General features: G+C 37.0%; 1 protein-coding gene across 1 annotated transcript; it reads right to left on the bottom strand.

The window, feature by feature from the left end:
* Window positions 1-16,000: 16,000 nt before the first annotated feature.
* On the bottom strand, window positions 16,001-45,708 carry LOC107651323 (SLAM family member 7-like). The gene is made up of 4 exons (XM_016430266.2): window positions 45,566-45,708; window positions 30,578-30,886; window positions 25,719-25,988; window positions 16,001-16,593 (listed from the first exon to the last, which is right to left on the bottom strand). The coding sequence occupies exons 1-4, from the start codon at window positions 45,615-45,617 to the stop codon at window positions 16,505-16,507; spliced, it is 720 nt and encodes a 239-aa protein (XP_016285752.2). The 5' UTR covers window positions 45,618-45,708; the 3' UTR covers window positions 16,001-16,504.
* Between the last annotated feature and the right edge of the window lie 26,381 nt (window positions 45,709-72,089).

The following is a 72,089-nucleotide window of genomic DNA, read 5'->3' as shown; positions in this document are numbered from 1 at the left end:
AGAGAGAGAGAGAGAGAGAGAGAGAAATGGGAGAGAAGGGAATAGTGCTTAAATACCCCTTCTGTTTAGGCTGGGCCAAAAGGCCCAAGCCCTTAGATAGCTGGGGCAAAGAAAGGAGATCAGTCCCTATTACTCACGTGACCAAAATGGAGAAACAGTCTCAGGGGCCTCCACCTCCAGCTTCCTTCAGAGCAAGCTTCTCAGAGCACCTCTCCAACCACTCAGAGCCAAAACTCTCCAACCAACCCCTCAGTCCTCAGATCCCTCTATCTTTAAGGAAACCATCCAAGTTCTCTCCCCTCAGTTCTCACATCTACCAATCACTGTCCATGTCTTCCCTGTGCCAATGGTGGCTCTAGCTTAACCCAGGACCGCCCAGAGGTCTGTGGCTTTGCATATGTCTGTTGAAGGTCATATTCTCAAATAATTAAATCTTGATCTTTTGCTACAGCCCTTCCTAAATCCTGTTACCCTGAGTAGGGTAGAGATTGGAATAATTAAATTTTGATCTATGCTGCAGCCCTTCCTAAATCCTGTTAGGACTGAGTAGGGTGGAGATTGCAATTTCCAAGACCTGGTTCTGTCATTCCAAGTATCTCCATTGTATCAATTCTAAAATCAATCATGACTCAAAGAAATTCCTGTTCTATGCTTAAGCATAGGTCAAAGCCCTTTCCATTGTTCAGCAAAAGGTTTCTGTCCTAAAGTAATCTTAAGAAGGGAGGAGGAGGAACCTCCCATGCCAATGGGGTTCACATTCCAATAGAGTTCCCACTCTCAATAGGAAATTTTTCAAGTATGAAATTTCCCAATGGTGAAATTTCCAACATTTATAAGTCTAAGAATTTTTAAGATTTACAATAGACATGGAAGGAATTTATTTGCACAGTGCAAAGCTGAGGTGAAATGGAAAATACTGATGTAGCAGTCCTAAAAATCCTTCATGTCCTTATGTGTAGGTCTCAACTTCCCCAGAAACAGTACAAAGATTTGAGAAGCACCCACTTTGTGTCAGATACTTTGCCAAATGCTGGTGATACAAATAAGAAAAAGGACAGCCCTTGCCCTCAAGGGACTTGTAGTCTAAGGGGAGAGGAAGAGAATACCCCCCCCCCAAAGGAAGCTGAGAAGAAAAGAGGAGTGCCAGAAGGTATCCAGTGTGTGAACACAAAGAAAGTGATGATGGAGTTGAAACCAAGCAAAGCAGCTTGTGAGAAATGAAGAGATGACTGACATTTTTTAGCCTTGAATAAGGGAGGCTATAAGTGGAATTTTTACTCTACCCTCCAGCCCTTTTATCAGAGAGACAGAATCCACTGAAAAATCTGATGAGGTATGAGTAGCAAAACTGAAGCAGAGGTTATTGTAGGAGGGGCATGATGAAGATGATGATGGTGATGAAACCAAGCAGAAAAGCTAATAGTAAATACATAGATAATAGCATGTGAATGTATAACTGAAATTATAAATGATTACTACTACTGATTACTACTGCTTCTTTAAATATATGTATGTGTGAGTCTTTTGTAGAGACAGACCATTTCTGTTGTATGGAAGAAATAAATGTCAATACTTATAAAAAAGGGAGAAAAATAATTGAAAAGATATTGCAATGGTCATAGTTGAGCTATACTAATATTACAAAAATACGGATGCTATCTAAATTGATTTATACATTCGATGTTATAAAATTCAAATTACCAAAGAGATACTTTATACTTAGAATAGGAACTGAACTCATGATTTAATTGGCATAGGAAACTCCCAAATAAGAAAACTTTACCTATGTAGGCCCACATCTTTACTTGAGCTTAGAATCTTATAGAATTGCTTACATTCTTGAAAGGTTAAATCCAGGGTCACACAGCCATTATTTATTAACCCCAGGTTTCCCTGGTTCTGCATCTGCTTTTCTATTCTACTATTGCATGCTGCCTCTAATATTTATATATTTAGACAAAATAATCGATATATCAACAAGTATATTATAAATTATAAGAGAACAAATTCATATATTAAAATTACAGACAAAAATTAATTCAGAAAGACAAAAGATCTAGACTCTTAAAGGAAGTAATATACACATACAAAAATATGAATAAAGGGAACTTCGCATTACCATTCTTCAAAGAATATTATAAAACCTAATCATCAAAACCATTCGAAACTGCTCAAAAAAACCTAAAAGTTAGGTCAGTAGAATAGACTAGATAAATAAGAAAATATAAGTAATTAAAAAATAGGTTTAGTGGGTTGGGGGAGGGAGGAAAAGAAAATGATCTTTTTTTCCAATGAATAATGTTTGAAAATGACCAAATAAAGAAAATGTTTAAAAAATAGGTTTAGTAAGCCTAAGAACCTGAATTATTGAGGGAAAGAGTCCCCTTTTGACAAGAACTGTTGGTAAAACTTGAAAGCAGTTTTAAAGGTCAATTTTACATCTATATCATACAACAGATATCACAACAAGCTCAAAATGGATATGTGACCTTAATATAAAGTCCCACTACATAAAAATTAGAATAGAATGAGAACTATGACTAGTTCAATAATTCCTGACACCTAGATGATATAATCAAATATAAAACAAATAATTTTGACTCTGAAAATTTTAAATTCGTTTGCATGAAAAAGCACAATTAAGAGAATTATAGGAGAAATTTGAGAATGCTAAAAACAACTTGGTAGTACAGTGTAAATATTGGACTTGGAGTCAGGAATACTTGAGTTCAAATCCCACTTCAGACATTTCCTGGCTGTATGACCCAAGGCAAGTTGCATACCCATTATCAGACTCAGTTTCCTTATTTCTAAAAATGGAATAACAAAATCATTTATATCACAGGGTTATTGTGAGGATCAAATGGGATAAATGAAGTAAACCATTTTTACTAAACTTAAAGTGCTATATAAATGTTAGAGAACTTAGAGTGATTTAATCACTCCCAACCAATCATGTGAATCTAGATTTGAATGTTTGTTGTTGTTTAGTGATAGCCTACTCTTCATGAATATGTGGACCATATTGTCCAGGTGGTATTCTCGACAAAGATACTAGAGTGGTTTGCCATTTCCTTCTCTAGTGGATTAAGGTAAACTGATTTAGTAACTTGCTCAGGGGTCACCAAGCTGGTAAGTGTCTGAGGTCAGATTTGAACTCAGGATTTCCTGTCTCCAGGCCCAGCACCGTAACCACTCAGCCATCTAGCTGTACTTTTTGAAGTGTCACTGGGAGTAGGGGAAGAGGAGGTCTTGATAATTACTCACCACCCACGGGCTGAGCAAGAGTGGAAAATATGTTATCTGCCAGAGATGTTGAACTGAGATAACATCCCCTTTAAGGAAGAAGCCCTATCAACAAATGACATTTTCAGCAAATGGTAGTAGGATATTATCAAAGAAGTAGCAAAAAGGAGGATCAGAGGTGAGATGGAGTAACTGATTTTTTGGAGACAGACCTGAAAGAAAAGTTCCAGCTAGGATTCAATCTGACCCCTCCTTTCTGTTCCAGTCTTCTTTACACTTTGCTTTCCTCCATGTTATGCTGATCTACTTGCAGTTCCTTGAACATGACATTTTATATCCCATTTCCATGTTATTGTATTAGCTATTTATCATACCTGGAAGATTCTCTCTATTTATCTTCATGCTTGTTTTTACTGACTTCCTAAAAGTCTCAGTTCAAATTCCACCTTGTCCCTGAGGATTTTCCCAGTCTCCTTGCTATTATTGGGGCCATCTGCTTAAAGCAAAAACAAAAACCCTTCTTTGCCTTCTGGTGTAGAATTGATATATTGGTTCCAAAGTAGAAGATCGGTAAGACGCAGGTAATTGGGGTGAAGTGGCTTGCCCCAGGTCACACAGCTTGGAAGTGTCAGAGGTCAGATTTGAAGCCAGGATGTCCCACTTCCAGACCTGTCTCTCTATTCACTGAATCACCTTACCCTTCCATTGCCATCTGTTTTGAGATGATGCCTCATCTACCATGTTCTTAGAGACTGATGTATGTATTTTCTTTAACATCAGAATGTGATCTCCTTGAGCGAAGGGACTATCTAACTTTTCTTTGTATCCCTTACACTAAGTACAGTGTCTTCTCAAAGTAAGCATTTGATTGACTGACTTAAGATTCAAATCCAAGCGTTTCTTCACTTCAGCCACAAAAAGTATTATTATAGAGAAGTTGTGGAAGTTGTAGTATCTGGGGAACTCCCATTTGAATTGGCACAAATCCCAGGTTTCCCCCAGGGTTTTCTTTTGAACTGTGGATGAGTCTTTTGTGTACCCAAACACTTGCCACTTCCTCAGAGAATATTCAAAACTCTTGTAGCAAAACCTTCCTAAAGGATTTGAGTAGAAGCCACAGGCAGACCAGAGTGAAAACTTTGGGAACTGAGAAAAAGAGGGCAGGCATATGTTATGGGGAATCTTCCTGTTTAAAAGGTTGCAGGGTGTCTGTCCATATTCCATTCAATTTCAAGACGTAGGACTGGGGCTGTTAAACATGATGCTTAGTGCAAAACAAGTTTTTAGTACTTTTACTTTGGATCACTACAGTTATTTCACAGAGAGTCCTTTGATAAAGGAAAGGGATTCATTGAGAAGTAATTAGGATATAAATGAGCCCAAGAGACTTGCTTGGATAATATGGGTAGTAAGTTTATATCCAATCAGTGGGACTGAGAACCTTCTTTGGTCTGGAGCAGAACCTTGCAGAGGAGATATTGCAGAAGAAACTATGTTAGACAACAGAGGCATGTCTAGGATTCAGAGGACTGGATTATGTTCACAGTTATTTTAATAGCTACCTGTGTGACTCTTGACAAATCAACCTCTCTAGGCTGGAATTTCCAAATTAAAATGAGGGAACTAAATAAGAGATCTTTAAGGCTCTTCCAAGAACTGATAGTCTAAGTTTTTAAGTAAAATCAGTGTTGAGATATATGCTTTTCCCCTCCCTCTTTCCCATTTGAATGCTTGTAATTTGCATTCCTATTTGAAAATAAAAACTGCATCATGTGCATGATGACAGGTAGGACTGGGAGAGGATAAAGGAGAAAAGAAGGTCCTGAAGAAGAATATAAATAGCAACCAAAAGAGAAATTACTCTTGAGGTTTTCTTGCCTTCATCTATTTTCTAATGGAATGACGTTAGAAAATTAATAAATTCTAAAGAGACCAGGTCCGTAACTAAGGCACAGAATCCAGTGTTTGCCCAGGTGTTGACATTTGGTTAGGTTCTTTTTCATACTAACCTAGACACTGCTTTCATATGGTCCATAGATTGATGATTTTGTGTCTTGCAATTCTCTCCTCACCCACTTACCCATAAGTATTAAAAAAGAATGTGGAACCTGGAGAAAATGAGTGATTTTAATAGCTGCGGTACTTAGAGGATGAGCGGGAAAGGGCCAGATGACACCTTTACCTGGGCTATGGTTCCATCCCAAACCATTCCTGGGGAGATGGTGGGTCATCAGAAAATAATAAGGGAAAAAAACAAACATAGGAACTGTTCCAGACCCCTACTTCTGTAAAGAAGGTAAGGAGGTATGGTGTTATTACTCAATTACATAGGGTTTAGTTTTTTATTTTAATTTAATTTAATTTTTGTTATTATCGTTCTTACTTTTCACATTTTTATGGTTGATGTACACACACACACACACACACACACACACACATATATATATATATTCTTTTTTGTTAAGAATTCACACCTGATCAAATATCTTCCAATGCTTTTCTGTATTCTTAGACAGCTTTAGTAAGTTAAAACTGCACCAAAACTTTTTGGAACACCCTGTATTCATGGTTTTTTATATTCATGGTTTCATATGTATTCATGGTTTATTATAATGTAGTAATAGTCTCCTACATTCATGTGCCACAATTTACTTAGCCAATCAATAGGCATCTTCTTTGGTTCCTATTTCTTTCTTCTACATAAAGTACTTATATATAGGAAATTTCTTTCTATTTAATTTCCTTAGGGCATGTACCTAGCAGTAGAATTCTTGGGTCAATGAGTATGAATGTTTAAGTTATTTCCTTAGAATACATTCAAATTGCTTTTTAAAAGAGCTGAAGTTACAACTCCATCAAGTTGTATTAGTGGATCTATCTTTCTAATTCCTCCACTGGTATTTCCATCTTTTGTCATATTTGCTAATTTTGGTGTATGAGGTGAACCGTCAGAAATATTTGTATTTATATTTTTCTCATGATTAATGATGTTCATATAATTGTTCATATAGTTATTAATAATTCATAATATTTGGAAAACTAACCATTTTAATAAGGGGAAGAGGTATGCTATACTTTTTACTATATCTTAATTGAATTTAATATAAGTTCATTATTTTCAATTCATAAAATATTGCTTTCAGTCACTCTCTCTAAGTCTTAATCTGAATTATATGTTCAGGGATTTTACTTTTTTTTTTTTAAACCCTTACCTTCCATCTTGGAATCAATACTGTGTATTAGTTCCAAGGCAGAAGAGTGGTAAGGGCTAGGCAATGGGGGTCAAGTGACTTGCCCAGGGTCACACAACTAGGAAGTTTCTGAGACCAGATTTTAACCTATGACCTCCTGTCTCTATGCCTGGCTCTCAATACACTGAGCCACCCAGCTACCCCCAGGCATTTTAAACCAAGGAAGATAATACAGGCTACCTCACTGAACCCACACATTTGCCAGTGATAGGACTTCATGAAGAAAATGGACATTTTGTAGTAATTTTATAGAATTGCACAATTTGAGGACTTTAAGACATTTCAGCTTCCATATAGTCTAACTATACATTAAAGGAATGTCCACAATAAGATATCTGACAAATGATCACTTAGCCTCTGCCCGCAAATATCCAAGGAATGAGAATCCACCATCTTTTGAGGCAGACCATTACAATGTCAGATAGCTCCAATTTTTGGAAGATTTTTCCAATGTCAAGCCTAAAATTGCTTCTTTGAAACATATGTAAATTGCTCCTGGTTCTTCCCACTGGGGCCAGTAGGAATTAGTTTAGTCTCTCCTCCCCATTACACCTTTTCGAAGATTGAAAGACTGTTATTGTGTTCCCCCCGAGTCTTCTATTCTCTAGGATAAAATTGCCCCGTTCCTTCAACTAATCCTTATATCTCATGGACTCAAGATCCTTCACTATCTTGGACTTTTGTCATCCTTCATTCTGCACCAAACAACCCACTGTCCCTCAAATCCAAAGTTCCTAGTCTTCACATAATGGTGTATAGAGATGTGGGTATAAAAAAATCACCCACCGACTGAAAATCTTAGAAAGATCAATATTTTTCTAGAACTTCAACTCAGAAAAATAAAACACTATACCTGCTAGAACTCCCAGATCTTGAATCTTTTTGGTGGTTAATCATGAATGAGCCAAAATTTAATTATTCCCTCATCCTTGACATTTGGATTGTTTTATAATTTTGGCAATTATATAATGCTGTTGGAATTTCTGAGGAGTAAAAATGAAAGTTTCTAAAGGTAGTGATGTGAATGAACAAAGAACTCATCAGTCAATTTAAATTAAAAAAAATATCCAGAAGACCGAAACAAGAACAGGAAATAGAGTATGAAGGCAAAAATATGGCATAGCACTAAGAATAGTGTCAGGAAGGCTGAAATTCAGAATGGAGGCTGATGAGGAAACCTAAAGACTACAAAAATGTTATTTTTTTGTTAACTGTATTGAGGAAATATATGTGCCAAAAAAGGTTAGCTTCATTGCTTGAATGGATAAGTAGATGATAAGTGATGACAAATGAAGTAGAACTACTCAATTGTCACATCTGAAATTAAGACAAACTGAGGCACAAAGTTCTGACCACATTACAATGTATTGGTAAGGCTGGAAATTATCAATAAAAGATGTCTCTCAACTCTGCAGTCAGTTAAGACACCATGAAGCAGGGCTTACTAGTCTTCATGTAGCTCTGGAAAGTATGAGAACAAAGAACAGGAAGTATAAAACAATATGATTGGTTACCAAGTCTGAAGTATCATAGCTGATGGGAAACAATATGATTGGATGGAAGTTGGGAATATAGGGCTAGCAACTATCCCTAGTCCACTTTCCAAGAGATTGAATGGCTATGCAAAAGAGAATAAACCCTGGTTTTACTGGAAATATTTTTTAGTCCTCCCCTTAGCATACTTTCTCCATAAATATCTCAATAAAGGCTAATTAATAACAGTTGGTTAATTGGTATTGAGAAGAGATCAATAGGTCACAATATTACTGGGTAATAATCACTGGCTAGATGACATTAAGAACACAATTGTGTTTTCATTTTTCCTGCCTAATCTGGTACAAAATTTCCTTGAGGGTTTCAAGGAAATCTGAAAGCCATCTTATGGCAACCACATTAACAATTTGGAAAGAAGGTAGGACAAGTATTCACTCCATTTTACAACTAAGAAACATAAGGTTTAGGGATATTAAGTGACTTGTACATGGGCTGTCCCTTCACTTTTGTCTTTGTATCCCCAGTTCTTGGCATATTGCCTAGAACATAGTAGACCCTCAAGAAATTCTTATTAATGGATTGGTTTTCTAAGATTCTTTGGTTATACTATGCAATTAAGCCACATCATGATCTTCTCATCCTAGAACATCCCTCTGCCATACCAGTTCCTTCTCTCATTGTTGAGTTCCTCCCAGGCTCTACATTTTGTGGAGGAATCCAGTCTGGCAAACCTTCAATACTTTCCAGAGTTCAATACTATGTCTCCCTGGAACAGCCTCAGTGTCTGGGAATTCTTTATCCTGAAACATCCATCCACTCCTGCAACCTGCATGTTCTGGGTTATATTTGGCCACGCTGCCCACCTTCTCCCTTTGGTGAGTTCCTTCTGGGGCTTCCATTCTGGGGAGGGGCTTAGGCTAGCCAACATTTATTCTCCTGTTCTACGGTTGACTTTTTGGAATTTTATGCCATCCCCTTGAGCAAATGTTCTCCTCTCTTTTGTTTGTTGTCTTCTCCCATTAGAATGTAATATCCTTGAGGGGGGCTGTATTTTTTTGCTTATGTTCATATCTCCAGTGCTTAACACAGTGCCTGGGTATATGATAACAGTGTAATAAATGCTTGTTGCCTTGTCTTATCCATCTGTGATATGTTACGTGTTTGAAGCAAACCAGGTGATTTCCCTCATATTGTTAATGTATTTCTGGCGTTTTTAAAGGGACCCTTTGAAGGCACAACCCTTCCCCCCCACACACACACAGTAATCAGTGGTATTCCATCAACCTGGGATGGAGTTATCAAGTGGATATGGAGATAATATATAAGCTTATTTTTTTTTTTGAGCTAGTGAAGTGGTGAAAATGTTGGGCTTGGCTTCAGAAGATACAGATTTAAATTACAGACTTGACACGTTTTATGACTGTGAGCAACTTATTTTGCTGCCGTGCATCCAATTTAGTCTAGACCTCTTTAGAGGTCTCATACCTAAAATGTTTAGAGAATTTTGTCAAATATGTAAGAATATGTGCCATTCCCTAATTGATACATGATCAAAAGACAGAAGACAGTTTTTGGAGAAATCAGAGCTATATGTATGTATGTATATATATATATATATATGTTATATGTATATAACCATATGAAAAATGCTCTAAATAATTTTTGATTAGAGAATGCAAATCGAAACGACTCTGAGATATCACCTCACATCTATCAGATTGACTAAAATAATAATAAGGCAAAATGGCAAAATGTTGGAAGGGATGTGGAAAAATGATCACACTAATACACTATTAGTGGGACAGTGAACTGATGCAAACATTCTGGAATATAGCCTCTATTTAAGCTCAAAGAGTTATAAAACTGTGCATATTTTTTGATCCAGCAATCCCACTCTTGGATTTACTTCCTAAGGTGATCAAGGAAAAAGGAAAAGAACCTATATTTTCTCAAATATTTGTAGCAGCTCTCTTGGTGTTGGCAAAGAACTGGAAATTGAAGGGATGCCCATTAATTAGGAAAAGAAATAATGGTTTTTCTACCACTTGCCACACACACAGGGCTGTTTTGAGGGAAATATTCTGTGACAGGCAGCAACAGAAAGAAGATAGGATTTGTAGTCAGAAGTTTGAGCTCTGGTTGTGACCGTTATGTCCCACCTGTACAAACTTGGGTAAATGAGTCTCTTTGGATTTTCATCTCCTCAAGTGTAAAATGAGTATGGTACTACTTATAACCCTGCTTCACAAATATCATCATCCTAGAATGGGAGGGGATTTTAAAAGGCATGCAGTCCAACTCCCTCTTTTTTTTTTAATTTAAAAAGTGAAGTGTTTTTTTTTTTAATTTAAAAAGTGAAGGTTTTGATTGACATTACACAGGAGACAAGTGAAAGAATCAGAATGAAAGGAACAATAGTCTTCTATCACTCAATCCTGTGGTCTTTCCACTACCCCAAATGAGTTGCTACATGTAAAGTCTTACTTTCATAGAAAAATAAGTTGCTTAAAAATAAAAATATATTGAGCATATTACCTACAGCAATAGAAATAGTATTTTAAGAATTATTTGTTCATGTTCACCTCTAGAGGAAAGCTTTAGGTACAAGACGGTGCTAGAACTGTCTAGATCAGTGGTTCTCAACCTTTCTAATGCCGTGACCCCAAAATACAGTTCCTCATGTTGCGGTGACCCGAAACCAAAAAAATTTTTTTGGTGGCTACTTCAAAACTGTAATTTTGCTACAGTTATGATTCAGAATGTAAAATACGTGATATGCTTTATGTATTCTCATTGCTACAAACCACAGGTTGAGAACTGCTAGATAGTAATGAGGAATTGTAGGAGGAGGAGGAAAGCGGGGGGGGGGGAGGGGGGGGTGATAGCATGGGGACAGTCAGGGCAAAGGCATGGAGACGGGAGATGAGATATGAGAACTGTAGTTTCATATATATGAAATAACCCCCAGCTAGGCTAGTAAAGGTGGACCATATAGTTCATTGACAGGAAGCAAGTGTAAAAATATTTGAAAGGGAAGGGAAGCTTTAAATGCCCAAGAGTTTATATTTGTTCCTAGAGATAATAGGGAAAGGGTTGGACTTTATTAAATATGTGTAGAAGGGTCAAGGATTGCAAATGATCGCATGGCCAGAACCATATTTTAGGAAATTTGTTTTGATGACTACAGGGAGTTTAGATTGACTTGAGAAGAAATTTGAGGCAGGAGAGCAAATGAGATACTTTCTAGTGGAGTTATATTGCCCCTTTGTGGGTAAAAAAGATAATACAGGCAGAGCTTAGGGAATATGAGTGAAAAGTGCAGGGACAGCATTAGAAAAATGCGGGTGGTATGGCTGTCTGATGACAGGAACATGGGATAAAGGGAGCAGGTGTTTGAGGAGTAAAGTGAATTTAAGGGTTATGAGATAATACTGAATTGGGAGTCTCAGAAAAGTATAAAGCATAAATGGAAAAGGGAAGAAAGAAAAGTAATTTTAAAAATTAGGATCCTTGGTGGATTGGGAATGGGAAAATGACTATACTAGCAATTCATGCACCTATACTACCCACCTTAATCTGAGCTGTTTCTAAGTGCAGGCAGTGCTTCTCTTCCATCTTCTCTCCTGTCCTCTGTGGAATTATAAAATCTTGAACCCTTGGACTCCATCTCCCAGAATTCTTTTTCTCGTCCCAAATTTCCTTTTTCCTTCATCCATGTAGTGTTTTTACATATTGTAAATAAGTTTACTGTAACCCCACCTCTCACACTCTTTTTTTCCATGTGCATGACTGGGAAAGCTGGTTTTACTTGGGCTTTTACTTTTGTCTTTTTATTCCTTTTACTTCAAGTTATTATTAATGCATGTTATTAAACATTATACTTGGAGTTATTGTATATTAATTTTTAAGCTTACACCTCTCCACCACCCTGCTCATTCAATCTACATACATACTCTGGGACTTGGGTTGAAACTAACTAGATTCCCTTTTGAATGAACAATTAAAATGTCTCTGTGGAAGGGATAGTTTCTGAGGCTCCAGTAGGAGAAATTTCCATCTAGACTCTAGAATAAATTGATCAATTTTTTTGAATTGGAGATGAGGAAGGAAGAACCCTCTCATAGGGCATACTGCAGCATTTGCAGCTATAGGGGAACAGGGGGACCCTGGTCACAATTCTTTTTTTATTATTATTTTTTTTTAAACCCTTACCTTCCGTCTTAGAGTCAATATTGTGTATTAGTTCCAAGGCAGAAGAGTGGTAAGAGCTAGGCAATGGGGGTCAAATGACTTGCCCAGGGTCACACAGCTGTGAAGTGTCTGAAGCCAGATTTGAATGTAGGACCTCCCTTCTCTAGACCTGGCTCTCAATCCACTGAGCTATCTAACCACCCCTACCTGGTCACAATTCTAAAGCAGAAAAGAGTGCTTGTGTTAGCTCACAGATTATGGAACAGACTGAGAGATTTAAAAATACCTGGGGGCATGGAAAATAGATAAAGAAGAGATAATCTAAAAATTATTGGATTGTGGCAGCTGGGTAGTTCAATGGATTGAAAACCAGGTCTAGAGATAGGAGGTTCTAGGTTCAAATCTGACCTCAGATACTTCCTAGCTGTGTGACCCTGGACAAGTCACTTAACCCCCATTGCCTAGTCCTTACCACTCTTTGACCAAATTAAAAATAAAAATTACTGGATTATCTGAAAGTCGAGTTAAAAAAAAAGAACTAAGACTGATTTCTTAAAGAAATTATCAAGGAAAACTGTCCTGATATTCTAGAACCAGAAGCTAAAATGGAAATTGAAAGAATCCACAGATCACTTTCAAAAACTCCAAGGTCAAGGAGAAAATAGTCAAAGGAGAAAGGAGAAAAGTCAAAGTCAAAGGAGAAAGTAGTCAAAATAAACAATTCAAATATCATGGAGCCATAATCAAGATAACATAAGATTGAGCATCTTTTACATTAAAGGATTGGAGGGTTTAGAATATGAGATTCCAGAGGGAAAAAGAACTAGAACTACATTAAAGAATCATTTACCCAGAAAAACTGAGTATATATTTGGGGGGGATGGGCATTCAGTGAAGTAGAGAACTTTCAAGAATTCAGAGTTGAATAGAAAATTTGACTCTCAAATACAAGACTCAAGAGGATAAAAAGGTAAACAGAAAAGAGAAATCAAAAGAGATTAATACAGTTAAATTATTTATATACCTATGTGTAGGAATGTTTGTATGTTTACATCCCTGGGTACTTGTAACTGCTAAGAAATTTTTCATTATTAGAGCAATTAAATTAGTATACATAAAGGGCAAAGGTGTGAGTTGAATATTCTCAACAATACAATGATCCTAACAAACCTAAAGGATTTATGATGAAAATGCTATCTGCTTATCCAGAGAAAAAACTGATGGAGTCTGAATCCAGACCAAGGCATATTTTTTTCACTTTCTTTCTTAATTTTTTTGTTCAAGTTTCCTTCCACAAAAGGATTAGTATGGAAAATACTTTATATGATTTGTATATGTATCTGATTGTCTGTTGTTTCAGCAATGGGAGAGGGAAGGGAGAGAGAGAATTCAAGACTAAATTTTTTTATTTTAAAAATTATTTTTACATATAATTGGGGGAAAATAAAATTTAAAAAAATGTTTTAACCTGAGTTTAATGGAGTTTGAATGTTTTTTCTTGTCTTCTTTGATGAACTGATAACCTTTCTATTTTTTAACTAGCTCTAGATGGTTTTGACAATTGAATGTTTTATTTTTAATTTTTAATGTTTTTTATACTTTTATTATCATTATACAAGTTGCTTTCCTTGTTTCATTCATTTCATTCTGCATCAATTAGTGTAAGTTTTCCCAAGTTTCACTGAAACTGTCCTTTTCATTATTGCTTATGTTACAATTGCAGAATAGATTGGATTCAGAGATGAGGAAAACCCAGACCAAGTGATCATCATCTAAGTTCTCTTCCAGCTTTACTTCTATGATTTTATAAGCCACTGAGGCTCTTTCCTAGACTAAGATTTAATGCAGAGTTCAAATGGCATTAACTACTAGATGTTGATTTACTAACCTATTCCATTGATCTATTACTTTATTTCTTAGTCAATATCAGACTGTTTTAATGATTATCACTTTATAGAATACATTGAGTTCTGATATGGCTAGGCTTATTTCCTCATATTTTAAAAATTCCTTCAATATTCTTGACCTTCCAGATAAATTTTATTATTTTTTCTAATTCTAGTAAATAATTTTTGGGGTAGTTTGATTGGTGTGACACTGAATAGGTAAATTAATTTAGGTAGGATTTTAATTTTTATTATATCGACTCAGCATATCCATAAGCAATTAATAACTTTCCAATTGCTTAGGCCTGATTTTATTTGTGTAAAAACTGTTTCATAATTGTATTTATGTAGTTGCTAGATTAGTTTTGTTAAGTATACTTTTAGATATTTTGTATTATCTACAGTTATTTTAAATGGAATTTCATTTTCCCTCTCTTGCTGTTGAACTTTATTGGTGAACTTTATAAGTTTTAATTTCTTTATCTGAGAATAAGCTGTTCATATCTTAAGAGGAACTTTTAAAACACTATACAAATGAGAGAAAAATTCTTTCAACAACCAGAATCTGTGAATTATCTCTTTTATTAAACATGTTCATTATTTTTAAGCCACTTTCCTCTGAATCCTTTGTCTTCAAAAGAGAATGTTTCACAGATATTTGGAGGGAAAATGTATTCCAAATGTCCTTACTGTACTACCTTAGTAAATACCTCTTTCTATATACTAAGTAAAGTCTAGGATGCTATATGATTAATTGGTGGGGGGATATACACTAGTTTGAGCCAATGGTATTAGAGAAAGCTGCCCTATTGCCTCTCAGGAGTACCCCTAGAACTCTGAGGGAGATAATTATACAGTATGGTTCTGGGAACCCAAATTGACTGTGAGAGTAGGATTCTCTGCATTTATTTAGATTACATACATAAAGCACTTTACAAAACTTAAAATGCTTGCTATTATTAATATTATTAGACAGCCATATGTGAAATCAGTAACTATGTGTTATAATATATAAAGCACTGAGTCTGGGCATAGGAAGACTTGAATTCACATTTGGCCTCAGATACTAAATGTGTGACCCTGGAAAATTGCTTAACTCCTACTTGCCTCAGTTTCTCCAATTGTAACATGGAGACAATATCAGCATGTATCTCATAAGGTAGTTGTGAAGATCAAATGAGATAATATCTGTAAAATGCTTAGCAGAGTGCCTAGCATGCAGCAGGCACTATTTAAATGGCTATCCCCAATCACCCATATCTGGAAAGGAAGGGCAAGTTAAGATAAAAGAAGGGGGTTGCCAGGTCTATTTAATGAAGGGGAAGATAGGTTGATACAAGGACTTGGGCCAATATCAGCAGTATCTGCCGGAAGATACTTATTCATTTCCCCATTAGGAAACCTAGTAGAAATTCCCCAACAGGTCATTATCTTTACATTAAATAGAATCAGTAGATAAAATAGAAATTGAAAGAATCCACCAATCACTTCCTGAAAGACATCCCAAAATGAAAACTCTCAGGAATACTGAAGTCAAATTCCAGAGCTTTTCAGTAAAATAGAAAATAATGAAAGCAGCCAAGAAGAACCATTCAAATAGCATGGAATCACCATTAGGACCACCTAAGAATTAGCAGCAACCACCTTAAAGGAATATGATATTCCAGAATGCAAAAGAACTGATATTATAACCAAGAATTATTTACTTGACAAAACTGACTATAACCTTTTGTGGGGAAATGGGTATTTGATGAAATAAAGAGTTTTCAAGGATTCCTGATGAGAAGAGCAGAGCTGAATAGAAAATCTGACTTTCAAATTTAAGACTCAAGAGACTCAGAAAAAACAAAAAACAAAAAACCATGGACTAAGGAAGCATTATAAGATTTAAGGTCTACAATCTATAAAAATATGATTTTGTATTTGTTAAGATTACATTGTGAATTCAGTTCTTACTTTATTTCTGAAAAAAATATATAACAGCAAAGAAGTTGTCCAAAATATTCACCATATTTGACAAGAAAGTGTAGTTACAAAGTAATATGAATATAGTATAAAGTTCATTTGACACATTATGCAAAATAGAAATTTTGAAGGTTTTCCCTCTCATAAGCATACCATTATAGAAGAAATATAAAATCCTGCGGGAAAAAATTGGGTTTTGATGAATAAATGCTAAATTTGCTGCTGATGATCTTCATTTAGGTTGGAGTTAACAAACTCCTAACTAACTATACAACTCCTTTCACCTAACCAGAATTAATTGCAATTTAACAAAATTTAACAAAATAAATAAAACTACAATGTAACATAAAAAGATTTCTTTCTCTTCTCTTTCTGTCTTTCTGCCTTTCTGCTTCTGCAATTTCTATGCAAGTTGATTAGTGTGGGTCAGTGAAGGCAAAATATGGTTGGAATTCCAGCAAGGCAGTAATGTTATTGGGTCCAATTCAGAGCAAACAAGAAGCTGAAGATGGAAGGCAGAATGATTAATAGCAACTCTTGGTCCACTCTAGAGGTCTTTCCTGGAAAAAAAAAAGAATAGAAAAAATAAATCCATGAAGTCTTTGAGGCAAGATAGTGGAGTTATCATGAAAAGTAAGGACAAGGAAGTGAAATATCTGGATTTCCTCCCTGAATTTAACACCATTTGCCCAGGATGCCTCTCTTAATTTGATGTCTCAAGATGTGGAACAAAGACTATGAATCTTGGCACACTCTTTGACCAGATTTGGAAGATCACGAGTAAAGATTAGAACTGGCTTCTTGGAGAGAAGGGGACTGTGCTTAAGAACTCCACTTCCATTCTGTTTCAAGACTCAATAAAGGTGCATTTAAGGATGGAAGGAAAGGAATAGAATTCTAAATCTAGAGCTTGAATTAATCTTAGAGGTCATCTAGTCCAACTCCCTTATTTTACAGAAGAGCAAAATGAAGACCATCAGGGTAAATTGTCTTGCCAGGAGCATCATAGACAGTAAGTGACAAAGTTTGACTTCAAATGCAGGTTTTTGGATTCCAAGTTCCAGTGTACAATACTGACTCTCTGGAATAATATAAAAACAAGATGGGTCATTTTCTTTTTTTTTAAACATTTTTTTAAACATTTACCTTCTTTCTTATAATCTTATAATCAATGCTAAGTATCAATTCCAAGGCAAAAGAGTGGTAAAGGGCTGGGCATTTGGGGTTAAGTATTTTGCCCAGAGTCACATAGTTAGCAAGTAGTTTCTGAGGTCACATTTGAACCCAGCACCTCTCATCTCCAGGCCTGGCTCTCTGCTCAGTAAGCTACCATTTTCCATATGAAGAAGAAAGATTGAGACAAAGCTGAAAGTATCCTGAGAGATCATCTGAACATATTTATTCATTGCATAGATGAAGGAAAAAGGACTGAGAGAAGTGGCCTTCCATTCTACTTCAAGGCTAGTAAATGACAAAACTGGAACTTCAGAAGCAAAATGGCAGCAAGATGGTACAGTGGACAGAGAACTGGTCCTGAAGTAAAACATGATTTCAAATCCTATTTTGGACATTTTCTACTTGTGTGACCCTGGGCAAGTCAGTTGACACCTGCCTAAATCAGTTTCCTCACCTATAAGGTGAGAATAACAATATCCTCTACCTTCCAGGGTAGTTGTGAGGATAAAATAAAATATGCTAGTATTATTAATAACAAATTTTCTGAATATCATTTTGTTAATAATAAGGTACATGGGAATAATATGAGATAATATTTATAAAGTTCTCCCTAAATTCTAGCTACTGGAAAAAATATTGGATGGGAGACCATGAGTGTTGAATTTTAATCACTCATTATCTTTCGTACATATATGTCTTGCTCCCTTATTAAGTGACAAACTCAGTTAGAAAAGATGGACACCAAAGTCATTTCCCCAATTTGTTGCTTCCCTTCTAATTTTGGTTGCATTGGTTTTGTTTATACAAAACCTTTTTAATTTGATGTAATCAAAATTACTGATTTTACATTTTGTGATTTGTTTCTAGCTCTTGCTTTGTTTTGAAGTCTTTCCTTTTCCAAAGATCTGACAAGTATACTATTCTGTGTTCACCTAATTTGCTTATAGTTTCCTTCTTTATATTCAGGTCATTCACCCATTCTGAGTTTATCTTGGTGTAGGGTGTGAGATGTTGATCCAAACCTAATCTCTCCCATACTGTCTTTCAGTTTTCCCAGCAGTTTTTTATCAAATAGTGGATTTTTGTTCCCAAAGCTGGGATCTTTGGGCTTATCATAGGCTGTCTTACTGAGGTCATTAACCCCAAGTCTATTCCACTGATCCTCCTTTCTGTCTCTTAGCCAGTACCAAATTGTTTTGATGACCACAGCTTTATAGTATAGAGATCTGGGACTGCCAGGCCACCTTCCTTTGCATTTTTTTTTCATGATTTCCTGGATGAGATAACCAGGAAGGATTGAAGTAAGATGGAAGAAAGAAAGGAAAATAGTTGACTGTTTAGGGGGTTTCCTTCTTTCCCACTTGCTGTGAAAGAAGGCTTTCTTACAGAAAGGATTCGTCACAATGTGATATCACTAGTAGCCAACAGACCCAAACTAATCTTTCTAACCTTGAGTCTAAGATCCTGCTAAAAAAAATGTAGCTGTCTTTATGGTTCCAACCACAAATACAAGAGCTTTTTTGGGGAATTGGACCAACTTCAGCATCTTCAATACTACATTCAATTCCATGGCTATTGTACTGGGGCTAATTAAACTGTTTTAATAGCATGCCATGAGAGGAAAAAAAAACAACACAAAAAAAATTGGTTTGGGAGTTTGAGGTTCTGAGTTTGATACTACTTGTGATTTTATATGAGTTCAACTTCCCTGGGTACCATTTTTCTTATCTGTAAAATGAATGTGTAGGAGTAGAATGGCCTCAGCTCTGTAGCTATGATCTCTAGGAATATAATTTCTATTAATGGTAGCTCTATACCCCTGGTGACATGGTATATCAGGATATGTTTGCTATTTATGATTATTGATAGCCCCAACCTAAAGAGAATAACTAAGAGAGAGTGGGTACCATGAGGTACAGGAAAACTCTGCAGTAATTTTTGCATTGTTCAACACCTTAAAAATAGAAGATACGAACTTCCGGTTAAGATGGCGGCTTAGAGAAAGCTAAAGTTCAGATCTCCGGAAAACCCTTCCCGACCGATCTCAAACTATAAGCTCCTAAGACGCCGAAATTCAAAACGATCAACAGCACAGACCCTGGGAACCCTCCTCCTGGACCTGGACCCGGATCAAAAGGTACGGCTCCCCTCAAAAGCCAGAACCCGAGATCACTCGGACCTAAGGGGTAGGAGCGCAGAGTCCAAGGCTTCGGGAAGTCGGCTCAGAGAGCAGGGTCCTTGGAACAACAACCCTCAGAGCCTTCTATCCGAGTCCCAGTGAAAGTCACTGCCTGGAGCTCCCGCTGCAGAGAGCAAGGTCGAAACAACAGCAACCCCCAGGGCGGGCAAGACAGCCTCACGGGCTGGATCCTGCTATCCAAGTCTCAGTGAAAGTCCCTGCCCTCGGAGCTTGGGGAAGCTGCAGCCCATCCCCCCGCAGGCCGACAAAACAGCCTCACGGCCAGCAATTCTGAAGGCAACTTCCGGGAAGCAACCCGACCCAGAGAGCCGGGGGGAGAGTGTGTCCTCGTGGTCCGACCCTTCCATTCCAGTTCCAGTGAGGCATATTCAGTTTAACCCAGGGAAAACTCATAGAACCAACAATCTGCCCAGGACTAAAGCCTCTGAACACCAGACAGAGATAAGAAAAGCTAATCCTCCACATTCAGAGATGGCAAATTCCACAGAAGCACAGAAGCCCCAAAATACCAAGAAAAATAAGAAGAAAGGGGCGATTTTGGACACATTCTATGGAGCCAAAATACAAAATACAGAGCAGATAGAAGAAGATATACAAGAAAATGCTCCAAAATCTTCCAAAGGAAATGGAAACTCTCCACAAACCCATGAAGAATTTGAATCAGAAATGACCAAAAAGATGGAAGCCTTCTGGGAGGAAAAGTGGGAAATAATGCAAAAGAAATTCACGCATCTACAAAACCAGTTTGACCAAACTGTAAAAGAAAACCAGGCTTTAGAAGAGAACATAAAATATCTCACCAACAAGGTGATAGATCTGGAAAATAGAGGGAGAAGAGATAATTTAAGAATAATTGGACTCCCAGAAAAGCCAGAAATAAACACCAAACTGGACATGGTGATACAAGATATAATCAAAGAAAATTGCCCAGAGATTCTAGAACAAGGGGGCAATACAGCCACTGACAGAGCTCACAGAACACCTTCTACACTAAACCCCCAAAAGACAACTCCCAGGAATGTAATTGCCAAATTCCAAAGCTATCAAACAAAAGAAAAAATCCTACAGGAAGCCAGAAAAAGACAATTTAGATATAAAGGAATGCCAATCAGGGTCACACAAGACCTTGCAAGTTCTACTCTGAATGATCGTAAGGCATGGAACATGATCTTCAGAAAGGCAAGAGAGCTGGGTCTCCAACCAAGAATCAGCTACCCAGCAAAACTGACTATATACTTCCAAGGGAAAGTATGGGCATTCAACAAAATAGAAGACTTCCAACTTTTTGCAAAGAAAAGACCAGAGCTCTGTGGAAAGTTTGATACCGAAAATCAAAGAGCAAGGAATACCTGAAAAGGTAAATATTAAGGAAAGGGGAAAAATGTTATCTTCTTCTTTTACTCAAACTCTCTTCTATAAGGACTACATTTATATCAATCTATGTATACTAATATGTGGGGAAAATGTAATGTATAAATAGGGGGTAAAGAAAGACCAAATAGAATAATCATTCTCACACAAAGATTCACATGGGAAGGGGAGGGGAAGAAAACTCCTATAAGAAGGAGAGGAAGAGAGGGGGGGGGGTTACTTAAACCTCAATCTCAGGGAAATCAACTCTGAGAGGGAAAAACATCCAGATCCATTGGGATCTTGAATTCTATCTTACCCAACAAGGGTAAGGAGAAGGGAAAACCAAGGGGGGGAGGGGGAGACGGAGAACAAAAAGGGAGGGAAAGAGAGGGGGGAGGGGGAGGGAAGAAAAAGGGAGGGACTAGAAAGGGAAACATCAAGGGAGGGGACAAGGGGGACTGATTCAAAGTAAATCACTGGACTAAAAGGTAGAGCCGAAGAAGAAAAGGTTAGAATTAGGGAAGGCAATCAAAATGCCAGGGAGTCCACAAATGACAATCATAACTTTGAACGTGAATGGGATGAACTCACCCATAAAACGTAGACGAATAGCAGAATGGATTAGAATCCAAAACCCTACCATATGTTGTCTTCAAGAAACACACATGAGGCGGGTTGACACCCACAAGGTCAGAATTAAAGGATGGAGTAAGACTTTCTGGGCCTCAACTGACAGAAAGAAGGCAGGAGTGGTAATCATGATATCTGATAAAGCCAATGCAAAAATAGACCTGATCAAAAGGGATAGGGAAGGTAATTATATTTTGTTAAAAGGGACTCTAGACAATGAGGAAATATCATTAATCAACATGTATGCACCAAATAATATAGCACCCAAATTTCTAATGGAGAAACTAGGAGAATTGAAGGAAGAAATAGACAATAAAACCATATTAGTGGGAAACTTGAACCAACCATTATCAAATTTAGATAAATCAAATCAAAAAATAAATAAGAAAGAGGTGAAAGAAGTGAATGAAATCTTAGAAAAATTAGAATTAATAGACATATGGAGAAAAATAAATAGGGATAAAAAGGAATACACCTTCTTCTCAGCACCACATGGCACATTCACAAAAATTGACCATACATTAGCTCACAGAAACATAGCACACAAATGCAAAAAAGCAGAAATAATGAATGCAGCCTTCTCAGATCACAAGGCAATAAAAATAATGATTAGTAATAGTACATGGAAAACCAAATCTAAAACCAATTGGAAATTAAACAATATGATACTCCAAAACCGTTTAGTTAAAGAAGAAATCATAGAAACAATTAATAATTTCATCGAGGAAAATGACAATGGCAAAACATCCTTTCAAACCTTTTGTGATGCAGCCAAAGTGGTAATCAGAGGTAAATTCATATCCCTGAATGCTTATATTAACAAACAAGGGAGAGCAGAGATCAATCAATTGGAAATGCAAATGAAAAAACTCGAAAGCAAATTAAAAACCCCCAGCAGAAAACCAAATTAGAAATCCTAAAAATTAAGGGAGAAATTAATAAAATCAAAAGTGATAGAACTATTGATTTAATAAATAAGACAAGAAGCTGGTACTTTGAAAAAACAAACAAAATAGACAAAGTACTGGTCAATCTAATTAAAAAAAGGAAGGAAGAAAAGCAAATTCACAGCATTAAAGATGAAAAGGGGGACAGCACCTCCGATGAAGATGAAATTAAGGCAATCATTAGAAATTACTTTGCCCAATTATATGGCAATAAATACACCAATTTAGGAGAAATGGATGAATATATACAAAAATACAAACTGCCTAGACTAACAGAAGAGGAAATAGAATTCTTAAATAATCCCATATCAGAAATAGAAATCCAACAAGCCATCAAAGAACTTCCTAAGAAAAAATCCCCAGGGCCTGATGGATTCACCTGTGAATTCTATCAAACATTCAGAGAACAGTTAATCCCAATACTATACAAACTATTTGACATAAAAAGCAAAGAGGGAGTTCTACCAAACTCCTTTTATGACACAAACATTGTACTGATTCCAAAACCAGGCAGGTCAAAAACAGAGAAAGAAAACTATAGGCCAATCTCCCTAATGAATATAGATGCAAAAATCTTAAATAGGATACTAGCAAAAAGACTCCAGCAAGTGATCAGAAGGATCATTCACCATGATCAAGTAGGATTCATACCAGGGATGCAGGGCTGGTTCAACATTAGGAAAACCATCCACATAATTGACCACATCAACAAGCAAACTAGCAAGAACCACATGATTATCTCAATAGATGCAGAAAAAGCCTTTGATAAAATACAACACCCATTCCTATTAAAATCACTAGAAAGCATAGGAATAGAAGGGTCATTCCTAAAAATAATAAACAGTATATATCTAAAACCAACAGCTAATATCATCTACAATGGGGATAAACTAGATGCATTCCCAATAAGATCAGGAGTGAAACAAGGATGCCCATTATTACCTCTACTATTTGACATTGTACTAGAAACACTAGCAGTAGCAATTAGAGAAGATAAAGGAATTGAAGGCATCAAAATAGGCAAGGAGGAGACCAAGTTATCACTCTTTGAGGATGACATGATGGTCTACTTAAAGAATCCTAGAGATTCAACCAAAAAGCTAATTGAAATAATCAACAACTTTAGCAAAGTTGCAGGATACAAAATAAACCCACATAAATCATCAACTTTTCTATATATCTCCAACACAGCTCAGCAGCAAGAACTAGAAAGAAAAATCCCATTCAAAATCACCTTAGACAAAATAAAATACCTAGGAATCTACCTCCCGAGATAAACACAGGAACTATATGAACACAACTACAAAACACTCGCCACACAACTAAAACTAGACTTGAACAAATGGAAAAACATTAACTGCTCATGGATAGGACGAGCCAATATAATAAAAATGACCATCCTACCCAAACTTATTTATCTATTTAGTGCCATACCCATTGAACTACCAAAATACTTCTTCACTGATTTAGAAAAAACCATAACAAAGTTCATTTGGAAGAACAAAAGATCAAGGATATCCAGGGAAATAATGAAAAAAAAACACATATGATGGGGGCCTTGCAGTCCCTGACCTAAAACTATATTACAAAGCAGCAGTCATCAAAACAATTTGGTACTGGCTAAGAAACAGAAAGGAAGATCAGTGGAATAGACTGGGGGAAAGCGACCTCAGCAAGACAGTATACGATAAACCCAAAGATCCTAGCTTTTGGGACAAAAATCCACTATTCGATAAAAACTGCTGGGAAAATTGGAAGACAGTGTGGGAGAGACTAGGAATAGATCAACACCTCACACCCTACACCAAGATAAATTCAAAATGGGTGAGTGACTTAAACATAAAGAAGGAAACCATAAGTAAATTGGGTAAACACAGAATAGTATACATGTCAGACCTTTGGGAGGGGAAAGGCTTTAAAACCAAGCAAGATATAGAAAGAATCACAAAATGTAAAATAAATAATTTTGACTACATCAAACTAAAAAGCTTTTGTACAAACAAAACCAATATAACTAAAATCAGAAGGGAAACAAAAAATTGGGAAAAAAATCTTCATAGAAACCTCTGACAAAGGTTTAATTACTCATATTTATAAAGAGCTAAATCAATTGTACAAAAAATCAAGCCATTCTCCAATTGATAAATGGGCAAGGGAAATGGATAGGCAGTTCTCAGATAAAGAAATCAAAACTATTAACAAGCACATGAAGAAGTGTTCTAAATCTCTTATAATCAGAGAGATGCAAATCAAAACAACTCTGAGGTATCACCTCACACCTAGCATATTGGCTAACATAACAGCAAAGGAAAGTAATGAATGCTGGAGGGGATGTGGCAAAGTAGGGACATTAATTCATTGCTGGTGGAGCTGTGAACTGATCCAACCATTCTGGAGGGCAATTTGGAACTATGCCCAAAGGGCGACAAAAGAATATCTACCCTTTGACCCAGCCATAGCACTGCTGGGTCTGTACCCCAAAGAGATAATGGACACAAAGACTTGTACAAAAATATTCATAGCTGCGCTCTTTGTGGTGGCCCAAAACTGGAAAACGAGGGGATGCCCATCAATTGGGGAATGGCTGAACAAACTGTGGTATATGTTGGTGATGGAATACTATTGTGCTAAAAGGAATAATAAAGTGGAGGAGTTCCATGGAGACTGGAACAACCTCCAGGAAGTGATGCAGAGCGAGAGGAGCAGAACCAGGAGAACATTGTACACAGAGACTAATACACTGTGGTATAATCGAACTATGGACTTCTCCATTAGTGGCGGTGTAATGTCCCTGAACAACTTGCAGGGATCCAGGAGAAAAAAACACCATTCATAAGCAAAGGATAAACTATGGGAGTGGAAACACCAAGAAAAAGCAACTGCCTGAATACAGAGGTTGAGGGGACATGACAGAGGATAGACTCTAAATGAACACTCTAATGCAAATACTATTAACAAAGCAATGGGTTCAAATCAAGAAAACATCTAATGCCCAGTGGACTTACGCGTCGGCTATGGGGGGTGGGGGGGAGGAAAAGAAAATGATCTATGTCTTTAACGAATAATGCTTGGAAATGATCAAATAAAATATATTTAAAAAAAATAGAAGATACACAGAAGTAGTCTCTAGAAGAAATCTGAACCATGCACAGAAAAAAAATTGTTTTGATACATTCGCTTAGAGGGAACTGACCACTGAGATAGCCATCCTCTCAATCTCAGTGGAATATCTCCTTTAGCTGAGATTTGGCCAGGAGCAAGGCTCAGGAGTTCTGTCCATGTGGGTACTAGGTTGAGGTCAAAGGAAAAAATAACTGTAACTCAAATCTATGCAGATCCCTATGATCTCAAGTTCCTGGGGAGATGGTCAGAAATTTACCTGCACAGAACTCCTTGGCAAGAACGGTCCTGGAGCTGTTGCTGACAGGGTTTCTGGCAGTACAGGTGTAGTTCAGGTCATGGTCACCAGGTTTCCAATTGAGGATGAGGATAGGTCCTGAAGTGAATACATTAGTCCCCTGCCCCTTGGACATCCAGCTGTACGATGCATTCTCTCTTATTTGTTCCACGGAACATGTCAAGTTGACAAGACAGGTACCATTATCATCAAATCTAGGACTACCTGTAATTTTTGGCTTTGTCAGTGGCTCTGCATGAGAAGCAAAATATAATATTCAATGAGATGGTTTGGTTGTTCTCCTTCCCTATAGAGATGGTCAGTGATTTGTTTAAGAACTATGGATCAGAACGCTGGGTTTCAGAATCTTTCCTTGGGGTACCACAAAGGAGAGGGAGTCAGTGACTCCAGACAATCACTATCCAGTTCCAGTTGCTAACATTATCTGAGTCTGTATACTTGGAGCTACAGAAGAATAGAGTGTTCAAGTAGGGAACACCTCCTTCTACACAAAGAGAAGTGTGTGAGGAGTGTAACAGGTATTTGTTTCTCAGTCCTATTTCTGAGAGGCTGGAGTCTGACATTACATTTGTTGGACAGGAAGTAATAATGACTAAGGGAGTAATATTTTCCACCAACCTTTCTGGAAAACTATGTTTATGTATTTTATGTATATATTTTAGACCACCATTGATCAGAAAAAGGATTGTAGTAGGAGAGGAGGACAGTTATTCCAGGACAGTGGCATCCTACTCTAGGGGCAAGATAAAGGATAATATTTTCCTTTTTGTAAGCTTAAGCTGCACCATTATATGAGAGATCAGTTATTCTTAACTATAATGCAAGTGGCATAATTTCATTTAATTATAATATGTTAGAGATGAAAGGGACCTTAAGGTTATCTAGTCCAACATCTCTTTCATTCCAAGATTCCCTCAGCAAGGTTCATCTGACCTCTGATTGAACATATTAAAACAAAGGGAATTCACTACCTCAAAGCAGTCAATTCCAACTTGGAACATCTCTACTTACATTAAATTCTCTTCCTCACATTAAATCATTTTAACTTATAGAATCTTGGACTTAGGGAAGGACTCTTAAAGGCTTTGTAGACCCATCCCTCATTTGGCATATAGGAAGCTAAGCCCTCCCCCCCCCCAAAAGTAACTTACCCAGCTAAAAGACAAAGTCAATAAAAGTCATACCATTATAAAATAATCCCTCAAGAGCACAGTTGACTCTTAGTTCATTATTTTTCTTTGACTTAACCCCCTCATGCTATGAGAGATCAGTGCACACCTTTGCTTGAAGCAGAATGCCCATCTTGGATGGGCTTGCCTTTGCCTTGACCCATTGGCCTCTATTCTCATCCCTGTTCTCCCTTTGGTCTAATTTTCTAGTTCCTGATGACTCAGTTTCACCTGATGGTTTCTCTTTCCATCCTTTTAAAAATTCATTAATAATTTAACACTAAATAACATTTAAGCCAAGTGAATTTGCTAAATAACTATTTACATTGGAATTAATTAATTTTAATGAATTATATATAAAAAATTTTCTGCCACTTCAAGTCTTTATCAAGATTCTTTATCCATTCACTTTTCTCTTTAAATTAGTATATACTGTATTTTACAAGTTATCCTTTTTCACCTTGAATTATTTAAGAAACATCTTTCTAGATTTCTTTACATATCTCACATTTGACATTAATTATGTGACAGTTTTTATTATATTAATAAACCTACTGGTGGAAATTCAGTCTGTTTCCAGATGTCCATAAGTATATGAAATCCTATGACAACCTTAGCAAAAATAACTCTTTTAAAATGATTATTGTTGCTTTTAATTATATAAATACATTTTTAGGCTCTATGTCCTTAAAAGCAGTGAAATTGTTGAGTCAAAAGGTACAATTATTTTTGTGATTTTTTATAGTGTAATTCAAGATTTCTTGCTAAAAAGATTGTGCTAGCTTGCTATTCTGCAAGTGATGGATATTAGTACTTGTTCTTTCACAACCCTATTTCTTATTGTTTTTTCTAGTTTGATCAGTGAGAGATAGCATAACACAAGAGTTAAAATTTGCCTCTCTTAGTTCAGTCTCCATATTTCCTACTGATCCCCATGACCAAGTTGTCTTACCTGAAAGCATTCTTGTATGATTGTAACTTTGAAATCAACAAAACAGAACCCATCATCTTTCCCCTCAAACTCAAATTTCTTTTGAGTTTCTCAGTTACTTTTGAGGACACCACTATCTTTCCCTTTCTTGGGTTTACTACTTTGTTGTAATCCTCAACTTCTTATGGTCAAATCTTGTTCTACCTCCCTAATAGTTCATGTATGTGTTTATAAACATATTTGCATATATAAGCACAAACACATATATACACATGTATATTTGTGTTCCTATATATCTTGTTTCCTTGCCCATTTTGTTTGCTCAGAACTATTAAGCACCTTAATAAATGCTTTCTCTAACTATATCAATTTTCTATCTTTGTATATTCCTGCAGAACTTGAATTCCTTCATTCTTGAATTAAGGACATTTCTATCCCTGCCCTGTTTACTCCAATTCCCTTCTTAGATTGCATACTCCTGACAACTTTGTCCTGTTGTTACTGATGCTTCAGTATGACACTAATCTTCTAACAACATCTTTTGTCATGCTTTTGTAGGGCTCAAGTATAGATAATATCTATAATGCATCGAGTACTCTCCAACCTTATTTCTCACTATTCTCTAAAATCCATACTCCAGTAAAAATGGTGTTTCCACTGTCCCCCCAAAATATGAGAGGAGTTTGAAAACTATTTGGCATCATGAAATTTGTAGTTTAGAGGACAAACTTTATCAGACCCAGGATGATTTATGATTACCGTGATCTTTGAATCAAAAGGCAGACTTGAGAAACACCTAGGAAATATGTAGTCTATGAGGGAGAGACAGAAGTAAGGGCAGGAACTGAAATAACAGAGCTCCTGTAGCATTAAGGTTATTCTCTTCTGGACAAGGAGTCCTGAGCTTCCCTAGAGTGGGGAAAGATAGAGTAGGGCCATCAGCCAGCCCTTCAATCCAAGAGCAGAAGAGTTGGGCTGAAAATACTAGTTTTACCCACCTCTTTAAGGACTATGGGAAATTCCAAGAAAAGGTCTGTTGTTTCCACAACATCCTATTCCTGACTGTGTACTAATAGAAATTATAATGTCCTCTCCTTGCTTCTTAATCCAAACATGTCTGGTAATTTCAATTTTATATGACCAAAAGAAGTGAGGTTACCTAGAGACAAACATAAATTTAAATTTGGGCAGAGACAAACTTCTGCCTAAACATGAGGAATTATCCTAATTAGGAATATTCAACTCAACAGCTAAGTGGTTCAAAAGATAGACTGCAGGATTTGGAATCTGAAAGTCCTGAGTTCACATCCTATCTCAAACATTTACCAGCTATGAAACCCTGGGCAAATCATTTCATCTCTGTCTATCTCAGTTTCATCATTTGTAAAATAGATATAATAAAAGCACTTACTGCCCAGAATTTGGGGGAAGATAAAATGAAATGCCTGTAAAGTACTTTGCAAACTTTAAAGCACAAGTGCTAGCTATTATTTTACTTTCATAAAATCTTCTTAGAAGAGACTTTGTAGATCTGAGGAACATTATATTGCTTTTTAAAAGAAAGCAAATTCTCATAACAGAGTGTGGTAGATAAATCTCAAAAGAAAAAGTGAGTATGGAGGAGAAGGCACTGCCCAGTAATGGGGGCATCCTTTACAGTGAAACCCACAACTTTCAAATATTACATAAGATTGGTAGTCAATGTGCAAGAATGTCTTGCCATAGCTTCTTTTCCTGTTACTCTTTGTCCTCTTTTACATTGCCTCCAAAGAACCTATTCCCTTACTATTTTGTCTTCTAATCGCCTTTTTCCCCCTCTTTCTCCTTTCTATCTGTTTTCTTTCTCTCTTCTTTGCTTATTTCTTTCCTTTTCATTGCCTCCATGGAATCTTTACTCTCATACTACTTTTCTTTCTCATCTCTTCCTTTCCTATCCAGCTGCACTCTTTTGGACTTTTCTGTCACACCTCAAGGAATCTCATCATCCTGCAAGGCCACATCAGCCTTAAAATTCACCTCATCAGTACCTTCTGTCCCTCAGATCCCTTTGACTTGTGAGCAGAAAGGAGAGCTTTTCCCCAAACTTTCATTTAAGAGCAACACTTAAGACTCTCTTCTTTTTTCCCATTGGTTGCCCACTTTTGAACTTCTCCATCAAGTCCCTGTGACAGATACTTTCCTCCACCTTCCCTCCACTTTCCATCTTCCTTTTGTGCATTTTCTCCCATTAGTTTGAAATCTCTTTGAAGGTGGAGGCTATCTTTTTTCATATTTCTATCTCTACCTCTTAGCACAGATGTTCAATAAATGTTTATTGATTGGATTTTTCTTGTTCTCTTTTCATTGACATCCTTTACTTTTACCTCTTCCTCATCTCCTTTCTTTCTCCTTTCTATTTCCCTTCTTCTCCCAAGGTCTCCAGTGACTATCTCCAAAATTGACTTTAGCAGACAAAGCTAGGGGAAATAGATGGAAATTTAAAGAGGAAAATTTAGGCTCAATGTCAGGGAAAATTTTCTAAAAATTAGAGTTATATAAAATTGGAATGACCTGTCTCAGGAGGTGGTGGCTTTTCCCCACCTTGAAAGTCTTTAAGCTCACACTGGATGACCATTCCAACTCTCAAAATTCTGAAATTCTATGAACTTCAGCATTCATCAGTTGAGTCATGTTGAGGTTCTTTGTTATGCTCCTTCTTGCTTCATCTCTGCTTAACTTACCATATACATCCAGCCTGATGTGCTCTGAGTGTTCCTGACTTGATTTGGATGAGAAAGTCTGGAGCTTATAGGTGCTACTATCTTCCTTCTGAACGTGTTTGATACATATGGCGATATTATTAACATCAAAGGAGATTCGAGGTTTCATGTTTGTTTCAAATATTGTAGTTCCTTCTTCTCTGGTCCATCTTAGGATCTTCTGGGTCTTGTTGTAAAACCATGAAGCTTCTGAAAGTTCTTTATAGGGCTCAGAGTTCTCAAGACTTACAGAGTCACCAACAGCACTTATTACTTGTCTTGCTGAATAAACTGCCAACCAGAGTTAGAGCAAGAACAGTGTTAGTGATAGGACAATAACAATAGATATTCAAGAATCATATCCTAGGAGGCAGAGTCAAGATGGCAGCTTAGGAGCATCAATAGCTCAGACCTCTGAAAACCCTTCCTTACTGATCACAAACTGAATGCTCCTAGGGGACTAAAAATCAAACCTAACAACAAGACAGAGCCAGGGAACCCTCCTGCTGGACTCAATTCAAAAGAAGGTAACCCCCCCCCCCCAAAGCCAAAATCCGAGAATACTCGGGCTTAGGGAGAAGACAGAGAGAAGGTCCCAGGACCCATCCCCCCACCTAGAGTGCAAAGCCTCCAATGGCAATGGGAACCTCTGGGCGAGCTAAGGTGCTGGTCTGGAGGGTGTACCTTGTGGACAGGGCTGTGCCAGGTTCAGAGGGTCGAACACAAACAGCTGGAGAGGGAGTGAAGAGCTGGCAGCCTGGACAGGAGGGCTGACACCTTTAATATTGCTCCAGCCTTCCAGGAGGTTTTGGCCTCAGGTCACATCCAGCCCAACCCAGCTGAATTTAATCCCATCAAGAATCTTCAGAGCTCAGGGAAATCCAAGCTCCAACATGGCTCCCTCACTGACTGCTGGACTTTAATCCAATCAAAAGCCTCCAGAGGACAGGGAAGCTCAAATGCCAACACTCCTCCCCCAGAGACTGCTCTGAGAGATCTGACAAAGCTCCAAGAGGGGACACTGACAAAAAGCCCCAAAACCAAAAAAAAAAATGAGAGGAGCAAGAACACAGAGAAATACAGGGAGCAAAGAAGGAATAAATATGAGCAAACAACAGAAAAAGAAGAAAGAAATTACAATTGACAGCTTCTGCACAGGCAATGAAAAAAAACAATACACAGGAGGAGGCAAGTAATACAACAGAAATCACAGTGAATTGGATATAAGTTTTGGAAGAACTCAAAATGCAAATCAAAACACAATTAAAAGAGGCTGAAGACATTTGGGAAAAGAATTTAAAAACCAAGATAAGACATCTGGAAACAGAAAATAGTGTCTTGAAAGCCAAAATCAACCAGCTTGAAAGTGAGGCAAAGGAGATGAAAGATGAGGCAAAGAAGAGGAAAGAGGAGGCAAAGGAGATGAGAGATAAGGTAAAGAGAATGAAAGATGACTTCCAAAGAAAATCAGACCAGAAGAAGAAGGATGACCAAAAAGCCAGGAATGAAATCCAGTCTTTAAGAACCAGAATACAACAACTAGAATTAAGTGACCTCACAAGGCAGCAGGACACTATAAAACAAAATCAAAAGAATGAAAAAATTGAGAAAAATATGAAACATCTCATTCACAAAACATGATTTAGAAAATCGTTTGAGGAGAGACAATTTAAGAATCATTGGTTACCAGAAGACCATGACAAAAGAAAAATCCTGGACATAATACTACAGGAAATTATTCAAGAAAACTGTGCCGATATTCTAGAACAGGAGGGAAAAGTGGAGATTGAAAGAATCCACAGATCACCTCCTGTACTTAATCGCTAACTGACAACACCCAGGAATGTTATAGCCAAATTCAAGAACAATTAGACCAAAAAAAAAAGATATTATAAGCTGCCAAGAAGAAGTCATTCAGATACCAAGGAACCACAATGAGGATAATGCAGGATCTGGCTGCATCCACACTGAAGGACTGAAAGGCATGGAATACAATATTCTGGAAAGCAAGGGAACTAGGTCTACAAGCAAGTATCAACTACCCAGCAAAACTGACTATATTCTTACAGGGGAAAGTATGGTCATTCAACAAAATAGAAGAATTCCAAGAATTTGTAAATAAAAGACAAGACCTGAATAGAAAATTTGATTCCCAAGCACAGAACTCAAGAGAATCATCAAAAGGTAATTAAATTAAAGGGGGGGGGGGAGAAGAAAAAGAAAACAAAAGAAAAGAAAAACATTTTTTTTAAAAGAGAATAAGTTAAAATGATATGTATCCCTATAAGAAAAGAGGTCATTGGTAACTTTTAAAAATTGTTATTTTCAACTGGGCAGCTAGAAGAATTACACTTAGAGGGAACAGTGACAAACTCTATAGGATGAAATGACAAGACATAAATAGGTATATAGACATATGTAGGCATAAATACATATATAAGTGTGTGTGTGTGTATATATATATATATATATATATATATATATACAACTAGAGCTAAAAAAGAGGTTAATAAAAAAGAAATGGAAAAAGAAGCCAAGGGGGTTAATTTATATGTCGCAAAGAAGCTCACAGTAGGAGCTGGGAGAACATTAATACACTGGAAGGGTAAAGAGGTTGGAGATAGGGAATACTCAACATTTACATGGATTGAAAGTGACGCACAGAAGGAAGAACAACCCAATCAGTTGGGGCATAGAATAGATTTGCACCTTATAGGGGAGTAGAAGGGTAATAAATAAACTGGTGAGGAGGGAAGAAGTACAAGGGAGGGAGAGGGTGGGGGTAGTTTTAGAAAGACTGCAAGGCAAATAAGGGGGAAATAAGAAGGGAGGGGGTAGAAAGGGAAGTAAAATAAGAATGGGAACTAGGGGGATTGACTAAAAACAAACATTTGTGTAGAAGGAAAAAAGTGAAAGAAGAAAAGGCAGGACCAGGAGTAGAAATCAAAATGCGGGGAAATACACAGCTAGTAATCATAACTCTGAATGTGAATGGAATGAACTCACCCATAAAAAGCAAGCAAATAGCAGAGTGGATTAGAATCCAAAACCCTACCATATGCTGTCTACAAGAAACACGTCTGAGGAAGGTAGATACACATAGGGTGAAAGTAAGAAGATGAAGCCAAATCTATTGGGCATCAACTGACCAAAAGAAGGCAGGAGTCACAATCATGATATCTGACAAAACCAAAGTAAAAATAAATCTAGTTAAAAGAGACAGAAAAGGTAATTACATCTGTAAATATATTTTTAACCAAGCCGAGTTAGCTATTTAAAAAGATTGACTGACTTAAGCAAGTAATAAAGAGAGAAAGGAAAGAGATTTCACAGAAATTCGAGGGTTTTCGTCACAACCAACATGGTCAGCTAAAACTGTAAAGATAATTTTAGCTTTATAACTTAAAATCTAAATAATTGGTCACCAGGGAAAATTTCCAAATAATAAAATACCCAAGTCAGCTGGTAATTATGGTGATTTTAATTAGTATAGACAGAAGGAATTAAGAAAAGGAGAGAAAGAGAGAGAGAGAGAGAGAGAGAGAGAGAGAGAGAGAGAGAGAGAGAGAGAGAGAGAGAGAGAGAGAGAGAGAGAGAGAATTGATTTAAATTGCTCTGGCTCAGGCTGAGCCAGGCAGTAGTTAAAGACCTTGGCCAAAGTGGCCTCCCTGAGCCTAAGGGAAAGGGAGTCAGTCTTATCACTCACCATGAGACCATCTCCAGGAAGCTGTCAGAGGGGGATCCCCCAGGCTGAGTTCCAGTCCTCACTGAATTGAACTCCAAACTGAATTGCACTCCAAACTGAATTCAATTTTAATTGACTTTTTTAGCCTCCTTTTAAAGAAATTTTCTCTTATGTCACCTAACCCTAAATTTTTATGTCTACCAATCACAGCAGACACTTTTTTACAGGACTGCCAATTCTTTAGTTCTCACCTTCTTTGATTAGATTTTCTCCAGGACTGTCCACTCTTTATTTCTCACCTTCTCTGGTTAGATTATATCTTTAGAGTACTTCACACTTCTTTGTTAAGTTCACCTTTTGTGAGTTACTTGACCTTTTTGTGATTAATTTAACCTTTATAGGTACTTAACACCCTTTTGTATTAGATCTAAAAATAGACTTAGCTTAAGTTTTAGCTTTACTATAAGCTATGAGTTAAGTACCTTCATTGTTCAATCAGTAGTTTACAACTTTATCTTCCCCTAAAGTATGTCTAATTAGGTTTGAGTAATTTTAAAATTCACACATCCTGATAAAAGGCAGTATAGACGATGAGGTAATATCAGTACTCAGGAGAAACTAGGGGAGCTCAAGGATGAAATAGATAGAAAAACTATACTAGTGGGAATCCTGAACCTTTCTCTATCAGAACTAGATAAATCAAACCAAAAAATAAATAAGAAAAAGGTAAGAGAAGTAAATGGAATCTGAGAAACAATTAGAGTTAGTAGATATGTGGAGAAAAATAAACAGGGACAAAAAGGAATACACCTTCTTTTCAGCAGCACATAGAACATTTACAAAAGTTGACCATGTACTAGCGTATAAAAGCATTGCAAACAAGTGCAAAAGAGCAGAAATAATGAATGCAACCTTCTCAGATTACAATGCAATGAAAATAATAATTATTAAGGGCACATGGAGATGTAAATAAAAAATTAATTGGAAATTAAACAATATGATTCTCCAAAACCAGTTAGTTAAAGAATAAAATCATAGGAACAATTAATAACTTCATTGAAGAAAATGACAATGATGAGACATCCTTTCAAAACCTATGGGATGCAGCCAAAGCAGAATTCAGGGGAAATCTATATCCTTGATTTCATATATTAACAAATTAGGGAGGGCAGAGGTCAATGAATTGGGCATGCAAATTAAAAAACTAGAAAGTGAACAAATTAAAAATCCTCAGATGAAGACTAAATTAGAGATCCTAAAAAATCAAAGGAGAAATTAATAAAGTTGAAAGTCAAAGGACTATTGATTTAATAAATAAGACTAGAAGCTGGTACTTTGAAAAAATAAATAAAATAGACAAAGTACTGGTAAGTGTAAATAAAAAAAGGAAAGAAGAAAACCGAATCGACAGTATCCAAGATGAAAATGGAGACCTCACCTCTAATGAAAAGGAAATTAAGGCAATCATTAAAAATTATTATGCCCAATTATATGGCAACAAATATGGCAATGTAGGTGATATGGATGAATACTCACAAAAATATAAATTGCCTATACTAATGGAGGAAGAAATAGATTACCTAAACAACCCCTTATCAGAAAAAGAAATTGAACAAGCCATCAAAGAACTTCCTAAGAAAAAATCCCCAGGGCCTGATGGATTCACTTGTGAATTCTATCAAACATTCAAAGAACAACTAATCCCAATATTATACAAACTATTTGACAGAATGAGCCAAGAAGCAGTTCTACCAAATTCATTTTACGACACAAATATGGTACTGATACCAAAGTCAGGCAGGTCAAAAAAAGATAAAGAAAACTATAGACCATTCTCCTTAATGAATATAGATGAAAAAATCCTAAATAGGATACTAGCAAAAAGACTCCAGTAAGTCATCACAAGGGTTACTCACTATGACCAAGTAGGATTCATACCAGGAATGTGTAATGGTAGAAATTTTAGGCTTCTGGGAGAGGTTATAATATTGTAATGGCTAAAAATGTGGCTACAGGATTTATGTAATATTGAACAATGGCCGCCAAGGAATTTACTTATGAAATTCCTAAAATGAAACACTCAAGTCAGAATGGAGTTTATGGAGGTTTAATCACACTGGAAGTAGAGAAAGGAGAGGGAGAGAAGGAGAGAAGAGAATGTGTATGCCCAATTATATGGCAACAAATATGGCAATCTAGGTGAAATGGATGAATACTTATAAAAATATAAATTGCCTAGACTAATAGAGGAAGAAATAGATTACCTAAACAACCCCATATCAGAAAAAAGAAATTGAACAAGCCATCAAAGAACTCCCTAAGAAAAAATCCCCAGGGCCAGATGGATTCACAAATGAATTCTATCAAACATTCAAAGAACAACTAATCCCAATATTATACAAACTATTTGACAGAATAAGCAAAGAAGGAGGGCTACCAAATTCAATTTATGACACAAATATGGGTACTGATCCCAAAGCCAGGCAGTTCAAAAACAGAGAAAGAAAACTATAGACCAAACTCCCTAATGAATATAGATGCAAAAATCTTAAATAGAATACTAGCAAAAAGACTCCAGCAAGTCATCCAGGTAGGATTCATACCAGGAATGCAAGGATAGTTCAATATTAGGAAAACCATCCACATAATTGACCATATTAACAAGCAAACCAATAGAAATCACATGATTATCTCAATAGATGCAGAAAAAGCCTTTGATAAAATACAACACATATTCCTATTGAAAATACTAGAAAGGATAGGAATAAAAGGGCCTTTCCTAAAAATAATAAACAGTATAAATCTAAAACCATCAGCAAACATTATCTGCAATGGGGATAAACTAGAAACCTTCTCAATAAGATCAGGAGTGAAACAAGGATGCCCATTATCACCTCTATTATTTGACATTGTAGTAGAAACACTAGCAATAGCAATTAGAGAAGAAAAAGAAATTGAAAGTATTAAAATTGGCAATGAAGAGACCAACCTATCACTCTTTGCAGATGATATGATGGTCTACTTAAAGAATTCTAGAGAATCAACCAAAAAGCTAGTCAAAATAACCAACAACTTTAGCAAAGTTGCAGGATACAAAATAAACCCACATAAGTCATCAGCATTTCTATTTGTCTCCAACCCATATCAACAGCAAGAATTAGAAAGAGAAATTCTATTTAAAATCACCCTAGATGGTATAAAATACTTAGGAATCTATCTGCTGAGACAAACACAGGAACTATATGAACACAACTACAAAACACTCTCCGCACAATTAAAACTAGATCTAAACAATTGGAAAAACATTGATTTCTCATGGGTAGGACAAGCTAACATAATAAAAATGACAATCCTACCCCAATTGATTTACTTATTTAGTGCCATACTCATTGAACTACCAAAAAACTTTTTTACTGAATTAGAAAAAAACATAACAAAGTTCATTTGGAAGAAATCATGAAAAAAATGCAAAGGAAGGAGGACTTACAGTCCCAGATCTCAAACTATACTATAAAGCAGTGGTCATCAAAACAATTTGGTACTGGCAAGAGACAGAAAGGAGGATCAATGGAATAGGCTTGGGGTAAGTGACCTCAGTAAGACAGACTATGATAAGCCCAAAGATCCCAGTTTTGGGGACCAAAAGCCACTATTTGATAAAAACTGCTGGGAAACTTGGAAGACAGTATGGGAGAGATTAGGTTTGGATCAATATCTCATACCCTACACCAAGATAAACTCAGAATGGGTGAATGACCTGAATATAAAGAAGGAAACTATAAGCAAATTAGGCAAACACAGAATAGTATACTTGTCAGATATTTGGGAAAGGAAAAACTGAAAAACAAGCAAGAAGTAGAAAAAATCACAAAATGTAAAATCAATAATTTTGATTACATCAAATTAAAAAGTTTTTGTACAAACAAAACTAATGCATCCAAAAGTAGAAGAGAAGCAACAAATTGGGAAACAATCTTCATTATAAAAACCTCTGACAAAGTTCTAATTACTCAAATTTATAAAGAGCTAAACCAATTGTACAAAAAATCAAGCCATTCTCCAATTAAATAGGCAAGGGACATGAATAGGCAATTTTAAGTTAAAGAAATCACAACTATTAATAAGCACATGAAAAAGTGCTCTAAATCTCTTATAATCAGAGAGATGCAAATCAAAGCAACTCTGAGGTATCACCTCACACCTAGTAGATTGGCTAACATGACAGCTATGGAAAGTAATGAATGCTGGAGGGGATGTGGCAAAGTAGGGACATTAATTCATTGCTGGTGGAGTTGTGAATTGATCCAACCATTCTGGAGGGCAATTTGGAATTATGCCCAAAGGGCGCTAAAAGATTGTCTGCCCTTTGATCCAGCCATAGCACTGCTGGGTTTGTACCCCAAAGAGATAATAAGGAAAAAGACATGTACAAAAATATTCATAGCTGCGCTCTTTGTGGTGGCCAAAAAAAAATGGAAAATGAGGTGATGCCCACCAATTGGGGAATGGCTGAACAAATTGTGGTATCTGTTGGTGATGGAATACTATTGTGCTCAAAGGAATAATAAAGTAGTCCATGGGGACTGAAACAACCTCCAGGAAGTGATGCAGAGTGAAACCAGGAGAACATTGTATACAGAGACTGATACACTGTGGTACAATCAAATATAATGGACTTCATTAGTGGCAATGCAGTGATCCTGAAAAACTAGCAGGAATCTATGAGAAAAACCACTATCCACATTCAGAGGAAACACTGGGAGTAAAAACACCGAAGGAAAACAACTGCTTGAATACATGGGTTGAGGGGATATGACTGGAAATGTAGACTCTAAATGAACATCCCAATGCAAACACCAACAACATGGAAATAGATTCTGATCGCGGACAGAAACAATACCCAATGAAATTGCTCATGGGCTGTGGGAACAGTGAGTGGAGGGAAGGGAAGGAAATAATGTGATCATTGTAACCAAGGAATAATATTCTATATTGACTAAATAAACTAAGTTTTAAAAAAGAATTATATCCTATATGGGAAAACTATATGGTTCAGTGGATTGAGAGCCAGGTCTAGAGGCAAGAGGTTCTGGTTTCAAATGTGGCCACAGACACTTCGTAGCTGTGTGATTCTGGGTAAGTCACTTTATCCCCATTGCCTAGCCCTTATCACTCTTTTGCCTTAGACCTGATACTTGGTCTTGATTCTAAGACAGAAGGTAAAAAAAAAAATTTAAAGCAAATTAGGAACTCTCAGTGAAAATCAAAGCATACTTTTCTCACTTTAATTCCTTTCTTTTTTCCAGTATGTTAATGTAGAAATATATTTTGCATGATTTCACATAGATAATTGCTATCATATTGCTTGCCTTCTCAGTGGGCAGGGGAATACTGAGAAGGAAGAAGTAAATTTAGAACTCAAAATTAAAAAAAAAAAGAATATTTTAAATAAATAAATGTTAAAAAAATTTAAACTTAAATCAATAATTCAATAGATATTTATGAAATGTCTACTATACTCACAGCATTCTGCTAGGTACTAGAGAAAAACAATATCAAAACAATTCCTGCTCTCAGAGCCTTATTTTCTACTATGGTGTTACTATAAGTGAATAGGTAAGTATATACAAGATGATTTGAGGAGAGAGAGAGAGAGAGAGAGAGCTAAGACTGAGGGGAAATTAAAAAAAATTTACTACAGGACATGACACATGGAGGAAGCTAGAGATTCTAAAAGGTTGTGGTGTAGAAAGAATAAAATCTAGGCATAATATGTAGTAAATGTAAAACTACAACGGTATGAAGTGGAATTCTGAGTTCATTGAACATCAAATTCATTACTCTGGCTGAAACAGATTTTGTAAAGTGGAATATTGTAAATAATCCTGGAAAGAGAAGCTAAAGCCAGTTTGTTAAGGATTTTAAGTGCCAAACTAAATAGTTTATAATTTACTCTTGAGAAGAACAAAAGTCACCAGAGCTTCATAATTAAAGGCCTGACAAGGTCAGGTTTGTGCTCTAGGAAGATAATTTTGACAACTGCACAGAGGATGAATATGCATTAAAAGGGGAGGAAGGCTAGAATCAAAAAGTTCAATTAGGAATTTATTATAATAATCCTACATTAAGTTTAAAACTACACTAAAACTTTGAGGACCCAATATATAGTAGAAATCACCATGAGAAAGAGTGAGAATGTTGTGGAAGAAGAGATGAAGGTCAGAGAGGAAATGTGAAGGACACTCAGGTTAAGATATGGATATAGATAGTGATCACATAAGGGAGAATAAAGAGGTAAAATAGAATATGTGGCAGAAGGATAAATATTGATGAGGAATAAAGATAAAGCCATGGAATTTAGCAATTAAAATATTTTTATAATCTTGGAACAAATAGGTTCAGTTTAGCAATTAATTATAACACCTAGAGAACAAATGGGAGTAGAGTCAATTTATGTAGCTAGATTTTTTAAAGGAGTTTTGGAGGCAACTAGGTGGCTCAGTGGAATGAGAGCCAGGCCTAGAGACAGGATGTCCTGAGATAAAATCTGACCTCAGACACTTCCTAGCTGTGTTGCCCTGTGCAAGTCACTTTTACCTCCAATGCCTAGTTCTTACTGCCCTACTGCTTTGCAACCAAAACCTGGTATTAATTTTAAGATGAAAGATAAGGGTTATAACAAAAAAATGAATAAATAAAGAAGTTTAGCTATAAAAAAGAAGAAAGATATAGGATGATAGCTCATAATCTTGAAATGATGTGGGTAAAAAATGAAATAAAATTTAACCTGTGATACATAAGTGTAAAATCTTACATATAACATTTTCTTTTATTATTTTTAAATACCATTCTATACATATAGAATGGGGAGACCGATTTCTAACAATTCATGAAAAAATCTGGAAATTTTTCGAATCAACCAAAAGGTCAATGTAAGATTGGACTGCTAAAAAAGATGAGATTATTTTGGACTATATTAATAGAAATTTATATAAGGTCTAGTTGGTTCTCATATGAAATACCATGCTTAGTGTGGGTCACCACATTTCTTTGCTTCATTGAAGGATTTAGAAAATACAGGATGAAAAGAAGTAGACAGATCTTAAACTCATACCTATGGTGGAAGTTCTCATATTCATGAGATCAATCAATATAATGTTCAAACTTGAATTCTTTGAAATATCTAACTATTCACCCTTGTGAATATGATTCTGAATTTGAATCAAATTCTAATGGGTCTGTGTATGACCCTTTCTCCAATGGCTCTATGTTTAGACTTGAATTAATTTCTAGATCTTAATGAGAAACATCAGAATTAACCCAATAAAACAATGATGTATGCCCTGAAAGGAACCCTGAAAATATTCCTGGACAAGAATGGTTCAGACTAACCCTGAGTGATTGTTGAGTTCCTGCAGAGAACTCCAAGGCTATCTTCTTCCATTGTTATAAAAGTCATATCCTGGTCTATATTCCAAACTGCTGGGGAACAACTCTTGTTGCTAGATAGAAGTTTCTTCCTTGTTGTCCAATCCCAGAGATTCCCTTTCCCTCTTACTTAGAATACTATAGAATTTGTAACCTACTCCTACTCCCTGGGTTTGGTTTATTCCAACCCATGCACATGTATCTTGTTTTCTCTCTCTTAAAGGAAATAAACAATTTTGCTGAGCACACTGTGGCTCTCTGTTTTTTAGGGAAAGTTATCTTGTCCTCTTTTTTTAAGGACTAACAATAAGTGGTGGTCAGCACTTGGATAAGTAAGTGGAAGCCACTCTTGCTCTCTGGGATCTGGCTGAGATGAAGTACCTACAGGGGCATATTTTGCTCTTCTCAGATTAAATTTTAGCAGTGAGTCCTTTCTCCAATTCCAATTCCTGAAGGTCCCATCTTTTTGGTCAAGTTCTCTTTTCCATTGAGAGAATGAATAATAAGGAAAAAGACCTGTACAAGAATATTCATAGCTGCACTCTTTGTGGTAGCAAAAAAAAAAAAATTGGAAAACGAGCGGATGCCCTTCAATTGGAGATGGCTGAACAAATTGTGGTATCTGTTGGTGATGGAATACTATTGTGCTCAAAGGAATAATGAACTGGAGGAATTCTGTGTGAACTGGAACAACCTCCAGGAAGTGATGCAGAGTGAGAGGAGCAGAACCAGGAGAACATTGTACACAGAGACTGATACACTGTGGTACAATTGAATGTAATGGACTTCTACATTAGTGGCAATGCAGTGATCCTGAAAAACTAGCAGGAATCTATGAAAAGGAACACTATCCACATTCAGAGGAAAAACTATGGGAGTAGAAACACAGAAGAAAAATAACTGCTTGATTACATGGGTTGAGGGGATATGGTTGGGGATGTAGACTCTAAATGATCATCCTAGTGCAAACATCAATAGCATGGAAATAGGTTCTGATCAAGGACACATGTAATATCCAGTGGAATTGTGCATCAGCTACGGGAAGGGTGGGCATAGGGGAGGGAGAGAAATAATATGATTCTTGTAACCAAGGAATAATGTTCTAATTGACTAAATACATTTTTCAAAAAAATAAAAATAAAAAATAGAAATAATGCTTGTGTAATATCTATTCCATCTGAATGTAGTCAGCAACTGAACATACTCAGCTGTAGAAAACCCATTTGATTTTTACTATTTTCTTTATACAACTGGAAGTTAAATGTAGCTATACACCCTGTTCCTAGATTTTTATTTTAATTGGAATAAAGTCAGCCTCATATGTAAATTCATTTATGTAAGTAAATTCAACTTAGAGACAGAGAAACTGTCTGCAAAGAGTATTGTTACCTATGTTTTCATATGTAGTCTCAGATCTTTAATAGCATTTGAGCATCTTAAAGGAATTAGAATTAAAGTAGAAGTTTTTAGAAAGCAAAGAGGATCAGAAAATCCTGTATGTTAAATGTAAACTATTTTAATGGGTCATGTAAAAAGCTAAATTCTCTGAAACTTTCAAGTGAGGCCTGGGTTCCTAATTTGGAATTATTCTTATAATTCTATTATTGAAATGGTCAAAAACCACAAGGTTCTAGATGGTTTTTACCATATCAGCTAGTAAATGGAGAAGAAAAATTTGAAAATCTGTACTAATATGCATTGAGATCTGCTTTATAAAATATCTTAGAAGGAACATCTAAGGAATCTCTACAACTAACTTAGAACCAAAGAGCAAATCTGAGAGGAGACCTATCCAAAGATATCCAAGAAAATGGGTTTTTCTAAATCAAACAACTACATGAGTCTTCTGAGAACTGAGATGAAATTTATAGACATTGGAAATGAGCTACTAAAATACAAAGAGGAAAAAAATGAGAAAGGATCTGTTTTTCCAAAAATAATTATTGCTGCTCTTTTTGTAGTGGCAAAGAATTGGAAACTAAAGAGATATTCCTCAATTGGGAAAAGACTGAACAAATTGTAGTATATGAGGGTGAGGAAATGCTATTGTGCTATAAGGAATGATGAACAGGATGATTTCAGAAAAAGCTGGAAAGACCTATATGAACTGATGCAGAGTGAAATAAAGAGAACCAGGAGATCATTATACACAGTAACTGCAATATTGTGGAACAATCAAATGTAATAGACGTTGCTAATAACAGCAATACAATGAACCAGGAGAATTCTGAGGTACTGAAAAAAAAAATGCTATCCACCTCTAGAGAAAGAACTGTTCAATAGAAATTCAGATGAAAACATATGATTTATCACTTCTATATTTGGGTATATGTTTTGGGGGTTTAGATTTATAAGATTATTCACTTACAAAAATTAATAAAATGGAAATATTTTTGCATGGTAATACATTTATAATCCAGATTGAATTGCTTGTCAGCTCCAGGAGGGGAGAGGGAAGAAGGAAGGGAAACAATATGTATCATAAAACATCAGAAAAAATTATGTGGAAATTTATCATTAAAATAAAAAAATCCAAATTAAAAAGTGCAAAGAGATTTGACGTTAGTTAACACTGATAATCATTATTGTATTACTTTAGCTTTTTGTTTCGCTATATCTGTATATTGAATTCTTCCATTTTTTAATGCCTTTGTGTTTGTTAAATGTCTCCTGACTATTATGTCAAGTTACACAAAACTGATGGTGACCAGACTTATGGTCCACCAAGCTTTTCCTTCTTATATGCTTCTTGACTATTTTCCCAACATCTAACAGTTCCTGGTACATAGCAACTACTTTTAATAAATTTGTGCTGATTTCTTAAAATTGAATTGGACCCCAATGAAGTAGGCTAAACAGGTTTAATTATCCCCAGTGTGACTGATGAGGAAGAAATAGATACTAAATAATTTGTTCAATGCCAAGACTCCTAGACTCATGGAATACTTTAATAGAAAGTAATTTAGAATTTATATTATCCATCACTATTATTTTGTAAATAAGGAAGCTAAAATCCAGAGGAGTGAAATGACTTTTCCAAGAATTTAAATGTTCCTGTCTACATCTCCAGTGCTTAAGAAAATGATTTGTACCCATACAAAATTGCTAATAAAAGTAGAGGATACTGGAATAAATAGAGTGAATGAATGAATCTAGGTGACATCGATTGGTGAATAATCCCCTGGAGGCTGTAATAGCAGGAAGTGTAACAGTCCTTTGGCTTTTGACAAAATTTTTGATAAAATTCTTTAGAATTTTATACCTCAGGTAGTCAGTTCAAGCCTATCTCAAACGACTGTTACAGAAGGAAAGGGCTGCAAATCTGACATGTACAAAAAGAATCAGAAGATCTAGACAAAAGATTGTGGCATGATTGGGAGGGAGTTGGAAAGGAACAGTAAAATTGAAAAAAAAAAGAATACAGATCCTAAAACTAGATCTGTAAATTCAGAGAAGTCAGGCAGGTTTCCTAATTTGGATATTATACAATACATTGGAAAGAGCTGGCCTAAGAAAGAGGAAACACGATGCATTCAAGTATATATAGAATAAAAGTCTTCATGTCTGACTTACTCGTCTTTGCTGACTTTGTCAGCACCTCTCCATGACCTCACTGACACACATCTTAACTCCCTTCCTTTGTCTGTATCTCTCTTTTGATCTCTTCTTATTAAAATGGGAGTTAGACTCAAATAAAATAAGGCTGTGCCTCCTAACTCCCAAGAGTTCAATGACTAAGGTTGAAATGATTCTCTGAAGGGACCAGACATTACATGTACTATTGCTTTGTAATTCTATCTTCCAAACCTGGAACCTCCCCCCCCAAAAAAAGATAGCTAAGAATGAATACAAAGTACCTTGTGAGATCATGAGCAACAGCACACACAGCTTCCACCTGCTAAAGGACATTCTGGAATCTCTGAGAATTCAAACCAGTGAAGAGGGAATTCTGATGTTAGTCTCTTACCACCTCTTCTTCTACTGCCTCCTCTTTCTTACCCATGAGACCACATCCTTTCTGTCATAACAGGGGTGGAGCCTGAAAGCAAAACTAAAAATGGGGAACTTATGGTATTTAGAATATTCTTTTTTTTTTCATTCTTGCAACTTCCTGAGTCTCCTTGGGCAACTGAGTTAGCAAAAGTGATGAGGCACCTAATGGATATGGTATTGAGACAAGCATCCTCTATGACTAAATCCTGACTTAAAACCACTTCTACAGAGAAGGGCTAAGAGAATGGTTAGAAAGTTATACCCCAAAGAAAGGAGTAATTCAGCCTACAGAAAGGTGATGATGAGTAAGATTCACAGACAACTTTGCCTGCAGCTTATCACTTTAGTACTGATATCATTACTATTATATCTGATCAGTTCACCCAGCACACATTCTGCCCTACTACAAATTCTTTCAAGTTGTCATACTCCCACACCACTCCAGCTTTCTACATACACATTGCTCCTTGAGCCCCTGACCCAACTCCATCCTGAAGCTGTTTCTTGGATTAATGATATTCTTTCTGAAATTTCCATATCGTGAGAAGGCCAAGTTTTGTAGCTCACTCTCCAATATCAGTTAGACTTTTTAAAAAAATTATATATTTCTGTAGAATATTTTTCCAGGGATACATGATTCATGATTTTTCTCACTCCTCTTCCCTCCCCAATTCAAAAACAATTCCACTGATCTATACCTGTGTCATTGCTCAAAATCTATTTCCATAATGCTCATATTTGCAATAGAGTGATCTTTTAATGCCAAAACCACAATCATATCCCCATCAAACCACATGATAGATCATATGCTTTTCTTCTGCATTTCTATTCCCACTTCTCTGGATGTGGACAGCATTCTTTCTCATAAGTTCCTCTGGATTGTCCTGGATCATTGCATTGCTACTTGTAGGAAAGTCCATTACATTAGACAGTGCAATAATGTATCAGTCTCAGAAATTGAATAAGCCATCAAAGAATACCTAATTAAAAATCCCCAGGTACAGATGGATTCACAGATGAATTCTATCAAACATTCAAAGAACAACTAATCCCAATATTATATAAAATATTTGACAGAATAAGCAAAGAAGGAGTTCTAACAAATTCCTTTTATGACACAAATATGGTACTGATACCAAAGCCAAACAGATCAAAAAGAGAGAAAGAAAACTACAGACCAATCTCCTTAATGAACATAGATGCAAAAATCCTAAATAGGATACTAGCAAAAAGACTCCAGTAAGTGATCATGAGGGTTATTCAGTATGATCAGGTGGGATTTAAACCACGAATGCAAGGATGGTTCAATATTAGGAAAACCATCCACATAATTGACCATATTAACAAGCAAACCAACAGAAATCACATGATTATTTCAGTAGATACAGAAAAAGCCTTTGATAAAATACAACACCCATTCCAATTGAAAACACTAGAAAGCATGGGAATAGAAGGGCCTGTCCTAAAAATAATAAACAGTATGTATCTGAAACCATCAGCAAACATCATCTCCAATGGGAATAAACTAGAATCCTTCCCAATAAGATCAGGAGTGAAACAAGGATGCCCATTATCACCTCTATTGTTTGACATTGTAGTAGAAACACTAGCAATAGCAATTAGAGAAGAAAAAGAAATTGAAGGTATTAAAATTGGCAATGAGGAGACCAACCTATCACTCTTTGCAGATGGTATGATGGTCTACTTAAAGAATTCTAGATTATCAACTAAAAAGCTAATAGAAATAATCAACAACTTTAGCAAATTTGCAGGGTTCAAAATAAATCCACATAAGACATCAGCATTTCTATATATTTCCAACACATCTCAGTAGCAAGAATTAGAAAGAAAAATTCCATTTAACACCACTCTAGACAATATGAAATACTTAGGAATCTATCTGCCAAGACAAATACAGGAACTATATGAACACAACTACAAAACACTTTTCACACAGTTAAAACTAGATCTAAACAATTGGAAAAACATCGGATGAGCTAACATAATAAAAATGACCATCCTACTCAAATTAGTGGTAGTCTCTCGATGACCGAGAATGACAATTGTCTTTGTGCAGTTTCATCTATGGTGTACCCTCATGTGGCTTTGGAGTCCAAAGGCTAAGGCGCACAGTTTGTGGCACATGGGGCATGGGACTCCAGTTGTTACGGGAGGTGCAGTTGTGGCCTGGTGTCGGCGTTCACGCACAGCAGCAAGATGTCGACGTCGCTTATCTTCAAAGGCGGCGGCGGCATGGTGAATGTGGGTTCGCCAGCTGCTTCTGTCAGAGGCAGCGAGTTCTAGTTGCTTTGGTGTCATGCCAGCCCACTTCAAGTTGGACTTTAGCTGATCCTCGAATCTTTTCTTTGGTCAGCCTTGTTTCCTGAGTCCAGCTGACACTCCACCATAGAATACCTGTCTTGGTATTCGCGGTGGGTCCATGCAGATGACGTGTCCAGACCATCGTAGCTGGCTTTTGAGGACCAGGACTTCGATGCTGGTGGAGTTGGCTCTGTCGAGGACTTCCTGATTGGTGATTCGGTCCTGCCATCAGATCCTCATGATTGACTGGAGGGAGCGTTGGTGGGAATTGCTCCAACTGCTTCATGTGCTTCCAGTACAGTGTCCATGTCTCACAACCGTACAGGAGCGAGCTGAGGACCTCTGAGTTATACACTTTGAGCTTCGTCGCAGTGCTTACACCTCTGTGTTGGAGGATTTTGGAGCACAGCCGCCCGAGTGCCTGGCTGGCCTTTTGGATCCTGGCATTAATCTCGTGGTCTAGGGACCCATCGTTGGTGCTGCCCAGATACTTGAACGTGTTGACATTAGAAAGCTGCGTGCCATCGATTGTAATGCACGGCTGGTTAGTTGGCCTCCCTGGTGCAGGTTGGAACAGCACCTCTGTTTTGCTAAGGCTGATAGTCAGGCCAAACAGTTTTGTTGCAGTAGAGAACCATCCACAATGGATTGAAGATGATTTTCTTGGTGGGCCATGAGAGCACAGTCATCTGCGAAGAGAGCTTCCAGGATGAGTCTCTCTGATGTCTTTGTTTTTGTAGTCAGGCGGTGAAGGTCGAATAGTGAGCCATCTAGTCGGTATTTGATGTAGACGCCCAGGTCTAGATCCATCACAGCATGTCATATTACTTGGGTGAAAAATAGGTTGAATAGTACCGGAGCGAGGACACAGCCTTGTTTCATGCCATTGGAGATGTTGAAGCAATTGGAAGTCTCTCCACCAGATAGGACTTCCCCTGTCATGTCAACATGAAAGAACTGGATCAGTTTGATGAATTTTGCTGGGCAACCGAGCTTGCTGAGTATCACCCACAATGTGTCCCTGTTCACTGTGTCGAATGCCTTTGTCAGGTCTATGAAGACAATGTAGAGACTCAGGTTCTGCTCAAGGCATTTTTCCTGCATTTGCCTCACCGTGAAGACCATGTCGATGGTGCTGTGATCTGGTTGGAAGCCACATTGTGATTAAGGCAGGTTCTGCTCTGAAACAGATGACAGGAGTCTGTTGAGTATAACACAGGTGAGGATCTTTCCAGCAGTGGAAATTAGTGAGATGCCTCTGTAGTTGTCACAGGCTGCTCGTGAGCCTTTGTTCTTGTATAGGGCTACGATGGAGTCATCTCTGAGTTCTGGGGGCATGTCTTCCTCTTCCCATATGCTGGTCAGCACTATGTGGAATGCCTGGAGCGCCTTTCCATTTAAGGCCTTATACACCTCGGTTGGGATCCCGTCTTTACTGGGTGCCTTGCCTGCACTCATTTGTTTAATGGCTTTTTGGACTTCCTCTATATGAAGGAGGGACGTCAAGTTGTTCAATGGTGCGGTTTGGGGGGATCTGGTCAAGGGCACTTTGGTCGACTGAAGAGGGTCGGTTGAGAAGCTGACTGAAGTGTTCTTTCCACCTGTTGCTGATGCCTTTTTTATCTTTTATGAGAGTGTCACCATCAGAGGATAGCAAGGAGTGGTGGTGGGTTTTAATGGCCCATAGACAGTCTTGAGGGCACTGAAAAATTGTTTGTAGTTTTTCATATCAGCAAACTACTGCATTTCTTCTGCCTTTTTTTCCCACCATCGGTCTTGTATCTTCCTGATCTCACACTGCACCATGGCTTGGAGAGACTTGAATCTGTCCTTTTTAAGAGCAGAGTTTGGGTTATTTTGCCACTCCATAAAGGCTTTGTTCTTTTTGCTCAATAGGTTTTCAATAGTGGTTGCATTGTTTGGGGCCTAGGACTGCCTTTGATGTTTCCTTCACTGCCTTTCTGAACGGGTACCATTTCTTGGTTGAATTTCCAGTGAGTGCTCCCTTGGCAGACAGCTTGTCATCCAGGCAGGACTGGAATGTTTGCAAATAAGATGGATCTCTAAGACTCATGTTGTAAAATGCGCAAACTGTCTGGGTGTGTCTTGGATGGTGAGGCGCAATGCGCATTTGAAGAGTCAGTGGTCTGTCCAGCATTCAGCTTCTCTCATGGCTCTGGTGATCTTTACATCCTGGATGTCTCGCCGGTGTACAATGATGTAGTCAATGAGATGCCACTGTTTTGTTCGTGGGTGCATCCATGTTGTTTTATATTTGTTTGCTATTCTGAATACAGTGTTCCTGATGGTGAGTTTGAACTCTGAGCATTTGCTGAGTAGCAGTAGGCCGTTGTTGTTCATTTTGCCCACGTTGTGTTTGCCGAGCACTCCTTTCCATCTTTCATGGTCCTGGCCAATGCGGGTATTGAAGTCTCCCAGTAGTATCAGCTTGTCATTTGTGGGCACTGAGTGCAGGACGGCACTCAAGTCAGAGTAGAACTGCTCAATGGTCTCCTCTGTGCTGGTCAGTGTTGGGGCATATGCACTGATGATTGTGGCATACTGGTCTTTGCTGAGAGGTAAACGAATCTTCATGAGCCTCTCGTGATGCCCACAGGCAAGTCTGGCAGCTGTTTGAGCAAACTGGTCTTGATAGCCAGGCGAACACCATGAATTCTGTCTTCATTTGTGGCTCTACCTTTCCAGAAGAAGGTGTATCCAGTGGTGGGTTCACTGAGTGATCCCTCTTCTGGTAAGCGTGTTTCACTTAATGCTGTGATGTCGATGTTATATCGCGCCAGTTCTTTACCGATTAGAGCTGTTCTTCTCTCAGGTCTTGGGGTATTCTCTCTATCAAGTAATGTTCTGACGTTCCATGCTCCCAGTAGGAGTTTCTTTGTATTTTGTTTCTTTTGATTTCGACCGCTTAAAGGGATGACCCATCAGCCGTGGTGTGCTGACCGGGTGTTTGTAGGGCAGGCAATGTTTGAGACACCTTTTCTAGTCCCCTCCCTTGATTAGGCTGAGCAGTGCTGTCCTAGAGAGGGCTGCTCAGTCACCCAGGATGCTGCTAAACGTCCCTGCTGCCCACAGGGCCGAGTGACCACTGGTCCGTGGGCCGCCTACGTGCAGGATCGTGACTACAACTGCCAGTGGTCATCTCCACGTGTTGCGTCACCACTCCCCCATCACCGCAGGTCTTGAAGAGGGTGGACAGTGTTAGGATAGATGAGTGCACAAAGATACTTGTATGTGAAAGAGATTTAAGTGGAAAAGGGGTGTATGGGGTGCTCAGGGAGGGGTAGTATCTCTGGTATGGTATGGAGGGCTTGTCGTGCCCTCCTAGGGCAGCTCTCCAGCCTCTGACCCTCACCTGACACCCAGCTCTCACTTGTGGCTCCCAGTAGCTGCTAGCATGCGGCAGCGGCCACACCCCAGGCAACGGCTTCAACAGGCCGGCTAAACCTTGTGAGGGTAGCCATCGGGTCATCAACCCCTGGTGAACCAGGGCTTTGCTCACCCAGCATGTGAAGACTCCTTCGGTGGAACAGGCAGAAGAAACCAATAAGAAGGTTCAATGGCTGAGATGGCGATGCAGCAAAGCACTGTGGAGTGCTTAGGGCGTGTTGGAGCACAAAAGACAACACGGCCATCCAATGCAGCTGAGGAAGTCTCCAGGTGTCTCCAGGTGTAACGACTTTTCGTACCACTGGACCCAGGCTTCCAACGCCGAGAGAGTGGGACTGTCTCTGTGCACCGACTTTTCCACTTAAACCTCTTTTACTCAAATTAATTTACTTATTTAGTGCCATACCCATTGAACTACCAAAAAACTTTACAGAATTAGAAAAAAAAACATAACAAAGTTCATTTGGAAGAACAAAAGACCAAGGATATCCAGGGAAATCATGAAAAAAAAATGCAAAGGAAGGAGGACTTGCAGTCCTAGATCTCAAACTATACTATAAAGCAGTGGTTATCAAAACAATATGATACTGGTTAAGAGACAGAAAGGAGGATTAGTGAAATAGACTTGGGGTAGGTGACCTCAGCAAGACTGTCTCTGATAAGCCCAAAGATCCCAGCTTTGGGAACAAAAATCTACAATTTGATAAAAAAAAAACCTGCTGGGAAAATTGGAAGACAGTATGGGAGAGATGAGGTTTGGATCAACATCTCACACCCTACACCAAGATAAACTCAGAATGGGTGAATGACTTGAATATAAAGAAGGAAACTATAAGCAAATTAGGTGAACACAGAATAGTATACATGTCAGATCTATGGGAAAGGAAAGATTTTAAGACCAAGCAAGAGTCAGAAAAAAATTACAAAATGTAAAATAAATAGTTTTGATTATATTAAATTAAAAGGTTTTGTAACAACAAAACCAATGTAACCAAAATTAGAAGGGAAGCAACAAATTGGGAAACAATCTTCATAACAAAACCCTCTGTCAAAGGTTTAATTACTCAATTTTATAAAGAGCTAAATAAATTGTACAAAAAATCACGCCATTCTCCAATTAATAAATGGGCAAGGGGCATGAATAGGCAATTTTCAGATAAAGAAATCAAAACTATTAATAAGCACATGGAAAAGTGTTCTAAATCTCTTATAATCAGAGAGATGCAAATCAAAACAACTCTGAGGTATCACCTCACACCTAGCAGATTGGCTACCACGACAGCAAAGGAAAGTAATGAATGCTGGAGGGGATGTGGCAAAGTTGGGACATTAATGCACTGCTGGTGGAGTTGTGAATTGATCCAACTATTCTGGAGGACAAATTGGAACTATGTCCAAAGGGTACTAAAAGACTCTGCCTTTTGATCCAGCCATAGCACTGCTAGGCTTGTACCCCAAAGAGATAATAAGGGAAAAGATTTTTACAAGAATATTCATAGCTGTGCTCTTTGTGGTGGCAAAAAAAAATTGGAAAATGAGGGGATGCCCTTCAATTGGGGAATGGCTGAACAAATTGTGGGTGATGGAATACTATTGTGCTCAAATAAATAATAAAGTGAAGGAATTCCATGTGAAATGGAATGACCTCCAGGAATTGATGCAGAGTGAGAGGAGCAGAACCAGGAAAATATTGCACACAGAGACTGATACAGTGTGGTACAATCGAATGTAATGGACTTCTCCATTAGTGGCAATGCAATGATCCTGAACAACAGGTAACCAGTGTTCTCACACTCAGAGAGTCTTTTGATATAGATGCTGGATTCGTTTTGGTAAGTAGATCCTATTATGAATTAAATTCTCTGGATGTTGTATTTTTTATTTTAAAATATTGATTCATTAATCTGCCACTCAAGATTTCTAATTAGCCAATGGACCCCATCACAGCCTTAACATATTCCAGAGAACTTGTCAAGTCAGATAGCCAAGGTAGATCAGAAAGAGAGAAAGAGCAGAGGCTTAAGTGCAAGTGAAATTACCAGCTAGGTAGGAGAGCTGGGTCAGAGAGAGGGGTCAAAGTGATCAGGTAGGCAAAAAAAGTCAGAATTCCTATTACTCAAGTCAAATATATATATATATATATATATATATATATATATATATATATATATATATATATATATATATATCCCTTCTAACATCACTCAGTTCTCCCTGGATAATCTCTTATTAGAGAACAGCACAGGAAATGGAATCAGAAACTGGAACTTCTTTATCACAGGAAAAGAAGTGTGCATGGATGCCAAGAAACTCAACAAATGGCTATGTAGAGCACAGTTCCCAATATGGTGGCTTACCTAATGAAGTCCTTTTTTACAGATAAACAAGGACCAGATCTTGTGGTCCTAAAAGAGCCCAGTGATATGTCTTTAATCCTGTTGAACCAAATCCAGTTTCATAGCTTGGGAGGAGAAACTGTTTGCCTTGGCTTTAAAATCAAACTGTTTGGGGGGGGGGGGGAATTTCTCAAAAACATCCCATTCAATATTAATTTTTCACAACTTCTAGGTATTTTATATTGTCTATAGTTATTTTAAATGCAATTTATTTTCCTATCTCAATGCCCTGGTGGTAAATGCAATGTCTGGGTGCAAATACTAATATTTTATAGGTTCCTGACTCAAGACCCTCCCTCCCTACTTTGTCTGGCCTCCCTTTGTCTAGAGGCCAGGATTTATAATCTAGGCAGAGGAGTCTACCCCAATCAGAAAATAGCAAGATACATGAGCTCATCATGTGGGAAGGGGTAAGGGTAAATTTTCAAGGGTAAAGGGAGACAAGGAGCCAGGATTGCTGGCTAAGTGACTTGAATTGCCCTCAGATAAGGCTTTTCATCTTTTATCAGCTTTCCATACTCCCAGGCCTGTCCCTAAATCTTCTATGTAAATCATCAGGAAGAAGTCCTTGAAACTTAAAACAGACTAGCCTCACATATTTAATTCTCAAATGAGGGTGTAAACTGAATGCTTTGCCTTGAGGATATGGGGGTGGGAGGAGTGTATAAACTAAATGCTTTACTTTGAGAATCATAAATTTTTATTTCATTCATTAAGATGAAGAAAATTTAGAAAAAACACAAAGGTGAGGCCAGTCATAAATGCTATTACATAAAAGCATATATACATATATAGAAGAACCATAGCTGGCCAATTGAGATAATGGGATCTTAGAATTCAAGATAAATTTAGTCTTAATCCCTTTAATCTGACTTGCATCCTAATCACTAAACAGAAACTGCTTTCTTCAAGATAATCAAACAGCTTTTTAAATTGCTTTCTATGATGGCCTTTTCAACATCCTTATCCATCTTTCATGAAGTTCCTACAGCATTTGACACTCAAATTTGACTCTTCTACAGAATATTCTTTACTTCTTGGTTTTTGTGACTGCTCTCTCTTGATAGTCTTCCTACTTATCTGACTGCACTTTCTCAGTTTACTAAATTATTATTCATATCAGTAGCCATGAACATACTTCTCCAGTTTGAATGTGTGCAAGTGTGTCTGTCAGTATCTGACTCTGATGCTGTCTCTCTGTCTGTCTGTCTCTGTCTTTCTCTGAAGAAGTATCATGATAATGTAAAAGATTCCTAGATCTATAGATTCAACTCTATCTAGTCTATCTCTTGAGCTAATTTGTCATTACCTGCCTATTTGACACTTTGATCTATATTTCCTATAGCCTTCTCATAATCACCAGGTTGTCAACTTAGCCCACTTCTCCCTTTTAGTGAGATGACTGGAAGGAGAACTAAACTCTTCCCAAAGCTTTTCTTTATAAAGGGGCTAGCATCTGAACTTTCCTAGTAATTCTTTACTTTCCTTTTTTTATAATTATTTAAAAAAAATTTTCAGATAACATTTCAATACAATTTTTTATTAATCATTTTTCTGACATTTTTCAGTCCTTGTTCCCTCTCTCCCACCCTTCTCCTTTACTTAAGACAGCAGGTAATATGATATAGATTATACACGTGCTATCGAACATTATATATTCCTATGCTTGTCATGTTGAGAAAGAAGAAACATATCACGCACAAGGAAAATTTTTGGAGAAAATAAAGGGGGAAATGGTCTGCTTTAATCTGCATTTAGACTCTGTCAGTTCCTTCTGTAGCAGTGAATTGCCTTTTTTGTAATAAGCCCCTTGGAGTTGTCCTGGATCCTTGTATTTCTGATAATAGTTAAATCATTCACAGTTTTTTATCATACTATTAGTATGTTATTAGTGTGTACAATGTTCTGTTTCTGTTCACTTCACTTTGCATCACTTCATGTAAGTCATTCCAGTTTTTTTATGATCATCTTGTTCATCATTTCTTATGATACAATAGTATTCCATTGTATTCATGTACCACAACTTGTTCAGCCATTCCCAAGTTAATGGATGTCTCTTCAGCTTTCAGTTCTCTGCCACTGTACTGTCAGTCTCATAGTAGACATCATCTAGGAAGCTTGGATAGCACTTTGGTTCATCTTATCTGCTACAAGCATGCTGGAATATCTTCTGAGGAATCCATTCTTTGCTGACACTCAGCTCTGATCAAATGACAGAGTGCCATGAAAATTCTTGAATTAACAAGGTAGCTATAATTAATAATTAATAATTAACAAGGTCAAGATATAGAATTGCTTCTTAGAGTAAATAAAATAATAACTGATCACAGAAACTATGTAGAACTACTTGATTTTTTGTTGTTGTTTGCTGAAAAAATTTACCCTTGAACTGAAAACAACAGAACAAAAAGGGCAAAAAAGCAGTTGGTAGCCACTACCTGCCCCCTGTTCTTTCATGACACCTGATCAAATGAACTATGCTGGACATTAAATAAATGGCATATGTGATTGCTGAGTCACTATTTGTGACATTTTAAATATTTTGCAAACATATACAAAAATTGATCATGTACTAAGTCATAAAGACATTCCAAACAAATGTAGGAAAGCAGAAATAATAAATGCAATTTTTCATACCATAATGCAATAAAATCATAATCAATAGGCTTGTTTAAAGGCAAATTTAAAATTATTTGGAAACTAAATAATCTAATTCTTCAAAACTGGTTGGTCAAAGAACAAGTCAAAGAAACAATTACTTATTTCACTGAAGAGAATGACAATGAGGAAACAACTTATCAAAATCTATGGGATGGAGGGCAGCTGGGTAGTTCAGTGGACTGAGAGCCAGGCCCAGAGACAGGAGGTTAGCCTACATTCAAATCTGGCCTCAGACACTTCCCAGGTGTGTGACCCTAGGCAAGTCACTTAACCCCCATTGACTAGCCCTTACCACTCTTCTGTCTTAGAATAATTAATTCTAAGTTGGAAGGTAAGGGTTTAAAAAAAAAGCTATGGGATGCAGTCAAAGTAGTACTCAGGGGAAAATTTATATCCATAAGTGTATATATATCAACAAATTAGAGAGGGGGAAGAAGTTAATGAATTTGGCATGCAATTTAAAAAACTATAAAGAGAACAAATTAAAAATCCCCAAATAAAAACTAAATTGGAAATCATAAAAATCAAAGGAGTAATTAATAAAATTGAAGTCAAAAGAACTATTAAACTAATAAATAATATTAGGACCTAGTACTTTGAAAAAAACAAATAAAATAACAAAAGTACTGATTAATCTAATTTTTAAAAAGAAAGAAGAAAATCAAGTTAGCAGTATCAAAGATGAAAAGGGCGATCTCACCTCTAATGAAGAGGAAATTAAGGTAATAATTAAATACTTTGCAAATGGAAAAAGTTCTGCAGGACTGAGAAAAGGCAAATATTGACCCAGTTATCAAAAAAAATAGGCTATAGACAATAACATGACTTTAAATCCTGAGATAATTTAGAATTACTCAACAAGTATAATTCATGCTAAATCAATATTATTTCCTTTATTTTTAAAAACAGGATTATTAAATTAGAAGATTAAGTAATGCTATACATATTGTTTACCTGGATTTCAGCAAAGCATTTGATAAAGGATTTCATGCTACTGTGGAAAATATGGCCCAGACAATTGTACAATTAAATGAATTTGATAGAGAAATGGTGAAAGAGAGAGAAGAGAGAGGGGAGAAAGAGAGAGGATGGAAGAAAAGAGAGAGAAAGATAGAAAGAGAGAGACAGAGAGAAAGAGAAGAGAGGAGAGAGAGAGAGATAAAGAGAGAGAGAGAGAGAGAGAGATAAAGAGAGAGAGAGAGAGAGAGAGAGAGAGAGAGAGAGAGAGAGAGAGAGAGAGAGAGAGAGAGAGAATGCTATGTAATTAAAACAGTCAATTTTTCTTTGGAATAGAATTGAGAAAAAGGCCCTTCTTTATAAAGGTAGAGGACAATAATAGGTATTAAACTGAATGTTATATATACTGTCAGATGTAGTTAAAAAAACACAAAAAAATCATATTAGTTGGTTTTACTGAACTACATTTTTTACTCTTTTAAAAAATAATGTTATTTCCCCCTCAATTTCAAGTAAAAACAAATTTTAAACTTCTTTAAAAAATTTTTGAGGACTATCGTGTAAACATGGTGGTAGTGTAGATGCAGGACTCTTCCTCTCCTCATCACCTACCAATAAATACTACCTCAAAAGGCCAAACAAACAAACAAAAAAAAACCAAATTCATATGAACAAAGGGACTCAACAGTGGGACTCAGCATTGAAGGTACATGGAATTTGAGCATTTCCACACTATAAGGATGTGAAATAGCTTCCACCAAAGCTTCAGCTGATCAGCCCTCCCCCACCCCACACACAGTGTGCTAGAGTCAGACCCAGTACATTAGAATGAGTGAGCAAGAGAGGGGCACCTCTGAAGCAAGCGAGGGGCACCTCCAGGTCCTTGGCAGCTGACTGAGACCACCAAGGATCTACCCCTGAGAGCAACTAGACTTGAGACCCCAGCAGGTTAAAGAGCATGGACATTGGGTGTGGAGACAGCACAGGCAAGGGCTGGTGGTAAACCATAGAAGCTGTGGAGTCTTGAGAGGTGGCCTCAGGCAAAAACCTCACTCCTTAGCTCCATACACAGAGAGTCTGCCCTCCTCAATCAGACTTCTGACTGTAAAGGGAAGGAAAAACCAGCATAGTGATGGCAAACAATGCCCATGAAAAACAAACTCCCAATACCAAGAGGAACAAGAAGAAGGGATTGACCCTGGATAATTTTTATGGAGAAAAAAATCCAGACTTCAAAGGAAATAGCAGAAGTGGATGAACAAATAAATGCATCCATTGGCCACAAGCTCTTGAATAATTTAAAATGGAACTTATGAGAAAGATGGGTGAATTGTGGCAAAAACAGTGGGAAATAGTTCAGAACGAAAATAATGGTTTAAAAGACAGGAATTCCTAACTGGAAACCAAAATTAAGCTGGAAGCCATGAAAAGCAAGATAGATCAAATCAAAAAGGGAAGTCAAAATATTATAGAGGAAAATCAAAAGATTAAAGTGGAAAGTCAAAAGATTATAGTGGAAAACCAGTCTTTAAAGACCAGAATTAGGCAATTGGAAGCCAATGATCTCGCAAAACAGCAAGAATTAATAAAGCAAAGTCAAAATATTGACAAAATAGAAGGAAACATGAAATATCTCACTGAGAAGATGACTGATCGTGAGAACCAGTCTCAAAGAAACAACTTGAGAATCATTGGTCTACCTAAAAATCCAGAAATAAACAGAAATATTGATATCATACTATAAGAAATTATGCAAGAAAACTGCCCTGATGTTCTTGAACAAGAGGGCAAAATAGACATTGAAAGAGTTCATAGAAAACCCTGTACACTAAATTCTCAAAAGACATCCCCCAGGAATGTAATAGCCAAATTCAAGAGCTTCCAAGCTAAGGAGAAATTTTTACAAGAAGTCAAAAAGAGACAATTCAGATATCAAGGAATACCAATCAGGATTACACAAGATCTGGCAGCTTCCACACTAAAGGACCACAAGGCTTGAAATATGATATTCAGAAAGGCAAGAGAATTGGGTCTTCAAACAAGGATCACCTACCCATCAAAACTGACTATATACCTCCAGGGGAAAGTTTGGGCATTCAATAAAATAGAAGATTTCCAAATGGAAAAGACCAAAACTAAGTGGAAAGTTTGATATCCAAACACAAAAATCAAGAGAAACATGAAAAGGTAAATAATAAAGAGAGGGGAAAGGGAAAAATGTTTTTTTAATTTGAATTTTCTTTAAGGGCTTCAATGAGATCAAATTTTTTATATTAATACATGGAAAAATGTTATTTGTAAACTCTCAAAAATTATATTCACTATTATAGTAATAAGAAGAATCATTCATAGGTAGAGATTGGGGTAATAAGTGGTCTGAGATGATATGCAAAAAAAGAAAAAGGGAAAGGGGAATAGAAGATGGCACCAAGAGAAACTTGAAGGAATAAGATAAATAGGATAATCTATATCACATAAAGAGGTGCATGAGAAGGAGAGGGAAAGAATACCATTATAAGTAGGAGAGCAAAAGAGTACTAATAGGTAATACTTAAACTTTACTCTCAGTGAAATGAATTCTGAGAGGGAAGAGCATCTAAATCCATTGGGATATCAAATTCTATATTACCCAAAGGGAAAATGAAAAGGGAAAAACCAATGGGGGAAGTGGGCTGGGGAGTTCTAAAAGGGAGAAAAAGAGAGGGGGAAGGGAACTTAATAGGCCCTAAAAAAATAAGATAAAGAAGGGAACAAAAAGGGTGGGGGCAGAAAGGGGTGGGGATTGGGGGCTGAGTAAAAGCAAACCACTGGTTTAAAAGGATAAAACAAAAGAAGAAAGGGCAGAACTAGAAAAGGATATCAAAATGTTGGGGAATACACAAGTGGAAATCATAACTCTGAACATGAATGGAATGAACTCATACATAAAATGAAAGCAAATAGCAGAGAAGATTAGAAACCATAATCCTACCATATGTTGTCTACAAGAAACACACATGAGGCAGGTAGACACCCACAGGGTAAAAATTAAAGGCTGGACCAAAATCTATTGGGCCTCAACTGAAAAAAAAAGAAGGCAAGAGTTGCAATCATGATATCTGACAAAACCAAAGTAAACATAGATCTGATTAAAGGAGCTAGGAAAGGTAATTACACACTGCTAAAAGGCAGTATACAGAATGAGGAAATATCAGTATTCAAAATGTATGCATCAAATGGTATAGCATCCACATTTCTAAAGGAGAAACTAGTGGAGTTGAAGGAGGAAATAGATAGTAAAACTATACTAGTGGGAGACCTGAACCTTCCTCTATCAAATATAGATAAATCAAATAAAAAAATGAATAAGAAAGAGGTAATAGAAGTGAATGAAATCTTAGAAAAAATAGAATTAATAGATATATGGAGAAAAATAAATAGGGACAAAAAGGAATACACCTTCTTTTCAGCAGCACATGGTACATTCACAAAGATTAACCATGAACTAGGGCATAAAAACATGACAAACAAGTGCAATAAAGCAGAAATAATAAACACAACCTTTTCAGATCACAATGCAATAAAAATAATAATTAGTAACGGAATGTGGAGAGCCAAAACAAAAATTAATTGGAAATTAAATAATATGGTTCTCCAAAATTGGTTAAAGAACAAATCATAGAAACAATCAGTAACTTCATTGAAGAAAATGACAATGATGAGACACCCTTTCAAAACCTATGGGATGCAGCCAAAGCAGTACTCAGGGGGAAATTAATATCCTTGCGTTCATATATTAACAAATTAGGGAGGACAGAGATCAATGAATTAGGCATGCAAATTAAAAAACTAGAAAGTGAACAAATTAAAAATTCCCAGAAGAAAACTAAATTAGAGATCCTAAAAATTAAAGGAGAAATTAATAAAATCAAAAGTGAAAGAACTATTGAGTTGATAAATAAGACTAGAAGCTGGTATTTTGAAAAAACAAATAAAATAAATAAAGTACTGGTCAATCTAATTTTGAAAAAAAAAAGGAAAGAAGGAAACTAAAACTTCCCGGCCCCTGAGAAGTTTTAAGGTAGGAAAATAGAAACAGGATAGAAGTTTTGAACCCGCGAAGGGCGTGAAAGAGCCGACCATAGAGATGTGAATAAATGAGTCAGTAATCAATTATTAATATTCGGGAGCCACGGCCCTGCTCTGACCACTGGACGTTACTATTTAGGCTATTCCCATCCAATGATCCCAATTTAACACTGCACTGGTCAGAGGATAATACTAGCTCAGTAGGAAAAGAGATTAGAAACTAAAGGAGTTAGATAATGCTAGGTATTAGCATTGTAAAAGAGAGAGAGAGACAGGAAGGCCTGACTGAAGGGCCAGGCCTCAGGGGAAAAGATAGAGAGGAGAGAGAAAGGGGAGAAGTTGCTCCTTGGCAAACCTGTCGATGTCCTCGAAGTGGGAGGAGCTGGCTGCTTCCCTTTCTTTTATTCTCTTTGATATACAAATGAGCTCAATACATATTGATAAGTTACATGATGCCTCAATACATATAGATGAGTTACATAGTGTATTGCCATTGGATAATTGCAAATTATGACAAGGTGAAGGTGGGGTTATTATCCTCAGGTGAGTGAGACAAAGGGAAGCAAGGTTTTGCGCTCTAACTTCAGCCACGTTGGGACTAGAGTTCATTGCCATGTGCAGAATGGCCATGTGTTCACTCACAATCCTTGTCTCTCCATAATACCTATGGGCTGGACTGCTACAGAAACCAAATTAACAGTATCACAGATAAAAAGGGAGACCTCACCTCTAATGAAGAGGAAATTAAGGCAATCATTAAAAACTATTTTGCCCAATTATATGGCAATAAATATGGCAATCTAGGTGATATGGATGAATATTTACAAAAATATAAATTGCCTAGATTAACAGAAGAAGAAATAGAATACTTAAATAATCCTATATCAGAAAAAGAAATTGAACAAGCCATCAAAGAACTCCCTAAGAAAAATTATCAAGGCCTGATGGATTCACAAGTGAATTCTATCAAACATTAAAAAAACAACTAATCCCTATACAACACAAACTATTTGACATAATAAGAAAAGAAGGAGTTCTACCAAATTCCTTTTAAGACACAAATATGGTACTGATTCCAAAGCCAAACAGGTCAAAAACAGAGAAAGAAAACTATAAACCAATCTCCTTAATGAACATATCCTAAATACTAGCAAAAAAACTCCAGCAAGTGATCAGGAGGGTTATTCATTATGATCAGGTGGGATTTATACCAGGAATGCAAGGATGGTTCAATATTAGGGAAACCGTCCACATAATTGACCATATCAACAAGCAAACCAACAAAAACCACATGATTATCTCAACAGATGCAGAAAAAGCATTTGACAAAATACAACACTCATTCCTATTGAAAACACTAGAAAGCATAGGAATAGAAGGGCCTTTCCTATATATCTAAAATTTTTTGAGCCAAATTCTCCCACTCAGTCATTTCTGTCCTCTTTCCTGAGCTGGCAAGCCATCTGATAGGGATTTTACATGCATGATAATGTAAAACATTTTCTCATATTAGTTATTTTGTATAAGCGAACTAAAAAAAATGAAGAAAGTGAATATAGTATGTTTTAGTTTGCATTCAGACTACATGAGCTCTTGCTCTTTATTTTTATTTCTCTAGTACAGTAAATAGTTCTTTAGAGGGAAGAAATATATTTGGAAATAAAAGTGATATGCAAACAAAATATATCCATAGAATTAGATTTTAAATTAAATGGTTTCAAATGAAGTTGAACAATTAGACTTATTCAGTAGTCAGTCTATTCAGTCATTGAGTGTTTGATGCAGTTGGAAGGAGTTCTCTTGTGGATTTCCAAGGGATACGGTTTGGCACTGAACTACTTAAGACTTTTTATCAAATTTTTTAATAGAAATATAGATGACATGCTTATCAATTGCTCAAATGAAACAAAGTTAGAAGGGATGAGTCAGGATCCAAAAAGATAAATGACAGTTAAAGTCCAAAAAGATTTTGATAGTCCAGAACAGTAGGTTGAATTTAAACAAGGCAATGTAATAGGTCAAAAGTATAAGGACAAGTATGTTTCTTCAGTGTAAAGGCCCTTTATTTGGTCCCTAGAAGTAAAAGGTGTGTGGTCAAACCATTAGTCTCCATGAACTATTCATACTGTAATATCTGTAGGAACCAGAAGATGGCATTCTTATCTTGAGCTACTAGCCAAACAGACCTCTGCATATTCAAAAACAAATACATGAACCACTCAGTGAATAGATTTTTATTAAATACCTAGTATGTGCCAGGAACTGTACTAAGCACAAAAGTTTAGACTCTCAAGAGAAATAATGAAAAAGAAATAGGGATGAAGGGAAAAGTAGTAGTTCAAATTATACTGTAAGTATACTCATCAAAATTATTTTGAACTAGTTAAGAAACAGAAAGATCAGAATAAAACATTTGAATTCAAGAGCCCAGTATCTGATAAACCAAATAAACTGTTTTGGGAAAGTCTTTTCTATTTGACTAGAACTCCAGGGAAACCTGGAATTCTCTCTAATTAATATATTTTCTCCCCATTATCATCCTAAATTTAAACCCATGGCCCACCTCTACTGCTTTCATTCTATTTCTCCCCAAGAGGTAATACCATATTAGAAACCCTCCCCGAGTAATTTCAGAAAGGAAGTTTCTTTAAAGCTGAAGTGCTGACGTGTTTCTGTATTTGATCTGAATAAAGACACATGGCCAATCTGCTGCAAAAGTGGCTCCTATTTTTCCTCTTCTATCTATTTACAGGTAAGTCCAAATGACCACCAACATTCAGTCTCAGAAAAGAGGGAATTAGGACCAATTGCTTTTCAGTTCAATTAGATTTAAGAAGTATTTTTTTTAAAGTATCTATTATATGGAGGGAAACTGTGCTAAGTCCTGGATACAAAGTAAAAAAAAAGTAACTGTCCTTGCTTTCTAGGATGTTACATCTATTGGGCTCTTTTAGGCTTTTCCCATTTGGTCTCTATTGTAGGGTTTTTCTCCACTTGCTATAGTTACAGTCAAAAGAAATACTTTGGCTAATCCTGAGGTATAGTTAAGAAGAAATCTCCTATGGATGGAGAATGATTCTTTTTATAAAATCCACTGGGCTATGTTCTGACTCTGCCATAGGATAAGATTCCATTTGTCTCATGTTCAGAGAATCTAAAGACTGCTTTCTGTCTAAGATTTATTTCTCTTTAGAGAACACCTGAAAGAACAGTATAATGGCTGTGGTAGATTGGAAGGATGGATGCGGTGGTGGCTTTTGAGTCCTACTTATCTTCCGGGTATCTATTTATCTGAATATCCCCTTGGCCTTATGTTCATGGGCATAAGTGAACTGGGTGAATCTATATTCTTGCTTTCTGTCTTCTCTACCACCTGAGCCACAGATGAGACATGGAGATTCAGTGAAAATGGACATAAAAAGGTGAATTTACTCTGGTATAGAGTATGCTGTGATCTTCTCAATCTCATATCTCCTTCATGTTAGGAGTATATAGTGAGGAATCTATTCATAACACGAACTAAACTTTTTTGATTTTGTTGTTCCCGTTGCAAGTATTTACTAACCTAATTATACAAGAGAAAAGAACAGTCTAACATGACTTGGAACACTTTGTCTCTGACATCTGTGGGTTGGGCTGACTTAAGCTAAGTACAAGAAGGGGCAAATTAACATTTATACATGTATGTATGTTGTGAATATGTGTATGTATGTTTATACTGGGGGGAAGAGAGTTACCTTAGGCCATTGTATCTGTGTATTTCTGGAGGTCCACTAGAGATTATCTAACATCCAATCTCCTATAATGTAATGGTGTCTGTACTTGAATCTTTAGCATGGTACAGTAAAAATGGCAGAAACAATATATAGTCAGAAAAATTTAATCTGAATCTTCTTTCTGTTACTCTAAGCTGTGTGATCTTAGGTAAGTCCCTCTACTTCTGGTAAATGAAACTTGTGATAACTACCTTATTTGATCTTTTAAGACCATGAATATTACATTTGATGCATCTAAAACTGCTATTAAAATGTCAAGTTAGTATTATTTGCTAGGTAAGCATGGGATAGGGAAAAGGGCATTGGATTTGGAATCCAAACATTGGCTTTAGCTAGGTCACTTCACTAGGAACTAATGTTTTCATTGCCTAATTCTCTAGGTTATCTGGGGAAAAGTATTTTGTCATCAGTAAATGTTATGGTCATATAAACTATTGTTATCATTATTATTATCATACTTGGGAAGTAGAGTGCTGGACCTGGAGTCAGGAAGACTTGAGTTCAAATCCCACTTCAGATATTAGATAAATGATGCTGGACAGGGCCATAACTTCTATCTCAGATACCTCAACTGTAAAATGGAGATATTAATGATATTTAACTCTTGGGGATATTATGAGGATCAAGAGATAATCTTTTAAAATGTTTAGTTCAGTGCCTTGCACATGGCAGATGCTCAATAAATGTTTATTCCCTTCCTCTTGACTTTTCTTTTTTCCACATTCATAGACTCATAGACTTATATGGCTCACTTGACTCTCAGGCACATGACCCTAACATATAGCATTCATTTGTATCTCTCTGTCTCTCTGTTCCTTTTCTGTTTCTGTGTGTCTCTTGGTCTTTCTCACAGACTTTTCTTTCTATCTTTGTCTCTCTCTGTATTTCACATTCTCTATCTCTGTCTTTCTGTGTCTTTTGTTATGCTTCTCCAACTCCTTTCCATCTCTTTGTCTCTGTCTCTCTCCTCTGCCAAATTAATTTAATTGCTAATTATCTGGGGCATATTTTTCACAATAGCATGAAAAACTTTATCAAATGCTTTGTTGAAATTCAGGAACTACATTGAAGACTGTGGAAAATTTCCTACTACTTAAAATAACAACTCAATGCAGTTTTAGATCCTGGGTGACAACGAGTTTTGAAATTTGTCTATATGTAAGATCTCTATACTACTGAGTCCTGGTCTTAGGGGCTCATCATTAACCAATCATAAAAGACCATGATTGGTTCACAAAATCTTTAAGACCTTTCCTGGGGCTGTGTTTAATGAATAGACAGTGTATCTTCCTATGGAAAAACAGAATTATTGAAAATTTAATCATTAACGCTGAGATGGACCTTGGAGAATACAACATCTACTCCCTTCAGTTTATCTTTAACCTCCCCTATAGCGGATCACAAAACTATTCAGTAAGGAGCTATGTGCTCACCTTGGCATTTGAATGGTTTAATTGAAGACTTGACCCTGAGAATGGAACCTGGGCTCTTGTATGAACTGTATCTCAGGAGGTTTGGTGCTTTCCATCGTTCTAGAGGCTTGATTACTGACTGCTTCTGGCAATAATTAATCAAACTTTTTGTATCCCTTCTATGAATGAATGGCAGAGTGAAGTGAGAAGAACAATTTATACAGTGGTAACATGATAGAGACAATGTTGAAAGACATACGAATTTTGATCAACATGATGACCAGCTGGGGAAAGGAGAAGGGAATAGAAAGTTACTTAGTATTTACTGATGGCAGACATTATGCCAAGTGCTTTACAAATTTTACCTCATTTGATCTTCACAACAATCCTTTGAAGCAGGTGCTGCTATTATTTCCTTTTTAAAACTAAAGTTAAGTAACTTATTTAGAGTCATGCAGCTAGAAAGTTCCTGAGGTCAGATTTGAACTTGGGACTTTCTGATTCCATGCTTAGCATTCTGACTGTGCTATGTTGAACCATGATACCCTGACTGAGAGAAGCTGGATTCAGAGGATAGTCTCTTATATACATGTATGTATATATTGTAATGGTAGAAATTTTAGGCTTCTGGGAGAGATTATAATATTGTAATGGCTAAAAATGTGGCTACAGGATTTATGTAATATTGAACAATGGCCGCCAGGGAATTTACTTATGAAATTCCTAAAATGAAACACTCAAGTCAGAATGGAGTTTATGGAGGTTTAATCACACTGGGAGTAGAGAAGGGAGAGGGAGAGAAGGAGAGAAGAGAAAAGGGAAAAGGGCTACTCAACCTCTGACCAAGGCAGAGGGAGTTTTAGGCCCAAAGGCCCAGGTGGAAAGAATCAGTCCTTAACTCACGTGACCGATCTGAAGGAAAAACTGTCTGCGGGCGTCCTCCCTCTCCAAGCTCCTAAGACCCACACCCTCTAGCTCTCTCCACAGGAAGTCAGCGAATTCCAGAGGCTGTTCCCTACCTCACTTCCTGTGTCTCACAAATCCAATGGTTGGCTCTAGCTTGGCTTAGGACAGCCCAGGTGGGCAGTTAGTTATTTCTGATTTGTCATTGACTAGCACATGCCCGGGTAGTGTGGGTGTGCACAATTTTGGGTGCTAGACCAAGATGGAGACTTTTTAAAATTCACAATCCCCCCTGATGATGATTGGGAGACTAGTCTCCCCAATTGATCACTAAACATAAGCATACTGCACCCCAAAAATTTCTAACTGTAAGTGTATACAAAAAATTTTTTTACCCACTAAGAGGAAAATTGTAATAGTTGTAAATATGGGGAAATAGAGGAGAGAGAAGGACAGCAAACCAATGTTTTGCTGGGCGCATTGACAAAAGCCAATTAGGGGGCAGTCCCCTTTGGCATAAGAGTGTACATTCAAAAATGTTCAATCAACCACACCCCAAGGTTCATTCTGGATCTTCCTGTGGTGAAAAGGTTTAGATATATTTCTGCAAACAGTTCATTCTCTGGATTCAGTTAGTTAGCAAGCTTCTTCTCTGAAGATTTATCTCGAACAAAATTTAAATCTTGGATTTGATGAAATACAATCCCCCCTGAAGAAAGTGTTGAAAAAACACTGAGTCCAGCTGAGGATTCAAGTTTTTGTTGTGGGAGTGTGGGAGTTAATCCAAAAGAAAAACAAAACAAAATGAAAATAAAATAAAAATTCAAAATCAAAAGAAGAAAAAAAAGGGAAAAAATTAAGGGAAAAATATAAACCCTTTATATATGCATATTTATATTAGAGAAGAATTCAAAATCAGTATCAAAAATCAAAAAAATCTATGTATACAAAATTTGAGAAAGCAAGAATAAAATTTTTTTTTTCCACAGGCCCCTGTATTAGGGTCCAGTTAAGTAATTTCTAATCCCACAAGTCTGTAGGACAGAATGCAGCATATTTTTCTTCCCCATTTGCAGCCAAGGCTACAGGAAGTTGCCATACTATAGGAGAGAAAAAAAGAGGACCAGATTTTTATTTTATATCTAGGGAAGTGTTATTCCCTCGTATGATTTTACCTTCGTTCTCAGGAATGGATGGAGCCAGGATGGTAGCCAACCTTAGGTACTTTTCTGTAGGTATTTTCACGAAGAGTGTGGATACAGGGAAGGCCTACATCTTAACGTCTGTCAAGTGTCGCAACCCCGAGTCTCACACTAGGTTCAAGTCCTTAGTATTGGCTTAGAAATGCATTAATCCTACCTGGATTGGTCTTTTGATTTTTAGACCTGTGAGCTCTTTTGGCATTATCCAGGTTATCTCTGTGCTCCTTGTTTGATCTCGTTCCTAGAATCAGACACAAACATTAATCATAGTCCCACAACAATTATCAATAAATGGCAGGTTCCCATAGTCTAAGCTGTTTGGGTGCGTATTAATAATAACAGCAAGTATATATATTTAAACCAATATTGTAGAATAAAATTAATATTGATCATATGTACCTAAAGTACATAGAAATGAGAAAAAGGGAAAAAATAAAATAATGTAAAAAATAATAATAATAAAATAAGGAAAAGAGAAAAAAAAAGGAAAAAGGGAAAAAAAATTAAATTTAGGAATTCAATGTGTCAAAAGCAGAATAAAACAGTTCCACTTGTCAATGTATAGTTATCTCCAATGCATGTATAGGATACAGTCAATCAGTCTCAACAGAAGATGCTCTCTTTACATGAGAACAGTGAATCCAAGAGTCCTTTTCTCCAACCTTTATAGATGTTGGAGTAGTTAACAATATTTGGAATGGTCCTTCCCATGAAGGTTCAGTTGCTCCAGTACGCTTGAAATTCTTTATATACACGTTGTCTCCTGGGTTCAGGTCGTGAAGTGAGAAGTCTAGTGGTCCAGCTTGTATTGCAGCTCCGGATTCATGTAGCTCACGCAGTTTGTGCTGTAACTCCTGTATATAGGAAGCAATAGTAATATCTCCCCCTAATAGCGATGTATAAGCCGGGGAGAAAGGCTTAGCCTGTATAGGAGGATGTCCAAAAAGCATCTCAAATGGTGAAATATGTAAGTCTCCTGTAGGCCTGCTTCTAAGATAAAATAGGGCCAAAGGGAGAATTTCAGGCCATTTTAAATGGGTCTCAGTGCATAATTTGCCAATCATAGTCTTAAGTTCTTTATTCATCCTCTCCACTTGGCCTGAGCTCTGGGGGTGATATGGAACATGGAATTTTGGAGTTATCCCCAAGCAAGCATATATTTGATTTAAGACAGAATCGGTAAAATGACTCCCTCTATCGGAGTCAATACGTGCTGGTAGGCCAAAACGAGGAATAATTTCCTTTAAAAATATCTTTGCAACAAAATCTGCTGTGGCTCGGGCTGTAGGAAATGCTTCTGGCCATCTGGTCAGTTGGTCTACTATGACCAAACAAAATTTATATTGTCCAGCCTTTGGCATCGTTATAAAATCTATCTGCAGGTACTCAAAAGGTGTGTAAGCCAGAGGACGCCCACCAAAGGCTTTACCACGAAAGGCATGTTGGTTATATGCCTGGCAGGTAGGGCAGGATGAACACACTTTAGAGGCTATGGTAGTTATACCAGGGGCTATCCATACTCTCTTAACAGAGTCCACGATGCCCTGGGTACCAAAGTGGCCATTATTATGAACAGATTGGCAAATTTGGTGATAGAAACTTCTAGGGAGCAGGGGTTTTCCTTCAGATGACACCCATACTCCATTAATTTGTTTTGCTTTAAATTTTTGTTTCCATTTTTCCATTTCCTTTTCATTATAGGAGAGTGATAAATTTAAATTATCAGTGGTTGTTAATGTTAAAATTAATCCAGGTCCTTCTATGGCTGCTAGTTTTGCAGCGGCATCTGCTCGGTCATTTCCTCTAGAGACAGGGTCAGAGCCACCTGTATGGGCAGAGCAATGAACTACAGCTAGGGCTTTAGGCAGTTTGAGAGCAGAAAGAACTTCATTAATAATTTCTGCATTAGCTATGGATTTTCCAGCTGAGGTTAAAAATCCTCTTTGGAGCCATAGCATCCTGACTGAGTGACAAATGCCGAAAGCATATCTAGAATCCGTATAAATTGTTGCCTTTTTATCCTTGGTAATTATACAGGCATGTTTCAGAGCTATGAGCTCTGCTCCTTGAGCGCTAATGTTAGAAGGTAGTGAAGCTGACCATTCAGTGGCAAATCCTGAGACTACGGCAGCTCCAGTATAACGTATGCCATCCCTCATAAAAGAGGAACCATCGGTAAATAAAATCAGATCTGCATTGTCTAAGGGAGTGTCCAAGAGATTATCTCGAGGTTTTTCTGCCATGGACACTAATGTTTCACAGTTATGTAGTGGTTCTCCTGAAGTAGGTAAATCTGGAAGCAAGGTGGCAGGGTTAAGAGTTGAACAGTGTTTCAAGGTAATATTTTCACTATTTAATAAGGTTATTTCATACCTTGTAATTCTCTGATCCGAGAATGCCTGTGTTCTATGTTTTACCAATAATGCTTCAATCTCATGTGGGCACATTATTGTTAATGGACATCCCAATACTAAATCAACGGTTTTTGTTACTAGTAAGGCTGTAGCAGCTACTCCTCTAAGGCATGGTGGTGCTCCTGCTGCTACTGGGTCTAGTTGGGCAGAATAATAAGCAATTGGGCGCTGAGAAGGTCCCAAAGTCTGAGTTAACACACCAGAGGCTACTCCTCTTCACTCATGCACATATAAAGTAAATGGCTTGTTGTAATATGGGATGCCTAGAGCAGGGGCAGACATGATAGCCTTTTTTAAATCTGATAGAGCTGACAAGTGTTCAGGCTCTAATTTGAGGGGTTCAGGAACCGAATCCTTTGTTAATGCTATAAGGGGTTTAGTGATTTCCCCATAGCAAGGAATCCATTGTCTGCAAAACCCTGTTGCTCCCAGAATTGCTCTTAACTGTTTTTTAGTGGTAGGAGCACTCAATTTTTGAATATTCTCAATTCGCTTGGGAGAAATAGAGCGGGCACCAGCTGTCAGAATGAACCCCAAATATTCTACTTTGGGGAGACACCACTGAACTTTGTCCTTCGAGATCTTATGACCTCTTTTGTGCAATTCCAAAAGAAGGTGTTTACTATCTTCCTGACATGCTTCTGCATCCACGGAAGCCAAGAGTAGGTCATCTACATATTTTATTAATTTGCTATTTTTAAATGTTATATTGTCTGTTTCTTGGCTCAAAATTTGCTCAAATAAGCTTGGACTTTCGACATAACCCTGTGGCAGCCGACACCAGGTATATTGTGAGCCCTTCCAGGTGAAAGCAAAAATATGCCTGGAGTTTTCATGTATTGGTATGGAAAAGAAAGCTGAACACAAGT

Source organism: Monodelphis domestica, chromosome 2 (genome assembly GCF_027887165.1).
Source record: "Monodelphis domestica isolate mMonDom1 chromosome 2, mMonDom1.pri, whole genome shotgun sequence".
In the NCBI taxonomy this organism is placed as follows: Eukaryota; Metazoa; Chordata; class Mammalia; order Didelphimorphia; family Didelphidae; genus Monodelphis; species Monodelphis domestica.
This window is presented reverse-complemented; position numbering and strand designations above follow the sequence as displayed.

Coding starts and splice junctions, on each gene's coding strand:
- LOC107651323 (XM_016430266.2), bottom strand. CDS start 45,617: ATGTCCTTTAGCAGGTGGAAGCTGTGTGTGCTGTTGCTCATGATCTCA. Junction 25,989..30,577: donor CATCAGGCTGGATGTATATG/GTAAGTTAAGCA, acceptor CTTCTCATGCAG/AGCCACTGACAAAGCCAAAA. Junction 16,594..25,718: donor TGCCAAGGAGTTCTGTGCAG/GTAAATTTCTGA, acceptor TTTTTTTTCCAG/GAAAGACCTCTAGAGTGGAC.